Here is a 72089-nt window from a genome sequence, read left to right as displayed (position 1 = left end):
GACGTGGAGCACGTCATTCTCATGGCTCCGTATTGGCCCACACAGACCTAGTTCTAGGACCTCACGCTCCTCGTGACAGCAACACCCAGGCAAAAACCCCTGAGGAAAGACCTTTTCTCTAAAGGACGGGGCACCCTCTGATACGTCTCCTTCCCCCCCTCAGGGTTGTTGGGAATTACACTACATTTTGGACCATCTGGGGAGGCTATGTGCAGTCCGAGTGCATCTGTTCCTATGCTAACATGTAACTTGTCTACACCTGCATCGGCAGATCACGTTACACATTTCAGCCATTGTGGCGTTTTGTATAGGGACCCCTAGTGTCACTACATTGACACATCGTTGAGTGAGTGACAGAAGGGGACCATCTCGGTTTCTGTCGTACCCTCCGTGCCCTAATGGAGGGACAATTACTTTATTCCCTTGCACTAAAAATCAGACATCACATCAAAACATTTTTATGATAATGCATGATTTGTAAGGCGATTTTAACATTTGCATTGCATATCCAAGTTTTTATGACTACCGGTTAGATTTAGGTATAAGATTAAGGGCAGGGAGGTCAGTTTTGTTGATTTAAAAATCAAGAGCTCAAAAGGAATACTTCACCAAAAAATGAATATGCTCTCATCATTTACTTACCCTCATGCCATCCCAGATATGTATGACTTTCTTTCTTCTAATGAACAAAAACTAAGATTTTTTATCAAAATATCTCTATATCTGTAGGTCCTCACAATTCAAGTGAATGGTGACCAAAATTTTGAACCTCCAAAATGCACATAAAGGCAGCATAAAGGTATTCCATAATACTCCAGTGGTTTAATACATGTCTTCAGAAGAGATATAATCGATGTGAGAGAACAACAGATCAATATTTAAGTCGTTTTTACTTTAAAATGTTCCTCCCTGCCCAGTATGTGTTGATATTCACAAAGAATTTTAATTACCAGAAACAAAAGAAGAAAAATGTGAAAGTGGATATTTTAATATTGATCTGTTTCTCACCCACAACTATCACATCACTTGTGAAGATATGGATTTACCACTGGAATCTTATGGATAACTTTTACACTGGCTTTTTGTGCTTTTTGGACTTAAAAAATTGTGTTACCCATTCACTTGCATTGTATGGACCTACAGAGCTGAGATATTCTTCTAAAAATCTTAATTTGTGTTCTGCAGAGGAAAAACAATCATACACATCTGGGATGGCATGAGGGTGAATAAATGATGAGACAGTTGTTCATTACTATCTCTTTAACCTTAAAACCTCATCTGTTTGGGAGAAATGTTACTATCTTTTAGCGCCACAAAGTGGACATTTCACCTTAGAACTGCTGCGATACATGTAATAAACCACTTAATGTCATTTTGCAAAAATGTCGGCACAGTCACGCAATTTTCCTCAGGCTGATAAGGCTGTTGAGAAAAGATACTGTTAAGCTACAAAATATTAAAAATAAAAAATGTTATATGATAAAACATTTAATATGGCTTGTGCGTTATATATAAGTCTTCTGAAGACATACAATATTTTTTGAGTTTGATGCCAATGTAGTTTGATACCAATGAACTTTGAGGTTATTGACAAGCATTAAATGGTGGCATGTTTCATCTGAAAGATATACTAGAAGGCAAACAACTTAGATTTTAGTCTATTTACTACACAAAGCTATCATATGACTTCAGAAGACCTGGAATGTAGCCCATATATGGTAGGGACCAATTTAATGATTATGGTGCACTTTTGTCATTTTGGAACTTGACAGAACCTGTCCACTTTACATGGAAAAATCTGCCAGAATAACTGTCATCTTTTATATTCCATAGAAGAAAGAAAGTCACTGGGGTTTGGAATGACAAGAGTGTAAGTAAATTATAGGTAAGTAAATTGTAAGTAAGTCAGAATTTCAGTTTGGGGAGAATTGTTCCATTTAAGATATATATTTTGCTGTAAACTCAAAATGCAACATGCACAAATTATGCTTAATAAAGCCAACAACGTGTGGTGATCTAAATACATTAAACTGCTTCCTTTATCGGTGTACAGTCATAAATCGCTTAAGAATAAACTGATCGACACTGCTCCATTTTGCCCATTACTCTGATTTCGCTTTACATACCATCGGGGAGTTATCGGGGTAATGAAACATGCTCTATATCATATATTAAGCAATACAATATTGAAAATATAAAGGAAACATGATACTCCAGAGCAATGCAGAGGTAATCCAGGCCTTATACTACAGTCTGTTTGTCTCTTTTAAAAAATAATAATAAATCGAACAATGCTGTTTTCAGTTTCCCCTGTGCATTCTAATGAAATGCAGAGCTGTTTTAGAAACAGTCACTGGGAATGTATGGGAATGGATTATTTTTTACAGAAGTGAGGGAAAAAATATATGATGATCATTACACACAATATCAGCACAGACCGAAGTGTATTAAATCTGAATGATCTTTTGAGAATGACACATCCTAGGACTATTTTTAGACATAGGTCATGGCATAAAATACTGCTGGAAAGAAAAGTGTCCAGAAAGAAAAGAAGAACACTACAAACTATAAATACGTTACACTGTCCTCTAAAATGTGGTGTATTCAAATTGTGTCACTCAGGGAAAAGATCAAATAAAGAGAAACTGTTGTGTAAACAGACAGAGCTTAGATGAAAGTGGATGAGAGCAGATTTGTGAGGCGTGTTTGAACATCTTTTTGCTCTTATGTGGCCATCCTGTCCTAATCTGGCTTTTATTTTGTGTAACATAAAACGCTAATTACAAGAGGAAAAGCTGACAACTTGCTATAAAAATGGAAATAAAGAGAAGCCTTTTATTAAATTCTCCCTTTCAAAATAGAAACCTGTCAGGCTACTGGCGTCCATTAGATTATGATAATTGTATCAGTTGGACTTTAACACAGAGCCATAAGGAGAAATGTTAAAGGAATAGTTCAGCCAAAAATGAACATTTTGTCATTATTAACTCACCCTCATGACATTTCAAGACTGTATGCTGGAATTTTATTTTATGAAACACAACAGCAGAAATCTTTTGAAGAATCATTGGTATCACTTTAAAATAAGGTTCCATTTATTAATGCATTAGGTATCATGAACTAACAATGAACAATATATTTTTTTACATCATTTATTAATCTTTGTTAATATTAGTTAATAAAAATACAATTGTTCATCGTTCATGTTAGTTACATTAACTAATATTAACATACAACTTTTGATTTTAATAATGTCTTACAAAATGTTGAAATTAACTTCAAACAAGATTAATACATGCCGTAAAAACATTGTTCATTCACTACGTTTACATGGACACCAGAAAGCGTGTTATTGCGAGAAGGCGGGTTATTGCGAGAAAGCAGTGTTCTGGTTTACATGTATCGTATGAGGGGCATACCCTTTACACCCATATTCATGCGGTTGGGTCAGTAAGCAGCTACATAATTTCGCCGCAACACTTGTGTAAATAACAAACATTGTATCCGAAGAAGATTTCACTATATTTCTCCCCATTACTTTGATTTATTTCCAGATATTCTAGAGTTGTTGCTGTGTTTGTTTCATTAGTTTTCTATCGTGACCTGCAGCACAATTGCGCTTCATTAGTGGGGTTTCCCTTCATGTAAAACTCTGAGATTCCCTCAATATACTTACAAGTGCATATACGCAAACGTGAGGGACTGTAGATATTTTACAGTGGTGTGTATAAATGGGTATGTTTTATAGTGTATGTGCTTTTCCCACTGTACTCCCAGAAATGTTTTGTTGACTAATTGTTGGGATCCATCCAATTCAGTCTGTTCCACGCACATGTGCACACCTCAAAAACCTGTTAGAGTGCCACTTATGTTTACATGGCCACAATTAGCAGCTTTCTCTGGGAGAAACCTTGCTGTGTTAAACCCCTTCACTTAATCCCTTAAACGGTGTAAGGAAATCAGCGTTCTCGCTTACATTACTTTTCAGAATGCCGCTTTTTGCATAAACCCTGGAATAAACCGGTTTCATTTCTCCCATTTTCTCCCCAATTTGAAATGCCCAATTCCGATTCCGCTCCTCGTGGTGGCATAGTGACTCAATCCGCGTGGCAGAGGATGAATCTCAGTTGCTTCCGTGTCTGAGACTGTCAATATGTGCCTCGTCACATGGCTTGTTGAGCCGCGGAGACATAGTGCGAGTGGAAGCTTCACGCTATTCTCTGCAGAAGCCACGCACAGCACATCAATCGCCCTACCGAGAGCGAGAACCATATTATAGTGACCATGAGGAGGTTACCCCATGTGACTCTACCCACCCAAGCAACCGGGCCAATTTGGTTGCTTAGGAGACCTAGCTGGAGTCACTCAGCACACCCTAGGTTCGAACTTGCGACTCCAGGTGTGGTAGTCAGCGACTTTACTCGGCGAGCTACTCAGGCCCCAATAACCCACTTTCTTAAGTTCATGTAAACATGGTGCTTGTTAGCCCTTATGAAAATTGAGAGTTCATGGCAAATTCGGTGCAAATTCGCTACTGATCATTTTCACATGTAAATGATCTATATGGCAACTAGCTACAGAATCATTTGGACTTGTGATATAATGACAGTTCATAGTGACATGGTGCTGTCAAGCTCCAAAAATAAAAAAAGCATCAAAAAAGCATCAAACTGTTTAGTAGTCCATAAATGTCATGCACTATAGTGCCAACTTGTGAAGCCATACAAGCTCGAGTCCTTATTCACTGATAATCTACACTGCCCCTGATTCAAAAATACCACCCCTATATTATTGATTAATAACATCGGTTCCCCTTCTGTCATTATTTCGACATTGTGTCGATTGTAGTGACACAAGGGGTCTCTTCTGAGAGCCTCACGTACCTCTGAACTTGAGAAAAGGCCAAGGTCAAGTTGGCAGACAGAATGTGCATGCCCTGCCCCGGACATATGGGTATAAAGGGGTGCGGGAATGTCAGAAAATTTTTTCTTCGGAGCCAAGTGGTTGTGCAACAGCAAAGCTGAGTTCACCACTGTTCCACTCACCTCTACTGGCTATAAGCACTACTGTTGGATCTACGGCGCATTCCAGTGGCTCTGCATGCTGCGCAGCCCACGCCCCTGGGCGTTCGACAGCGCTTTCATTGCCTGAAAGAGTGTTTCTCCTCCTAAAAGAGTTAATTTCCTCTAAAAGAGTTTGAGTTTCCACTCATAAAAGAGTAATACACAGCAGGCGTTGAACGTCCTTTTCAGGACACGTCTTTTTCAAAATGCCCTTCCGCCTCTGTGTAGTTCCTGTATGCGGTCGATTTCTCTCCAAGTCCGAGCTCGGGATCAGTGCAGCTCATCCCGCGGCCACCCGACATTCTCCTTCAAGCTCCCGGAATTCGATGACGATTTCGCCACTGCATCGGAGAGCGTCACAGCGGCGTCTGATGCTGATAACTCATCTGGGTTGCCACCTTGGGGTCTACTCGCCCAGTCCGAGCCTGACGCACGGATGTCCGCTATGCTTTCCCGGTCCACTGCGAGTGCGAGGTGGACTGGAAACCTCCGTCCCCGCCTCAGGGCTACATGATCGGAGCCCCACCCAGTAAATCAAAAATGATCGTCCCATTAGTGCCCCTCGCACGGAGCTTGGACATCGCTATCCAACCCGTCGCGTTGGCTGGCCAGGACCATCCGACTCAGCTAGGTGATTCATTTCGCCGGGCTCCCACCTCATCTCGGCAGTATTCGCTCCACTGCATGCGCGGCTGAAATGCCAGCACCTTACATGCAGAGGTTACGACCCTGCTACTCAGAGATGCTTTAGAGCCTGTCCCTCCAGCCGAGATGGAGAAGGGTCTCTACAGCTCTTACTTCCTCGTACCCATGGTGGGTTGCGGCCAATCTTGGAAACTCCCATTCAGAATGCTCATGCAGAAACAAATTATAGCCTGCATTGCATTAGATTGGTTCTCGGCGGTAGACCTGAAGAACGCGTACTTCACGTCTCCGTTCTGCCTCGGCATTGACCCTCCCTACGGCTCGCATCCGACGGCCAGGCGTATCAGTACAATCATACTGGCCCGTCCCTGTCCCCTCACGTCTTCAGCAAGGTCGCAGAGGCAGCCCTTGCCCCGCTACTTGAAGTGGGCATCCGCATACTCGATTACCTGGACGACTGGATCATCCTAGCACACTCTCGATAGTTACTATGCACCCACAGGAACCAGGTGCTCGCGCAACTCAGCCTTTTGGGGCTTCAGGTCAACTGGGAAAAAAGCAAGCTCTCCCGGGTAACCGCAACATGACGGCGGATGCGCTGTCACGATATGTCTCGCTCAGCGGAGAGTGGAGGCTCCCCCCCCGCTTTGTTACTCGCTAACGGAGGCTCCCTCAGTACAGACGCGCTGGCACACAGATGGCACTGGGGGCTGCGCAAGTATGCATTCCCCCAGTGAGCCTTCTTGCACTGGTGCTGTGCAAGGTCAGGGAGGACGAGGAGCAGGTCACCTTAGCGGCTCCTTACTGGCCCACTCGGGCCTGGTTCTTCGATCTCACGCTCCTTGCAATAGCACCTCCCTGGCAAATTCCCCTGAGGAAGGACCTCCTTTCTCAGGGACAGGGCACCCTATGGCACCCCGCCCAGACCTCTGGAACCTCATGTCTGGCCCCTGGACGGAATGCAGAAGACTTAAGCAGTCTACCACCTACAGTCGTAGACACAATCAACCGAGCCAGAGCTCCCCCAAGCAGCTTTACGCCCTCAAGTAGCATCTGTTCGCAAATTGGTGCTCTTCCAGATCTGAAGATCCGCAGAGATGCGCAGTTTGGTCAGTGCTTTCATTCCTGCAGGAGAGGTTGGAGGGGAGGCTTTCTCCCTCCCATACACTCTTGAAGGTGTATGTTGCTGCTATCACAGCCCACCACAACGTATTTGACGGCAAGTCCCTTTGTAAGCTCGACTTGATTATCAGGTTCCTTAAGAGGCGCCCGGAGGTTGAATCCTTCCCGACCAAGCCTGTCCCCCTCCCGGCATCTCTCAGTGGTCCTCTCAGGCCTTCAGAGACCCCCCCTTCAAGCCGCTTGATTCAGTCAAGCTCAAAGCCCTCTCCTTGAAGACAGCCCTCCTGATCACGCTCGCTTCCATCAGAGGGTTGGGGACCTGCAAGCGTTCTCTGTCAGTGACACTTTGCTAGACTCAACCCTGAGGTTGTAGAATCTAGCAAGCGTTCTCTGTCAGTGACACTTTGCTAGATTCTACAACCTCAGGGTTGAGTCAGTCTCGTCCCGTGTTTTGTCAGGTCCGAGCCGGTAGAACTCGGTAATACGGAACAGCCGACCGGGTGTTCCGCTTGCACCTTGCGCTCTTCACCAAGTTGATCCAGTGTGCCTTCTTTTCCCAGGTTAGCCTCTAAGCGCTCGCTTCCTGGATGCTCTTCCTCCCTAGCCCTCTGGCCGGCGAATTCAGAGCAGGAATTCACCACTAGATGCAAGTCGAGTACTCCGTGTTGGGCTTGGGCTCCACAGGCATAGTTCCCGCTTCAGGCAACTCCCTGTGATGTATTTTCCGCGATACGGTCCCCCTGCTGGCAGGACCCGCGTTTCCCTTGGGCAGTCCTTGCTGCCCCCGGTCGCCGTGTCTGTAGAAACTCCTCCCTTGTCAGGCAGGATCTACCACCACACCATGTCCATTGATGGCTTGACAACCCTGTGTGTATTAGCCACAAGTTACCTCCCCCCAGTCTCGACAGGTTGTGGTCTTTGCAGGGACTTTTCCCCCTAAAAGAATAGGAACGGTAAAGGACGCCTTCCCCGACACGTCTATAGTGTTAAGATAGCCCCAGCAGCTTTTTAACTCTATGACGAGAAACATAGAGAGAGAAAAGGTGCGGCTGGCCAGCTGGCTCCCCTACAAGTCATGTCGCCTGTTCCTGTATGGGTGCTGGGAACCTAAGAACGGTATATGACACATTTCATTGGGGGCGTTGGGGAGGGTTACATACAGCCGACCCAGCTGCTTCTAGCACGCAGCAGCCTGCTTGCACCTGGCTCAGCAGTCATGTAACACGGTAGTGTATGGCGTTTTGAAGTGGGACACCTTGTGTCACTACAGTCGACACAACGTCGAGTGAGTGACAGAAGGGGAACATCATAGTTACCATTGTAACCTCCGTTCCCCGATGGAAGGAACGAGACTTTGTGTTCCCCATGCCACGTCACTATCCCTACCACTGTAATGCGCCGTAACCTTATTCTCGGCTCCTCAGTGAAAACCTGTCTGACATTCGCTCCCCTGCTCCCCTTTATACCCATATGTCCCTGGGCGGGGTATGCAAATTCTGTCTGCCAACTTGACATTGGCCATTTCTCAAGTTCAGAGGTACGTGAGGCTCTCAGAAGAGACCCCTTGTGTCACTACAATCAACACAACGTCTCGTTCCTTCCATCGGGGAACGGAGGTTACATCAGTAACCATGATGTCTTCGTGTGTGTAACCAAATGCAATGTGCTATTTTTTTTAATTCTGGACACGAACGTGGGTAAGACGCAAGCTTCGACGGAGGTTATCTGTGATGCAAGATTATCTTTGAATTATGACTTCAATTTTGGTCTGTTCCTCACACAAATATTTGAATGGCTTCATAAGACTTATACAATTATAGCACAAGTCAAATAAAGTGTAAGTCAAATTGTACTTTTATGTTGTTGTTTTTTTGTTTGTTTGGAACTTGACGGCCCTATAACAATGAATGGTTGTATGGTAAGAACTGTTCAACAATTCTTCAAAAATTTCTAATTTTGTGTTCCATTTACATACCCATACAGTAAGGGTATGTAAAGTTTGGCTGAACTATTCCTTTAGTGGCACAACAGTGGAAACAATAAGAATCTGTTCCTCTAGAATGCACCAGGTAGTGTTTTGTGTGCTGTAATTAAACTTGGGAATTAAACAGTGATTGGTGCTTTCATCTCTCAAACACATTAAAGAAAAACAGGTCAGAGCATTTAGCCTTCCAATGAGTGCTACTCTTTAATTCCATTCTCAGTTATGTGTGACCGCTACTGTGTTCTCACAGAGGTTTGTTTTTTTCTTTGGAGATATAAATGTGCATTTTTTATGGTCAAGAGAGCCAGTAAGAGAGCATATCCTGTAGACATATCAAGAGTTGCTATGCAATATACAGATTCAATATTAAGTTTATTAGAAATATGTTTCTGTTGATTCATCACTGCACATTATACTCACCAATCTCATATATATTTTCAACCACTCCTCTCCAAAAACCTGGCTTTATTCTGGTATTTTTTTGCATCAGGAATGGAATGGATCAAGAAAAGTAGATATACACCTACTTTTCTTGATCCATTCCATTCCTGATGCAAAAGAATTAAGACCCACCCTACATATCTCATATCATGTTTCTCTCAGAAATACTTCTGATTATGGTAAATAAGTTCAGTAAATAATTTAGAATAGATTTTGTTGAATAATTTAGTAAACAAGCAGTAGCAAGTACAAGACAAACTTAAAGATACGTGTTTATGCACTTTTTAAAAAAAAAAGAACAGGTTTAAAAGTATAATACTACAAGACAATATAAAATAGCATAAGCAAATTTTAGGTGTGAATACATTTCGCTCTAGCGCTACTGATAACATGTACTGTGATCAAACTCAGAGACATGGCTTATGGTCCTGTGGGAATTGCATTCACATAAACAATGGTGTGCATGATTCGGAAGTTGTATATTTGCCCAAAAATTACTTTTACACTCCACTGAAGGTTATGGTAAGGGAGGGGTTAAGGTGTAGGGTTCATAAAGTATGCTGTCTTGTTGACTTTACATTATTAATAACTAAAAATACAACTCACTGTTGGCACCACTCTGTGGACATTTCTAAATCTAGCTCACACGTATGGAGCTAAAAGAGTCTCAATAAAGATAAATGCACACACTACACACACACACATGATTCATACATGCACACACAGGATTCATACATGCACACACAGGATACACAAATGCGCACAAAATTCACAAACGCACGCACAAAATTTAAAAAGCACAGAAGATTCACAAATGCATAAAAAAATCATAAATGCACACAAAATTCATAAATACACACACAATTCAGAAATGCAAACAAAATTTACAAATGCACACAAGATTAAGAAATGCACAGGACAAGATTCAGAAATCTATTTCTGATGCACGCACAAATATATCTTGATTTACAAACTTTTTGCGGTCTGTGAACTTCACTGCATTTGTGTGTGAATTTTGAGACTCCCCTGACTTGGCTCGACACACAAATGCCTTTTTTTAAACAAGGAATGATCTGGAACCAATCAGATATCTCCCTTGTTTTAGCCAATCACGAGAACGCACCCCACGTGGGGGATTGAGCCAATCACATGAACGCGTTCACACAGCGCGTGCATGTGGTGCGGGCGCGTTCACGGTCATTGTCACTCAGTTGAGACCTCAACATGGCTTCTGGCAACAACAGGGGAGCGGTAAGTATAACTTAACGTGTTTAGCTAGTTATAGCCCTGTTATGAGATGTTGTTTAATTGTTAATGTTAACCGGTTTATTTGTGCAACTATCAACATAAGCTAGCGAGCTGAGCTAGCGAACTACGCTAGCGCGTCTGCATGCTAATAGGGTCAGGCTAACGTTAGTATCTTTCCATAAAGTTGATTCATCTCGACCCCTGCCCCTTGCATTGTGAAAAGGACAGACTTTCATATTTATGTCCTTTCGGAACCCAGTCAGTTAACACCAAAGGGGATTTAACCTGGAAGTGGGTCGGGTTGTCTTGAAATGGGTGGGGCTTTAACCAGTATGTTATTTTAAGCATGCAGTTGACTTTATGCACAGCTGCACTACTTCCTGAACTTAAGCCAGCTCCTTTATTTCCTGTCTTACATTATTGGACACACTGATTAATCCAGGTGTGGGTAAGACAGGAAAAGGTTTTAATATGCTCTGATTCTTTATCAGTCTTGGCAAGTTTAAGGTCATTCCATTCAAAAGCTCGGCAAGATATCCTGTATGAAGTACTTCAATTAAACACAAGATTAAGTCATATGGGATGTCAGGTTAAATTTATGTGGGTTCCAGCACATGTTGGTATTACAGGTAATGAGATGGCAGATAGGCTGGCTAAAAGGGCGCTAACAAAAGGGAATGTAGAAATGCAGGTTAATATTAGTAAAGCAGAGGTTAAAAGCATAATTTGGGAGAAAATAAATAAAAGGTGGCAAGAGAGGTGGGATAGAGAGAAGAAAGGGAGGCACTTATACCAAATTCAGAGAAATGTAAAAGAGGATAGGGTGGGAAGTGGGAATAGGAGAGAAGAGGCTGTGATGACGAGGTTAAGGTTGGGACACTGTTCGCTGAACAAAACACTAAAGATGATAGGGAAGCACCAGACAGGGTTGTGTGAGGGTTGTCAAGAAGAGGAGACAGTGGAGCACATAATTATGAGGTGTAGGAGATATGAAATGCAGAGGCAGGTGATGAAGAATAAGTTGAGGCAGATTGGGGTGCAAGAGATTACATTAAAAGGGTTATTAAGAGCAGTAAATGGGACACAGAATAGAATATTGGTGACTTTTTTAAGGGAGGCGGGAGTTTTCAATAGGATTTAATTGATAAATAAAGTTTGGTGTTTGGGTAAGTGTTTATTTGAAGGGAATTAAGGTTATGTAAGTGTAGGAAAGAGAATGGACAATGATGTTTTGTAGTTATAGTATCTGATCCACACTCCGGAGCAGAGGGGGCGGTAATGCACCAAAAAGCTGGATTTATGAATTTTGTGTGCATTTATGATTTTTTTTTATGCATTTGTGAATCTTCTGTGCTTTTTAAATTTTGTGCGTGCATTTGTGAATTTTGTGCGCATTTGTGTATCCTGTGTATGCATGTATGAATCCTGTGTGTGCATGTATGAATCATGTGTGTGCATATGTGAATGTAGTGTGTGCATTTATCTTTATTGAGACTCTTTTAGCTCCATACACACGTACCAATATGTCCAACAACACTTCCAGCTTCAGCCACTAGAGGCAATGATTAGTTTGAATTTTGGTAAGCACAGATTGATTTCAGCAGCAGAACTTTCAACATCTTGATACTGAATTTTCAATGCGATCAGTCTTTAGAAACAACCATTTAAGAACATTCAAGAAAATAGCTATATCCTCCAGCTTCCATTTGAGCAGTGAGGTTGAATTTAGCAGTCTTATTGAGTTGTTAACAGCATTTAATATTGACTTTGTTATAATGTGTAGCTGATTTTTACGTGAGGGGATGGTAATTGTCCAGTAAATTACAGTAACCATGACCAAATAAGAAATAAAATAAGGTTTTTAAATTTTTGTAAAAAGGTATGGTGCTTATACATTTGTAATGTTTGATATTTATCATCTATGTAAAATTATTTGTCTGCTAAAAATGGATTTGAAGCATTGAACAGCATTTCAACCATAACCCCCCACCCAAATAATCAAAACAAGCAAGTACAACCCCCCAATATTTATACCATGCAAATGCTTCATGCTGCAAATATTTCAGCTGATTTGATTCACCCTTGATTTCAGTTGAACAAAAACTAATACCTCCCTTTTATTTAGAGCATATCCTTTCCCATTTTAAGTTGTGCTTTCAAAACTATTAAATTGACTATATTAGTTAATGGTTTCCTATTACTGAATGTTTTCCAAGTTGTCATCTGTGCTGCGCTAGGCCACTTTGCAGATGTTAACATGATGTAAAGCCCTGTGATAGCTGTTACATTAGCTGTTGCAGAGAGAAAGCAGCATCATATTTTCCATGAGCATTTTCACTTTCCTGCTTGTTAGTGACTTTATTGATTGAACAGAGCTCATCCAGCCTCCATGGTTTCTGTCATAGCACTGTAAATTAGCTTTCTCGTTATAACAAAGGATTAGTATTTTGCAATGTGTTACCATAAATCATATTGTATCCATGCTTATACATCATTATATTATATATATATATATATATATATATATATATATATATATATATATATATATATATATATATATATATATAGATATAGATATATATATATAGATATAGATATATAATTGTTTTTTTTTTTTTTTTTATATGCACCTTTGAATGAAATTTAAATCTTAAATGAATCTAGAAGACATTACAATTTCATAGAAATATTGGCAAGTAACATGCATGCTACATCTTCTCACCCTAAAGCCATACACATATACTGTATGTTTAATTAGTGTCACTTTGATTAAATTTTAGTATAACCCTCATTTTGTGCTTGGGTTTGTAGACTGTGTGCTTTTTCGATTTACTATTTAGGTTACATTTACTTAAAAGACTTGACTGTTGAATATGAATGATCCAATTTATTTTAAACCGCGGGAAACACATCTCTACAGTGGATGAGGCCATGAGATACATGCAGTTTGGCAGTAATTTAAAAGTTTTAACATATGAAGCTGCACTTAGTACCAATTTGTGTTGGTACAAATGGTTGGTTTGATGTAAATCATTGGAGAAGATGCTTCAGTACACTGAATAATTTGCTTTTAAGAGGAAACATTTCAACATTTTAGTTGACAACCACCTGTCCACTAATCTTCATCATGTTTGCCATTATAAAAGCATTTTGAAGTTTACAACAAAAATAGCTGTTTGAAAAGTCACAGACAATTTTTTTGACAGGTGTGATTCATTTCCCAGCACCCACTCATTTCAATGGTTTCCTCAAACTGCAGAGGTGTATTATCCTTATGGCCCGAGAAACTAGTGAGCAGCCATCTTGAAAATGTTGTCTTTGAACATCCGGTCTAGCGTTTCTATATAGACATCTATGTTGTCGTTGTCAAAGTGTAATTAGACAGTGAAGTGGATTTACAGGTTATAGAGTTGTCAAAAGTTATCACAAGTATTTTAAAGTGTTCAGGGGATGTCATAACAACTGGAAGCAGAGTGGGAAGATTTTAAACCAAAAGTGCTTAATTCATACACATCCTACTTCTATCAATAGTATCCAGATGCAGACCCGCAGCACCACCAGTTTCAGAACCCCAGTTTCAGAACACCAGCGCCAGAACCTGAAGTGAGGGGCGGAGCTTACGTTCTAAACCGAGTAGCGCCACCTAACGTTTTGGAGAGTAGGCTACACCACCAGTTTCAGAACCCCAGCGCCAGAACCTGAAGTGAGGGGCGGAGCTTACGTTCGAAACCGAGTAGCGCCACCTAACGTTTTGGAGAGTACTTTGCTTTTATTACAAACGAAACATCATACTTTATACGTATGTTATAATGATTCTTTAAGGTACAGTACAATAAGCACTTTAAAACATTGATCTTGTGTAATATAATTGTATATAGTTATCCGTTTCATTGTATTATGAGAGTTACTTCCTGATCATGATGGTGAAAAAAAATGCTTGAAACTTATGGGCATTTTATATAAAATATACTTTATTTCACAAGAACATGTGCAGCATGCATTTTTCTTATGTAAAATAAAACATGTCAAAAAACTAAAAAAGAGAGAAAATTAAGCATCATTTTAAAAGAAACAATAAAAATATATACAACAAATGACCAATTCACCCCTAGGCCCATTTTATCATGACAATCCTGTATAAATTAAACTTAAAATGTATCAAATGAGGCATTCACTCTCAGGCCCATTTTGTCCTTACATTCTTGTAAAAATAACTCCATGTCATCCCTGAACACAAAATGAAATAGAAAGGGCTCTCTGGAAGCTTCTGACTGTTCCAGGAGATTGTTGCGGGCCTTTTCCATGTGGTCTTCATTCATTCGAAATGTCTCTACAAGAGATGAAAGCACCACACAATAATCTCAACGTAAAAAAAAAACCTCAACTATAAGGTAACATTAACTCATACAAACAATGCATATAACAGAGGAACGTGGAACAAACACTTTAACACCTTCACAAGATGTCTTCAAAACGTCACCGCAAGGCTCATTTACAACACGCAAAAATGTATCGAACCATCCGTAGAATTTTTTTTTTAATACAGTAAAGTATGACAACATATTCAAGCTTCATTAAGATGATAAAGTTATGCACAAATTAAATATTTAGCAGATAAACGCTGAACTTAATATATGCGATAATTTTTCACAACATGATGTCAAAAACGTTACACAACTCACCATGCTCTCCGCCATGCTTGTCTCATTGTCAATAACTCCGCCCCTCACTTCAGGTTCTGGCGCTGGGGTTCTGAAACTGGGGTTCTGAAACTGGTGGTGCTGCGGGTCTGCAGCTGGACATGTCTCACTTCTATGATGTGGTCGTACTGATATGCTCTGTGTTCATGAATCTCCAAGATACAACACAAAGATTTGAAATCTGTACAAAACCTCTAATCATCTTCTCATCTCATCCACCCATCGCGTAATAGTTAAAAGGTTAGTTCACCCAATAATGAAATGTTCTCATGATTTACTCACCTTTAAGCTATCCCAGATGTCTGTGTATTTCCTTCTTCAGCATAACCGAAGTGAAGATATTTATTTTTGCACATTTCAGCTCAGTTTGTCCATACAATGCAGTATAATACAGTATTTAGACAGCATAAAAGTAATCCACACGACTCCAGCCGATCATACCGATTAATGTCGATCATCTCGATTAATGTCTTCAAAAGCAAACCAAAAGATTGGTGTAAGAAACAAATAGATAATTAAAGTGTTTTTTTTTTTACTTTAAATCTTTAATAATAATACATTTTATTTATATAGTGTCTTTCCACAATCTCAAGGACACTTTACACTCCAGCATTTAACAGGACAATGTACATTAATATACATTTCAAACAGAGGTTACAATCTCGTAACTTCTGCCCAGCGCTGCTTGAAATGACCAAACTCTCATATCACATTCATTCCTCTGTTGTATACAAAGCACACTCTTCCGACATCTCGCATAAATGCGTCATTACGCTTACATCACGCGACAGCAGAGTAATGTGTTGAATTCTGGCAGGAAGTGATTTTTTTCAAATTTAAAAAAGTTTTAATTATTTATTTATTTTTTAAACACTTATCTATTTGCTTCTGAAGACATTAATTGATTGACTGGAGTCGTGCAGATTATCTTTATGCTGCCTAAATCTGACTTTTGAACCGTCAAATAGCCAGCAGTGTTGTGGCACCCATTCACTTACATTGTATGGCTTATAAAAAATATAGTCCCCTAGTCAGTGCCTGTAGCCTCGGCTGTCCCTGAGCCAATGCCTGTAGACCTATCTGTCCCCATATCAATGCTCCCTGCTGCCCGGAAGAGAAGGAGAAGGAAAAGGACTCCTCCTCCCTAGTCTCTGCCCATGCTCACCACCATGGAGGTAGTTCCCCAGTAGTTCCCCCGTCTCTGCCCGAGCTCTCGACCTTGGAGGTCGATCCCCAGTCTCTGCCTGTACTATCTTCCACGGCTCTCAGCCCTGAGCCTTCCACGGCTCTGCCCTCAGACTCTTCCATGGCTCCACCCGCTTCTCCAGAGTCTCCTCCTTTAGCGGTTCTGCCACCTGACCCAGTCCCTGCCCTGTGGACGCCTCCAGACCCAGTCCCTGCCCTGTGGCCGCCTCCATACCCAGTCCCTGTCCTGTGGCCGCCTCCAAGGCCTTCTGATCCATTCCCAGCCCTGAAGCCACACCCCAGGCCCCTGACATGTGGCCACCTCCCAGGCCTCCTGATCCATTCCTAGCCCTAGGCCTCCTGATCATCCTCCATGGATCCTTCATCTTCTGCATCACCCTACCATCATCATCAATTTTTGGAGGCCAGGAGTCGCCCTTTAAAGGGGTGGGGGGTGTAATATAACAGTCTGATTCAACGTTCTTCAAGGACTGCTCATTGTCATCCTCACCTGCCTTCCATTCCCTCATTAGTTTTGTGTATAACTACTGTCTAGTTTTGTTCAGTCCTTGAAGTGTTATGTTGAGTTTATGAAGTGCTACTCTGTGTTTTAAGAAGTGTTACGTTTAATAGTTTGTTTCCACTCCAGTGAATGTTCTACTCCAACGGTTATAGTAAAAAGATTGAAAGTACTTACTCCTGCATCTCCTCTCTTCTTCTTCTTCCACTCCAAGACACCAATGTTACAGTTACTGTACTTGGGTACAGTTTTTGAATATTTTTGCTTTACTCGAGTATAATATTTTAGCTGACTTTATCTTATACTCCACTACAATTTGAAAAAATATATACACTTTTACTCTGATACATTTCCCCAGACCATGTGATTCGGTGATAATGATGTCCTATACGAAACTAATGATTTGAGTCAAATCTTTTGAATTTGATTATTTTTAAATTGTTCAAACTGGTTCAGCAAATCGACTCATGGATCTGAATCAAAATCATGAAACGAACCCTTGACAACATGTGTTGTATCTTTTCTTCTGGATCTATAGAAAAGAGGCGGTTCATGTAAAAAAATATATATTTTTAACTTTTTTGGAATTAAACATTATGATACTATATATTATTTTGTAAAATACTATGAACTTTAAGATTTGTTTAAGTCTCCCAACTTTCCTTTTCATATGTTTAATATTATCTTAACAGTCAACTTGAATTAAAGCTATTTACTTGTGTTTTTGATACTTAAGTACATTTCATAAAAGTTACTTTAATACTTAAGTATTTTTCCCGAAAGCTAATTTAGCTTTTACTATAGTCAAATTACCTAAAGGTGCCTTTACTTTTACTTAAGAATGACAATTGTGTAATTTATGCAACACTTAGAAACCATATATTACTGACGTAACTCTGACAGCGGTTAATTAACACCAGGGTTAATTGACAACCATTATATGATTGACATACAAGACTCTTCCTTACTGATCCAAGGTAACCATTTTCTGCAAAACAGGTACAGAGGTTTCCGTCTCCAACATTAACAGAAATTCTCTTATTAAAGGAGAAGATAGATAAAGAAAAGGCCAAAACAAGCTCATAAACTGGATGAAAGTGCTCTGAGACACCCACATAGTGCTATAGGGACCACTGCACCCACAGAGCTGCTTATCTGTCCTGACAGAAGCAATTTCCAGCCACGCCATCTTAAACAGAAAGGGCCTTCAAACAAGCAAAGGATGGGTAGGTCTCCTCAGTACAGATAACATTAGACAGAGACACATGGACCCCCAGTGTAGAGACAGAAATCGCTCTTCTGGGATTATGTTCGAGATAATGCTTGCTGAAAAACAGACTCCTGTCAGAAATATATTTCCTACTCGGTATCTTGCTTTTGATACAACAGAGAGGTGATGTATTGAGAAGGGCTGATATCAACTGTAGATCATCTGTTTGAAAAGCTGTAAACATTGGCACATAGGCAAGATTTCCATAGGCAAGAGCACTATTTTAATGTGACTCACTGTCTCAACTAAGATATTCATAGCAGATCTCCTGTCCAGACAAAGGGATTGCTGTGGAACATCTAAAACAATAACTGTCATATTAAGAATCACCTGAGGGGCTGACAACAATAACACCTCATGCAGGTGCAGTGGATAGATTCATAGAAGACACATTGTTTATGAACTGTCTAACAATAATGAGGCAGTAAGATGTACCTGTATGGATGTGTCAGCTTTACTTCATTGCTGGTAGACAATTTTAGAAGCTGTTCAGCATGTCAGAACAAAGAAACACCAAGTTAAAGTAGAATGGTATTCCACAGCACTAGAAGACACTTGTTGGGCCTCACTCCCTTTATAGATTATGCTAAGTCTGCCATCTTGTGAGGTTCTACTGAACACTGTACATAGTGGAGTTTGAATGGTCAAGGATTGCGGTAAATGACCGTAATTTTATCCTTATGCTGCCTCAGAATACTCAAGTTTCAGAACACTCATTATATTGGTGATAAATTGTTAAAATATTCCCAAATTATCTGCTGAATGCTGCTTTTTTGCCTTGCTTTTGTTGCTAATTTATCATGGTAATATCATATTGTTCATTAAAACGGCTGTATGCTTACTTTTTAAGTGTTAGCGCTGGTGCTTGTGAACTAAAAATTTTAATTAGCACAGATTTGAATTTATTAGCACACAGAAGAGTGCAGTCAGTATTGTTTAATTGTGTTTTATTTATTTATTGTAAACTAGATACTCACAGACATTTGTTATGGATTTCATCCTTTTCTGTCATTTGTGTGTGCGTGTGTGTGTGTGTGTGTGTGTGTGTGTGTGTGTGTGTGTGTGTGTGTGTGAGTGTGTATTTATCACTTTGTGGGGACCAAATGTCCCCATAAGGATAGTAAAACCCGAAATTTTTGACCTTGTGGGGACTTTTTGTCGGTCCCCATGAGGAAAACAGCTTATAAATCATACTAAATTATGTTTTTTGAAAATGTAAAAATGCAGAAAGTTTTCTGTGAGGGTTAGGTTTAGGGGTAGGGTTAGGTTTAGGGGATAGAATATAAAGTTTGTACAGTATAAAAACCATTATGTCTATGGAAAGTCCCCATAAAACATGGAAACACAACGTGTGTGTGTGTGTGTGTGTGTGTGTGTGTGTGTGTGTGTGTGTGCACAGGCCTTAAGTGACTCTTGAGCACAGCAAGGTGACCAGCACACAACATAGAAGGATCATTAGGGACTTTAAAGGAATAGTTCACCCAAAAATGAAAATTCTCTCATTATTTACTCACCCTCATACCCTCCCAGATGTGTATGACTTTCTTTCTTCTGCAGAACACAAACTAAGGTTTTAGGAAGAATATTTCAGCTCTGTAGGTCCATCAAATGCAAGTGAAAGGGTGCCAATTTTTTTAAGCTCAGAAAGCATACAGTATCTCACAAAAGTGAGTACACCCCTCACATTTTTGTAAATATTTGATATAATCTTTTCATGTGACAACACTGAAGAAATGACACTTTGCTGCAAAGTGTAAAGTAGTGAGTTTACAGTTTGTATAACAGTGTAAATATGCTGTCCCCTGAAAATAACTCAACACACAGCCATTAATTTCTAAACCGCTGGCAACAGCAGTGGACTGAGCACACAGCCCTGGGGGAGGCGACCCAGTGCTCTGTGTGGTGGTGGTGGAGATGCTGTTCCCGATCCGGACTGACTGAGGTCTCCCAGTCAGGAAGTGTCCAGGCCCAGCAGGTTCAGCTTTCCAATCAGGTGCTGGGGAATGATTGTGTTGAATGCTGAGCTGAAGTCTATGAACAGCATTCGAACGTATGAGTCCTTTTTATCTAGGTGGGTGAGGGCCAGATGGAGTGTGTTGGCGATAGCATCTTCTGTTGAACGGTTTGGACGATACGCAAACTGCAGTGGGTTTAGTGAGGGGGGCATCTGGGTCTTAATGTGCCTCATGACGAGCCTCTCGAAGCACTTCATGATGATGGGTGTGAGTGCGACGGGACGGTAGTCGTTGAGGCAGGACACTGAAGACTTCTTTGGCATGGGGACGATGGTGGTGGCCTTGAAGCACGTTGGAACGACGGCGCAGCTCTTAGAGATGTTGAAGATGTCGGTAAGAACATCTGCCAGCTGGTGTGCACATCCTCTGAGCACTCTGCCAGGAATATTGTCTGATCCAGCAGCCTTCTGTGGGTTAACTCTACGTAGAGTTTTCCTCACATCAGCCATGGTAAGACAGAGCACCTGGTCGTTGGGAGGAGGGGCTTCCATGCCACCACGTCGTTCTGCACTGAAAACCGAGCTTAGAAGTCATTCAGCGCATCTGGAAGGAAGGCATCTTTGTCACAGGCAACTGATGTTGTCCTGTAGTTGTTGATGGCCTGGATGCCCTGCCGCATGCCACCGCTGTCCTGGAAGTGACTTTGGATTCCCTGAGCGTGTACGCGCTTTGCCTCTCTGATGGCCTGGGGCCGTTTGGCCCTCGCTGTTCTTAGGGCTGCCTTGTTTCCTGCTCTGAAGGCAGAGTCTCAGGTACTCAGCAGCGCGCGCACCTCCGCAGTCATCCACGGCTTCAGGTTGGAGCGTGTGGTGATGGTCTTGGAGAAAGTGACATCATCAATGCACTTGCTGATGTAGCTGGTCAATGATGCTGTGTATTCCTCCAAGTTTGTAGAGTCACCATATGTTTCAGCCTCCCTGAACATTTGCCAGTCAGTACACTCAAAACAGTATTGAATAGCAGAGATGGCTCCTACTGGCCAGGTTTTCACCTGCTTCTGAAGCAGTTTTGTGCGTCTGACGAGCGGTCTGTATGCTGGAATTAGCATAACAGAGATGTGGTCTGAATAGCCGAGGTGGGGGTGGGGTCCACCCGGTACGCGCCTGGGATGTTTGTGTAAACAAGATCAAGCACGTTCGCACCTCTCGTTGCAAAAGTCCACATACTTATGAAATTTAGGGAGCACTGTCTTGAGATTTGCATGGTTGAAATCTCCGGCGACAATAAACAGTCCGTCAGGGTGAGAGTTCTGCAGTTTGCTCACAGCCCCATACAATTCACAGAGCGCTTCCTTAGTGCTGGGGGGAATGTAAACTCTGGTTATGATAACAGTGCTGAATTCCCGTGGTAAATAAAAAGGTCTGCATCTAACAGTCAAAAGCACCACCAGCGATGAGCAGTAGCTTGAGACTGGCACCATTCCGTGTTGATGTAAATACACAAGCCACCACCGCGAGTCTTAACGCACAGAGCTGCATTTCTGTCGGCACAAAATGAAGCGAGCCCGTCTAGCTGAATGGCGGCATCCGTAACTCTGTCCTTGAGCCACGTCTCCGTGAAAACAAAGACGCAGCAGTCTCTAAACTCACGTTGCGTGGTCTGCTGGAGTCGGATGTAGTCCAGTTTATTGTCCAGGGAGCAAACATTTGAGAGCAGGATAGACGGGAGAGCCGGCCGATTAGGGTTTGTTTTTAGCCTAGCATGGACCCCCGCCCTCTTGACGTGCTTCCGCTTCCTCACACACCGCTTACGACATCCTCTCCCCCGGCCACCAGCATCAGGCTACGGCAAGGACTGGAGGCCTGGTCTCCGCAGTAAGCAGAGTTCGCGTAGCACCTCTTGCAGGTCATCATGCAGCTTGGTTGTTGTATGAATCCTATATTTGAGCAGTGTCTGGCGATGGTAAACACGAACACCGGTTGCTCCAATGTCCATGTGCTGCAAAAGTCGGGTTATTTAACAAAAATAGCACCATTCTGGATCCAGAGCGTCTGCTGCGTGCTACCGTGCCGCCATTTTGGACCAGTCATATATGTCAAACAACCTCTCATGTGACATAAGCACGTTGGCAAGTTCACATGAGAAGTGAAGTGTGGAATATGGAAAAATACTGAAATGCATTGTTTACAAAATAGGAGCCTAGATAATCATACATAGATGCATCATTCGGCTGGTTTGGATACGTCAACTGCGGCGCCATCTTGGAACGGTCAACAAGGAGAACTGTTTGAATCAGTTTGAATGCAAGTGAATGGAGGAGATGCCTCAGACCAAGCTTTTTGCTCAAAACATTTCATAAACTGCTTTTGTGTGGAAACAGTAGCGCGGCCCATAGGAGCATCTGCTAATAAAGTACCTATGCAGAGGACACTTAACATCATGCCAGAGGCAGTTTGAACTCCACCCTTGATTAATATTTAGAAATTCATACACACGGATGAGCCAAAACATTATGACCACCTGCCTAATATGCTCTTGGTCCTCTGCGTGCCACCAAATGAGTGCATGGACTCTACATGACCCCTGAAGGTGTCCTGTGGTATCTGACACCAAGACATTAGCAGCAGATCCTTCATAGACCTTCTGTCAGTTCTAACCAGATGGGATATCCTTTGCTGCCCTCTCACTTCGATGAGTCTTGGGCGCCCAACACAAGTCTCTGGATTGTGGTTTTTCCCTCCTCTGACCACTGTCTGTATGTGCTCACCACTGTTGACCGGGAGCACCCCACAAGAGATACTCTGACCAAGTCTTCTGGCCATAACAATTTGGCCCTTGTGTAAGTTGCTCAGGTCTTTACTCCTGCCCATTTCTCCTGCATTTAACACACTAACTATGAGAACTGATTGTTCGCTTACCATCTAATCTACCCAGATCTTGACACGTGGCATTGTTGATGATCAGCGTTATTCGCTTCACCTGTGACTGGTCATAATGGTTTGGCTCATCAGTGTATATTTTATGTATGAAAAGACACTGATATAAACAAAATTAACATATGGAGAGCATCTGAAACACTTTAGTGTATATACAACTTTAGTGATGTACAAATATTTACAAATCTTCTATTAAAGTTCTGAGAATATTTTTATATAACAATTTTATTAGAAAATCCAAAGATTGCAGAGACTTGACAGAATCCTCCCAACTAAGGTGAAAATGTTACAAGAGCAACATGTTGGTTATGTGGAATAAATGTGATTAGAGTAATGTATCCCTTATGAGACCTTAAGTAAAAAAATAAATAATGTGTATAAATGGTATCAGTCCTGTTAAAAATTACTACCAGGCTCTGAACTTTTAATGAGTCCAGATATAAAATACTTGTAATAAGGCTCAGTAAATTTAAAAAGTGTTTGAATCTTTGCCTTAAATTAGTCAAGCTTTCAAGGTCATTTCCCTTCACGAGTTTAATATAACATGAGTTGAATCTGGCAGCTATCAGGACTCATTCGTTAAAAACCAAAGACAGGTCCATCAGCGGAAAATGAAGTGTGGCCTTAATTAAATTTGTTAGAGAAAATTGATGACAAATGTAAATTAATCCTGTCATTCCAAGTCCACATTTCATTTTTGTAGGTCTCCCTGACAGGCAATAAGTGCTACAGTTATGAACTAAAGTATGATAACCTTCCTACCAAAAGTGCTGCTAACACACCAAAACATCACAATAAACACTGGTATTAAAACACTAACCATTTGACAAGCAAAAAACTTTACAGATGTTACAAATGTTTATGAATGTTCATTAATATGACATTTCTGTTCTGACCAATTTACAGAGGATACGTAAAGATGTATGTCTTTTATGTTGTACATACATTGATATTGGAAGATTCAATGTCTATCCAAACTCATGTACAAAAATGTATGTGTAGATGTAACATACAAATACCTATGAATTCTTATGAGATCACCTGCATCCTTGCCAAAGGACTTCCTGACAGCGGTACAATACAAGCCAAATGCAAATGGATCGCCATGATTTCCCCATTTACCAGAGTTATATCAAAAATCAAAACTCACTTTCACGGATTTGCTCTCTGAGGAATAGTCAGAGGCATGGTGGCATGTTTTTATCCCCATTGGTTAAGGTTATACTCACAGGATATAAGCTTTCCAGGCTGAAATGAAAGCAAATTAGCTCTTTGGTCCGTTGTGTTTGATATTTGTTTTGCAGCCTCTGTGTACTTGGGAGATCAGATACGGTTAGACATGGTCATGCACAGCTGATATAATGAGATGAGGCAGTATTGCGTTTGTCAGACAACGTTTTTCTTTTTTTCCCATGTTGTTTCAAATGGGATTCAGCTCAATCTGTTGAATTTTATTTGATCATATATGATGATAAAAAGTTCACAGTTCAACAACAAATAGCTAATGCAGATAAATAAAAAATAATAATAATAAGATAGACTCAAACTGCAAATCAGTTTAATTGCACGTAAATATGTTCAAGAGACATATCCAGTAAGAACTTTTTTTTTCTCTCTCTCTCTCTTTAGGTTTGATAATGATGGTAAACATACATCTAATGCATCTAATGGTTCATTATGACCTGTCAGTGCAATGACTGCACAACGTTAATATGTTTGTATACTCAGTTGAAACACTGTGACATTTAATATATGTGTCATGCTGGGTTAACACAATAACTTTGTGTTACTTTATGCAATAAAACAGGAAGCCATTACATTTTATGTAACTTATTACACAGTAATAACACATTAATAACACATGGACTTAACTCAAGGTAAAATAAATGCCTTTTCTGAACAGTGACTAAGTATTTGCATTGACAATCTAAACAGGATTAAATCAGGATTATATGAACAAAGTTATAAAGATAATAATTCATCATTCAGGCCCCATATTTCTTCCGACTGATATGGAGAGAGAGAAACAAAAGTGTTTTAGAAAGTGATCTCAAGCTTTGCTGAACTACTTTGATCAACTGTTTGGTATTATTTGTTTTTATAAAGAATCAGTAATGCATTAGGCTGCCAGGGCATGCATCATCAGAATTCAACTGATGTTAGCTCACAGATGTGCATATATCAGCTATTTTGAAATGGCTTCATTTCTGGTCTATCAATGCATACATTCTGAAATATCGATTTTATACTATTAATTTGAATATGGTGTTTTAATATTTAATATGAATTTTAATGTAATATTTCCTGATTTAACTTTTAAAATATATTTTGGTCTAACCTACTTTATTTAGGTTAATTCACTGATGTTAAATAATATTTTTGACTTGAATAAAACTAGTTAATTTAATTGTGTTATCACATGAAGCACATTTGGGTTAACATTTCTTTTTTTTTGTTTTCTTTTGTTTTGAACACAAACCACACTTATAATATATTTGCCATGATTAATTTTATCTTTTAAATTATGTCAATCAAGCTCCAAATAAAAGGAGAATAAATCAAATAAGATAAAGTTACTTTTATTGCACAGTATTTAATTTACTGGATTATCCTAAAATATGCGTTACCACATTATGTAATATATAAAAAAAGTTTCATTGAATTTCCAGCTTAAATAACTATATTGTATGGAGGGCCAATTAAAAAAATTATAATAATTAAATAAATATTCAAACATCATTAAATGCATAATTCCCACTGCCATTGAGTGGCGTGGTGATAACCATATCCCTGAAAATGAAAAGACATGAAAAATTAGCTTGAATGAAAAATAAAACCAAAGATGAAGCTAAAATGAAAATGGATGCAAACTTGTGCTAAAATTAAATACAACTTGTACATTTATTGAATTATTTAGTAATTTAATTGTCAATTTAATGATCTCATTATGTATTTAATGATTTCAATATGTCATTTTGAGTTATTTGTCCTTCTATAATATTGTGACATCAACGTGATCTCATGAGAATTCGTATGTATTCTTTCACAAAGTTTGGTTCTAGTAAAATATATTATCTTACGTTCATAGACACGAAACACAATATTGATGCATTGACAGTATCTAAATATCATTTTACATATTAACGCATATAGAATCAAATGTTTATGTGTACTGTTTGAATTGATTAATATTGAATTCATAGAATTAATCAGTTAATTTAAAGTTTAATTTATAATCAATTAGATTAGTTAAACGCCATCAAATTTATTTCATTGTGATTTCTGCTGCACTGTATTATATCACATTAACCAAGACTGCACTTTAAAACCTTCAAATTAATAAAAACTCTGTAATCATTTAATCATTTATTAAGCATTATATTTTATTTTTGAAACTCACAAAATTAGTTTTCACAATATGCCAAAAAAATTTATAAATCACAAAAAGCCCCATAAAACAATAATAAAATTAATCCATACATTTGTTCGCTATAATCCAAATCTTCAGATTAATATCTGTGAAAAACAGACCCACAAGCCTTTTATTAAACGATTTCCATCTACATGTGCTGTAGAGCCGTAGCGCCCGCCATAATCATCAACATGCGTTTCAAAATGAAGTATTACGACCAGCGGTTTACGGCAGTGATGTCACATGCTCATTGACTCTCAAGTGTCGCGTGACCATTTGCGACTGACGTATTCTGCGATTGTATATGTTTGAATGAGATTTGACAGCGACGATATGGTGTGCATCAGAAGATTTACAGCAATTAATCATTTAAAATTTTACACTCTACCTCACACGGAGCTATTGTATGCCATCAGAGTACATCGATGCGCATTCCGTTATGGACTACTTTTATACTGAACTTAATAATTTCCATGGTATATGCCTGTTATGTGTTTATATGCTTAGTAAGTGTGTGGATTAGTGTAGCAGTAAGTGTATGATATAGTATCTGATATATATATAGATATATATATATATATATATATATAGATTAATATATTGTAACAAAAATGATTACATTAATCTGCTTGTTGCATGTTTGTTGAAAAGTGGTTATGTTTAGAGGTTGTTGTACGGTTAAGGGATCTAAAATATCTATAAAACAGTAAAAATGTACAAATGTATTTATAATCAATTTGCGTATTCAAATATATTTAAGACTTATACTTAAGACTTTCCTCATTCTTTTGTGATATTAAAGTACCAGCAGACATCTGATAACAGTTATAATGTGTCAGCGGAGGCAAGGATGGATGAGCCTCCTCAAAAATGTATTACAAATAAATGTAATAACTAAAGTAATAAAATGAACAGGATTTTTTTGTCAATTTAACTACTAATGTGCATTACTCAATTACATATAATGTAAATATATGTTTATTTAAATTTTGCATACGCTGTAGCCCAGGCAAGATTTAATCACTGCATAACAATTAAAATCCAGAGGAGGCTGACAGCATCAATGCTTCAATCAGTTCAAAGGACACAACTTAATTAGCTTCCACCCAAAATGTGGCCAAGTGAAATATGCACCTTCCGTATTAATAACCAATCATTTATTCAACCAATCAGCTTTCTGTATCACGTTAGTGCATTGCCAAGCCTTGTTGTGGTTAAGGCAACAGGTGTGAAGAATGTGACCAGGTTTACATGCACTTTACAAGAAAACGGTTTATTCCAAGTTTATGCCGAAAGCAGCATTCTAAAACGTTATGTGAATGAGAATGCCGGTTTCCTTACACCTTTCCTTTATGGGATTAAGAGAAAGTGGTTTAACAGACCTGGGTTTCTCCCAGAGAACACAGATTTGTGCTCATGTAAACACATTAGTGGCGATCATACAGGTTTTTGAGGAGTCTGCATCTGTGTGGAACAGACTGGATAACAGAAGTCATTGGATGAACCCCAACTACAATTGAACACAGCAGAAAGAATTCAACATTTCTGGGAGTAGAGTGGGAAAAACAAATAAATTTCATCCATTTATACACACTAATGTAAAATATTAACATCCCTTACATTCATATAACACTTACTCATTTCACTAATTTTAAACCATGACTTGCACTGCACACAAATAACTAATTTTGGCAACTGGCCCCCACAGTGAGTTCTCCCAAGGTTATTTTTCTCCATTAACCAACATCTTATGGAGTTTTGTGTTCCTTGCCTTCAGACGGTGACGATAGAGCACAACCACTAATTTTCACAGTACAGTTAGTGTTCCACCCTGCGGCATTGAGTCATATTTCCTAGTCGGACCCGTTTGAGGGACGGACTTGTTCGTGCATCAGCGCGGAAATCATTCACGAGTTTGCTTCATTACAGAGCTTGGTCAGATCTTTGTCTGCAAGTAATTACATGTTTACTTTCAGTAGTGTATTTTATTACGTTTGTGACTGTTCCGGTTTTCTCGAGTAACGCTCGGGTTTGAAGCCTTTTGTTTTGCTGACGCACTGTTTATCAGCCTCGGCGCTTAGCCTCAGGTTAATTAGTGGGTTTGTTTACATATGTTAATTCATATGGATTATGCGTGTAGCAGTGAGTTGGTGATACTGCAGATATTTGTCTACATTAAGAACATCTGTTGCTTGTTGTGTAAAAGTGTTTTACATACCAAGAGAATACTGTGTAACGTATCGGTTACCTAACGTAACCTCGGTTCTCTCTAGATGAGGGAACGAGTATTGCGTAAGCTAGCTTATGCTACGGGAAAGATTAATCTTTTCTGAGATATTGAAGCCAAAAAATTATCCTTAATTTTTGTATCCATTGTCAACGCAGTGCGGCAGCTGCAGACCTTGAGCGGGCTATCTAGCGAGCTCATAGGTTGCTCTGCGGCAACTGCTGCAGCCTATAGACGAGCTTGGGCTGAACTCGCATCCAATGAGAGGCTTCCGCGCTCACTGCATCAAAGCCCGCCAAAATGGGCGTGACTAGAGTGCATATAACCGTAGTTCGTAGGCTGGAACCCTGGTTTTCATTGACTGAAGCGAAAAGTCGCCGTGGCGCGAAGCACGGCCGGCTACACAATACTCGTTCCCTCATCTAGAGAGAACCGAGGTTACGTTAGGTAACCGATACGTTCTCTTACGAGAGGTTCTCTCGTATTGCGTAAGCTAGCTTACGCTACGGGAACCCATTGTCAACGCTGTGCGTGCCAAGCATCCACTGTATGAGCCCCAGGGAATTAAGGGGGGACCCGGGGGAGCCCTTATGAGTGGGGAAATAATATTTGGCCGGCACGAATGCGGGTCATTGATTGTGTAATACATAAGCACATAGTGGGAAGGGAACGACAGAGCGGCGGTGCCGGTCTATGTGGAATGTGACCCATCAGTGCAGCTCACCAGGGAGCTGTAGCTTATTAAACCGCTAGTAGTTTTGCCTGCAGAGCGGGCACTTCCATATTGTAAAATCTGACAAAGGTGGAGGGGAAGTCCATCCCGCTGCCACACATATGTCGTGAATGGAAATCCCGCTGGACCATGCCCACGAGGATGCCATGCCTCTAGTGGAGTGAGCCCTAATGCCCAACGGGCATGGCAGGTCTTTTGACGCGTATGCAGCAGCAATAGCGTCCACTATCCATCTAGATAGTGTCTGTTTCGAGCGGCGAGACCTTTGGTGCGCCCTCGAACGAAACAAAAAGCTGCTCAGAGCATCTGAAAGCGGCGGAGCGCGCAGTATACAATCTCAGTGCTCTGACCGGGCAAAGGAGATTGGCGTCGCGTTCAGCTATCGGATGCTGGCAGCGCCGATAGGGAAATGACCTGTGCTCTGAAAGGAGTACCGATCACCTTGGGAACATAGCTGTGTCTAGGCTTTAAAATGACCTTGGAGTCACTTGGTCCAAACTCAAGACACGCAGTGCTGACAGACAGCGCGTGAAGGTCTCCCACACGTTTGACTGATGACAGGGCAGTCAGAAAAACGGTTTTGAGTGAAAGGTATTTCAAATCCACGGATTGAAGTGGTTCGAAAGGGGGGGCTTTCATAGTTTCGAGAACTATAGAAAGATCCCAGATAGGAACCGATGGGGGCGCGGGGGTTCATCCTTCTAGCTCCCCTGAGGAAGCGGATGACCAGCTCGTTTTTACCCCATGACTGGCCGTGCAGGGGTTCAGCGAGCGCCGCAACGGCCGCCACTACACTTTGGCGTGGATGGGGATCTGCCCTTATCCAGCAGCTCTTGTAGGAATCTGAGCAGCGACGACACCCCACATGTCAGCGGGTCCAGGTCTCTGTCGGTGCACCATTTTGAGAACACAGACCATTTTGACGCATAGAGTCTTCTCGTGGAAGGGGCTCTAGCGTGTATGATGGTGTTTATTACTCCTTCTGGCAGAGCGACGGGTAGTCGTTGATCACCCACGCATGCAGCGCCCAGCTCTGGGTGGGGATGCCAGATTGTGCCGCGAGCTTGAGAGAGGAGATCTGCTCTCACTGGGATGGGCCACGCGCTGTCAGTGACAGCTGCGTAAGCTCCGGGAACCATGTCTGATTCTCCCAACGCGGGGCTATGAGGAGCACCGAGTGACGCGTTTCCCTGATCCTCTGCATTACCTGTGGCAATAGCGAGACGGGAGGGAAGGCGTAAAGCGGGCGTCTGGGCCAGTCCTGGGCCAGCGTGTCCTCGCTTCGAGAAAAATATTGGGCAGTGAGAGTTCTCTTTGGGCGCAAAGAGGTCTATCTCTGCTCTGCCGAATAGGTGCCATAACGTCTGGACTGTTTGAGCGTGCAGGGACCATTCCCCTGGGGAATATTGTCTCTGGACAGTCTGTCCGGGCCGTCGTTCAGGTGGCCTGGCACGTGCGTCGCCCTCAGCGGCGCAGGTGGGACTGGGACCAACTCAGTATGCGTTTAGTCAGATGGAAGAGGTTCCTGGATCTGACACCGCCCTGACGGTTTAGGTAGGATACCACAGATCTGTTGTCCGAGCGGACCAGGGCGTGGTGACCCTGAATGACCGGGAGAAAGCGCATGGCGGCGTACTCGACCGCTATCATTTCCAGACAATTTATGTGATGGAGCTTTTCCTGAACTGACCATAGGCCGAAAACCGGAGAGCCCTCGCGAGACCGCGCCCCAACCCGTGTTGGACGCGTCTGTCGAGATGACTTTTCGGCGAGATACAGCTCCCATTGTCACTCCCGCTGATACCATTCGGCCACTGTCCAGGGCTGCAGAGCTGATATACAGGTCTGAGTCACCTTGATGGGCTGGCGGCCTGTGGCCCAAGCCCGGCGAGACGCTGGTGTTTAGCCAATGCTGAAGCGGGCGATGTGCAGTAAACCCAGCTGAAGTACTGCTGCGGCTGAGGCCATGTAACCTAGCACTCTCTGGAATTTCTTAGAAGTGAGGCTGTTCATCTGAAAGATCGCTGAGTCAGCTGAACACGGCAGCTGTGTAGATAAGCGAGCCGTCATTGCCACGGAGTCTAGTTCTATTCCAAGGAAGGAAATTGTCTGACTGGGCTGTAGTGAGCTCTTGGTCCAATTGACTGCAAGACCCAAACTGTTCAGATGGCTGAGGAGAACTGCTCTGTGAGACAGAAGCTCCATATGTGACTGTGCCATAATCAGCCAGTCGTCCAAATAGTTCAAAATTCACAAACCCTGACTCCACAGGGGTGCGGCGCCGCATCCATGCACTTCGTGAAAGTACGAGGTGCTAAGGACAGGCTGAGCGGGAGGACGGTGTATTGATAAACCTGGCCGTCGGCGAATCTCAAGAATGGCCTGTGACGAGGATTTATCTGAATCTGAAAGTATGCATCTTTCAGATCGAGAGAAATAAACCAGTCCCTCTGGCGCACATCGTGAGGAGTTTCCTGATTGTAAGCATTTTGAGCGGTCTTTTTGCAAGCACCTTGTTCAAAACCCTGAGATCTAATATGGGTCTGAGGCACGCCGTCTTTCTTGGGAACAAGAAAATAGCTGACTGTAAAGCCCGACTTCGCTCAGAGAGGGTGGCACTTTCTCTATGGCCCTTTTGCACAGAGGCTTGCTATTTCTGAGCGAAGCATGCTGCAGCTGCTTCCGTGTTCACAGTGGTTTCGAGCGCGCTCTGAGGCGAGGAGGCGGCGATCGAACTGTAGCAAATAGCCCTGTTGTATTGTGCTTAACACCCACTTGGATATCCCTGGAATAGCTTCCCGCGCTTTGAAGCGTAGCAGCTAGAGGGTGAATGGCCAATTCAGCTCTGATTGCGCTACACAGAGCTGAACAAAATGTGTGGTAGCGTTTAGTGTGTTCATGCATGATTGCTCGCAGACAGCATGAACAGGCTGTTTTGTGAGTGACTTCCGATTGGAATGAATGGGGAAAGAGTCACATCTGTTACGTGATGCGTAAGCATAGTCATGGGCACGGGACTTACACACAGAGGAATGTTTGCTGGCCGTGTAACAGAGCGGGCAGAGAATGAGCGCAGCGCACATATTGGTGAGCGCATTTATTGACTCTAGCGCTCGGCGGTTCAGTAACCGCTTTATGTGAGCGTGCTCTGGTGGGGACCACGAGACATGCAGTGCTTGTGTGCAGAAGTGAACACTGGATTGTGGGCACATTTTCTACACATAGGGCTGGTGCGTGACAGAGCGGCCAGAGAATGGTAGCCTAGCGCATTTGTGGGTGCCTTCATTGACTCTGGCGCTCGAGCGGTTTGTAACGCTTTATGAGAGCGTGCTCTGATAGGGGCACGGGATGTGTTATGCTTGTGTGTAGGGGCTGAACACTGGGTTGTGGGCACATTTTCTACACATAAGACATGTTTGCTCTTTACAAGATTTATTTGAGTCGCCGTGAAAACGGCGTTTGAGTGCAGAGCAAGCGGGCAATGTCACCGGCTTGTTGGCTGCTAAATTCACCACTGTAGTAGCCTGAGAGAAGGGGACTGACAGGGGCAAAGCTTTGACGGTGGTCCGCCGCGGCGGGACTGAGCCGTCGTTTGTTCAACAAAGTTAGGAAGACTTCGGTTGCTCTGATTTCAGCGTTACCTTAAATCGAGGTCCGCGGGGGGGGCGGCGGTCTGCGGCGGCTGTCTGAGCGTGATCGATTGTCCTGTCGACGCTGAGAAGTCTGAGATTGTTGAGCTGGGCGCTGTGAAGAGGCTCGTGCAGGAGGCTGATCACGTGAGCGGCCTGCAGAGGAGCTAGCGCGACGAGGCAGAAAGAGATTCATGGCTTGTGTGGCTTTTTGGACCTCTGAAAACCGGTCAATGATACCACTCACCGCGGAGCCGAAGAGACCGGATGGAGAGAGCGGTGCGTTGAGGAACGTAGAGCGCTCTGCTTCTCCCATGTCGGCTAGCGTTAACCACAGATGTCTCTCGGTCACAGTCAGCGCGCCATGCACTTCCCTATAGCTTGGGCTGCAGCTTTGGTAGCCGGAGGGCGAGGTCCGTAGCACTCCGTATGTCTGCAACCGCCTCTGGATGCCTACTTTCCTCATCCCACTCCTGCAGAAGGTCCGCTTGGAGGATCTGTAGGACGGCCATAGAGTGCAGAGCAGATGCAGTTTGGCCGGCGGCGGAATAGGCGCTGCCAACACAGGCGGAAGTTGTTCTGCAGGCCTTAGACGGGAGCACTGGTTTAGACCGCCATCTCGCGGAGGGCGGGCAAAGGTGTGCTGCTACCGCATCCTCGACCGGAGGAATGGAAGCGTAGCCCTTCTCAGTGGCGCCGCCCACCGAGCAAGAGAGGTGGAGGCGTGGGATCGGACCCTGGCCGAGAAAGGTGCGTTCCATGATTTGGAAAGCTCGGCGTGGAGTTCCGGCAGGAAGGGAGCGGCCCGGTAGCGGGTGCTGCGTGGCGGTGGCTCTGTAGAAAGCAGCCGTCAAGTCTGTTGGGTGCCTGCTCAAGGGCGGTGACCACTCGAGCCCGAGGCGGTCGACGGCCTGTGTGAGGAGGCGTGTTAGTTCCCCTTCGACTCCGACGCGGGTCCTGCTGGATTCCTGGGCCGAGGAGGAGGCGTGTGAGCCTGACCACTCCTCGCTGTCCGAAGCCATGATGGAACAGCCCTTATCCTCCGCTTCTTCGTCCGAGATGGCAGCAGAGCAGCCGCTCGGCGGCAACTGCGCGTCCCGGGTGGGCGGGGAGGGTGAAGGCGATGTTCGAGGGATGGGCTCCGGCGAGGCAATCGCTTCTACCATTGTTTCCGGCAGCCTTTGAGAGCGGTGCTTTTTTCTGCGCGGCTGAACGGAAGGCGGCGCGGTGGCTGAGCGCTTCGAGTCGAGCCCGCAGGGTCGACATCGGCAGCTCCTCGCAGAGATCGCATCCGCCTTCGGCGAGGGCGAGCTCTGCATGCCCCAGTCCCAGGCAGAGAACACAGATGATGTGGCGGTCTCCGGTGCTGAGAGGAGCGCGGCATGAGGCGCAAGTGGAGCGAGGCATCTTAAAAAGACGCTCAGTACTTTTTGTGAAGTTCTTAAGAACTAGCTTGCTTTTAAAAGGATACGTCGCCGGATGGCGTAGCTCGCAGGACGGCTGAAGGTGGCGCAGATGGCCGGCTTCTTCGAGCGCTGTCCACGCTTGCTTGATGCCCCTCGAACGGCGACGCGGCTTCCAGTTCAGTGATGCGAAGAGCTTCGCTGAAGAGATGAAAATCAGGGTTCCAGCCTACGAACTACGCTTATATGCACTCTAGTCACGCCCATTTTGGCGGGCTTTGATGCAGTGAGCGCGCGGACACCTCTCATTGGATGCGAGTTCGCCCAAGCTCGTCTATAGGCTGCAGCAGTTGCCGCAGAGCAACCTATGAGCTCGCTAGATAGCCCGCTCTAGGTCTGCAGCTGCCGCACTGCGTTGACAATGGATACAAAAATTAAGTCAAAAATTAATCATTTTTTGGCTTCAATATCTCAGAAAAGATGAATCTTTCCCGTAGCGTAAGCTAGCTTACGCAATACGAGAGAACCTCTCGTAAGAGAACCTTACTGAGTTACTGGGTAACTTTATATTTTATTGTGTAAAGACCACAGACGTTACACTTTTGTAATGTTTATTTTCAGTTTATTCTTTCAGTCTTACAGACTTAAATGGAGAAAAACTTAAGAAATAAAACTGAGGAAGAAAAGAGTAAAAAAGATAAAACATCAGTCCTCAACAAGACTTCTGGAGTTTCTCCTCTTCATTTTGCTGTTGACTATCTGTCTAGCCGTACAAAGCAAACGTCGTACTGCGAGGGCAGAATAGTCAGGGTTAAGTGAATGTGTGCCTATTGGTATATTGGTCATGGTATATAAAGGATTATTTTTTTAAGTAATAGTAGCATTTTGTACATTTGGATAGACATTACAATTTCAACATAAGAACAGCTCCTAAAACATAAACCCTTTTATGTAAATGCAACTTTTAGAGTGTAAATTGCCATTTCGTTTCAATGGAAGTGTGAATGAGTATTGCACTTGGTCACCTGCCTATCTTCGCAAAGGATGACTTCCAGTTTCCAGTCATCAGAGGATTTGTACAGATTTGTACATCTATAAAGTACATACTTAAAACAGTGTATATGCATGATACTATCAATACATTGATATTGTTTGTTTCAGTATTTTTCTAAATTTACAAAAATGCAGGTACATCTCTGAGGTACGAATTGTATGATTTAAAACTACAAAGGAGAATTAGGTATGCAAATAAAACTTCACTTCACACTTCCTGAAACACACAAAAATAATCTCAGTCTCTGCTGTGTATGCACTTACACCTACACAAACACACGTACATACTCTCTGAGTTCCCATGATAACCAAGCAAAACTAATACTCTTTTTATATTTTTTTTATTATTATTTCTCTGTCTAGTGTGTATGATGTAGAGCTACACTGAGCTTCAATATTTAGCTGCCTCCCTCCCAAGACTTTAACATGCCACAATGAATTTCATCACCTCTAAATAAGTTACTGATTAATTGTGTTCCATGTTTAGTTTAACTTTTTCCTTGCTGCCTGGTCTTTTCACCTGTAAAACATTCAGTAGCTAAAATCAGTCTGTTCTTATGGATATTTGAAACACTGCCCTAAGTAGCCAAAGCTGTAAGTGTTATTATTGTTGGGCATATGGGAACCATTTTCTGGGTGAAATGTCCATGGAGGGGTGCCAAAAGCGAAAAGTGAAGAGGAATGCATATTTTACAAACTGTAAACCACAACCCAAATCTAACCATCAGTGGGGAAAAAATTTTATGTTGGGGGGGATACAACCTCCGAATTGCACTAATTATGCAAATGCAAATACTTCCTAGTTTCAAGGATCCTAAAACTGGTCTCCCACACTGATGATCCAGTCCCACCACAAGGGAAAATAAACACACTTGAGTTGATGCAAAATTATCTGATGGGAGATGGCACTTGTCATTCAGTCTGCATAATGTGGCTGATCCTAGAATACTGGAAGTCTCAGAAGCAACATCCTTTAGATCATTTGAAAATCCTCTGCTTAGTTAACATTAGGACATTCTGCAGAACCTGAGCAAAAGGCAAGCAAATGCATTGGAAGGGGGGTGCTGAGGGTGCTGTAGCACCCCCTAGTGAGCAAGACTGGAACTGAACTGACTGGAACTACCAAACTGAAGAGAGCCCTTATGATGGATACTAGTGGATGTTTTATTCTCCCTTTTTCCCTTTTATTTTCCAAAACCCTCAGAAGTATTAATAACGACCACAGAGACTGTGCATCAGCCACCTTCATTGGGAGACACTTTGGAGGAGGTGCCAGTGCCTATCTGTGAGGTGTCAGATTTATGCCAACTCAACGTTTTAGCAGTTGGTGAGTCTCACAACATTATAGCAGAGGCTTCGGGATTCCAAGTGTAGTTATTGTATTTAATGAGAAGCCACCCCAGCCCAATATTTATTTTCTTACCAGAATAATTAGAAATAATTTTCAGGCAAGCTGGTTTGTAAAAATTGAGCTAGCTTCACTATGACATTACACTTGAATTTCATTTGTTGCAAAGCGAAAGAGTTGGGTTTTAGACAGTGGATTTCGTAACTGGTGCAAAGCAACCACAAAATTCACTCAAAGTGAGACATCAGACATTATTTCTAATCATCAAGGATATTGGAAACTGGGGGCATGGGTAGCTCAGCAAGTAAAGACGCTGATTACCACACCTGTCAAGTTCAAATCCAGGGTGTGCTCCAGTCAGTCTTCCTAAGCAACCAATTGGCCTGGTTGCTAGGGTGGGTAGAATCACATTGGGTTAACCTCCTTGTGGTCACTATAATCTGGTTCTCGCTCCTCGTGGGGTGCATGGTGAGTTTTGCATGGATACCTTGGAGAATAGCGTGATGTCTCCACATGGGCTGGTCTCCGTGGTAATGCACTCAACAAGTCACGTAATAAGATGCGGTGATTGACATTCTCAGACGCGGTGGTAACTGAGATTCATCCTCTGCCACATGGATTGAGGCGAGTCAATATGCCACCACGAGGACTTAGGGCACATTGGGAATTGGGCATGCCAAATTGGGGAGAAAAGGGAGAAAAAATAAAAAGATGCTAGCAATTTATGCTCTCGCTAAAAGTTGAGAAAGACCAAGAAACAGCCAGGAAGGCTTTGGAGCTTATGTTCAGATCCATCAGATTTCTCGGCCAGCAGTGGCTGCCACTCAGAGGGCATGAACCAAGAGATAGAGTTTTCTGACTTATGATGGAGCAGACTCAAGATTTGCATGATGTTTGAAATTGGATGTAACGTAGAAACAATTGAATGTCAGATGTAATTCAGAATGAGATTATTGAAATGTTTGCGCATGCAGTCCAAAATGAGATTTTGTCTCTGAGGCAAATGGAAGGGCTTTTTTTTTTTGACTGACAACGGATGGCACTATATGCTCCTAACTCCATAGCGGACAGACTTTTTGCATGCATCAAACATGTATTTTTTGCATCTTAATCTGCCAATGGAGCACATTCAAAGTTTTAGTTTTGACGGTGCAAAAACTACGTCTGGGCATTTATCAGGCATACAGACGAAACTGAACCGGTGCCCCGGTGCTCTGTATACCTTGAGAGGTGATGCTTGTGTACAAATACTACTCTCTAAAGTGACCTTATGTGCATCACAGAACAACCTCAAAAGGCCAGAGATGCAGCGAAACATCAGAAATCCGGCCCATCTGAGGGACACTGAAACATCAGACCACATGGAATCTGATGCAGAGCATGCTCCATGGAAACATGAATTTTTCCAAGCTGTGGACCTTATTTAACAAACTGAATGTTGCTGCGTTGAGGGAGAAAACACTTGTCGATGTAGCAAATGGACAGTATATATGACATCTCTGCCCAGCTCCCTGGACAAATTGACCAGTCACACCTTCACAGTCCTTGGTGATCTTCTTTGGGGCAAAGGGCTTAATTACATCACTGACATCACAAGTTTTGGACTACACCCACAAATGAGAGGACTTTGGGGTAGATTGAAAAGTTTATCCAACTTTGTTTTTCTCTACCTGTTCATGTTGCCTCTGCAGAAAGATCTTTCTCCACACTTCGTCGACTAAAGTCTTGGCTGCGTAAGTATCATGAGCCAGCAAAGGCTCACACATTTACATTTATGCATTTGGCAGAGGCTTTTATCCAAAGCAACTTACAGTGCAATTATTACAGGGACAATCCCCCCAGAACAACCTGGAGTTAAGTGACTTGCTCAAGGACACAATGGTGGTGGCCGTGGGGTTCGAACCAGCGACCCAGCGACCTTCTGATTAACAGCCCTGTGCTTTAGTCACTACGCCTTGGATATTGAAAATCGTTGGATATTGAGGTATCATACCTTGGATATTGAAAATCACATGAAGACATTTATTTCCATTTTGTGTGTGTGTGTGTGTGTGTGTGTGTGTGTGTGTGTGTGTGTGTGTGTGTGTGTGTGTGTGTGTGTGTGTATGAGGTGATAGACATGATCACCAGGGAGACACATGGTTCTCTAATGCCCACGTTGCATGTGCATGATGTGTAAATTGTCCGCCTAAACTGCAGCACCTTGTGCCAAAAATGTGTTCCCACGCCTATGAAAGCAAGTGTATATTCATATGGTAGGTCTGTATTGCTACCCAGCAGTCACCATGTTAATATAGATGTGTTTATTCATCCATATGTTCCATATAAATGTGTATGTCTAGTAACATATTAATATTTTTTGCAATACATTTTTGCATATTTCATGCATACATTTTAACACAATGTTAAAAGGTAGGTTGAGGCTTATTTTATATATGTTTATATGCATTTCTGTATTATTGGTATGATCTTGTTAGCTTGAAAACTCAACTATCTCAGCAAACTAACTTAGAATTTTATATATCCTTATGAATCATATTATTTTAAGGCTTGACATAAATATTTATTTATTATATACTTATGGTTGCATCTATGCGAGTAAATGGTCAAAAGTGATTTTCTATAATTGGTTGTCTAATACGTTTTGACCATTTTCTCTATTCATTTATTCATGCACAATGCACTTTGAAGATAGAATTGAATTTGTTTATGGATCAATTTATTGTTGATAATGCACTGTAGCCCTTGTATTTAGCTCCTGTCGGACCTGAAACAGATACAGCCTGATTGTGCAGCTAGACAGATTGGCTCTCCTCATGATTGTTAGCACTTGTTGACCCACCAGAAACATACATAATTATCCACTTACAGTATGTGTATGTGTGTGTACAGATAATTGCATGCATTACTGTGTTTTAAGAAATGAGTACGTGTTTGCAAAACTTTTTTTATAGCACAATTCAACTAACCAAAGAATCCCAATATTAGTAAAAAAAAGAAGGATTTTTTTTTTTTTACCAACATATGTGAACATTTTAGTTTGATATTAACATTTTGTGTGGCACATATTATCCCAGATTGTTTTGTGAACCTGTCACAATATAATTCTTATAAAAAGAGTATGTTATTGAAAAATGGAACAGTGCAAACTACATTGAACCTGATAGCAAGTGCTCTTTTGAGCACAGCAAAGGGCTGTTACTTATTCCACATGTTAAGGAGGGCAATGACATAGGCGTCTTAAAGGCACAGCAACAAAAATCAGCCCATTCCCTGTCTGTCACTCACTCAACTTTTTGTTGATGTAGTGACACTAGGGGTTCGCTCTTGAGAGCCCCAATCACCATTGCTTCTCCACGTCTGTCTCTTGGATGGGACGTGGAAGACCTGGCAGGCCTTCTGCCAGCAGTGATAGACACGATCACTCAGGCCAGAGCCCCATCCACGAGGCGGCTGTATGCACTGAAGTGGTTTCTCTTTGCAAATTGGTGTTCTTCCCGTGGGGAAGATCCACAGAGGTGCGCGGTCAGGTCTGTGTTATCCTTCCTAGTGGAGGGGCTGGAGAGACGGCTGTCACCCTCCACCCTGAAGGTGTACGTGGCTGCTATAACAGGGTATCACGATACACTGGATGGGAGATCCTCATGGCAGCACGATCTGATTACCAGGTTCCTCAATGGCACGAGGAGATTGAATCCTCGTAGGCTGCACCTGATTCCTCTTGGGATCTCTCTGTGGTCCTACCTGCCTTACAGAGAGCCCCCTTTGAGCCCCTGGAGCAGGCCAAGCTCAGCACTTTGTCACTGAAGATGGCCCTCCAGGTGGCGCTCATCTCTAACAAGAGGGTTGAGGACATGCGGGCACTCTCTGTAACCAGCGAATGCCTTGAGTTTGGGCCGGCACACTCACATGACCTTGAGACCCTGGCCCGGTTACATGCCCAAAGTTCCCACCACTCCCTTTCGGGATCAGGTGGTGAACCTGCAAGCACTCCCTTCAGAGGAGGAAGACCCGGCCTTGTCGTTGCTGTATACAGTTCCTGCCCTGCAATTCTATTTGGACCGTGCAAAGAGCTTTAGATGCATGGAGCAGCTTCTTGGTCTGTTTTGGAGGACATCAGAAGGGGAAAGTTGTCTCCAAACAGAGGCTGGCCCATTGGATTGTGGATACCATTTCTTTGGCTTACCAATCACAAGACCTGCCATGCACCTTGGGAGTTCGGGCGCATTCCACTAGAGGTGGGCACTGGCGTGGGGCGCTTCTCTAACAGATATATACAGAGCGCTTCTCTAACAGACATATACAATACAGGTTGAAGAACCAGCGTGGTTCTTCAACCTGCGAAAAGAACCTTTTTCGACCGAGTGTTACGGGGTAACAACAGGTAGGCCGGGCAGCCAAGTCGGTTGTATTGCTTTCCCCTTTCTAGGTGATAATTTGACCTATCTTGTCCACAACAGTTCCCCACAACTGGAGAATACTGGATGCCTCTTTAATTTCTTAAGCACTGTTCGGTGACGAACTCGGCAGAGGAGTAATGCCACCAGGCCCAGTACTCGTGGTATACCCCTTTTCAGGTGATCCAGTGTACTTGGGCTCAGTGCTCCATATGTGGTGATTCCCACCTCGGTAATCGTGTATGATGCATTTCCAATGTTCGTTTTCCCCTCTGTGAACCCTGTGTTTCCCCTCGACACAGCTTCACTCTGCCTCGGCCACTGTTGCTGTGGCGTAGATAGGGTCCTCCCCAGTGGCATCATTCCATATGTGAACTTCCCCATCGGTAAGTCCATGTGAGGTATTGTCCACATGTTAACCTCCCTCCGGTAGGATCTGGTCTTCCCCAGCGCTGTTCTAGCAGGTGCTCGGCGGGAAATTGCTTAATACAAAAATCAGGAACGTTAGGTAAGGGACCAGGGAGACGCCTTAACTAACTCGCTGGAAGCTCACGACATGGTCGAGCGCTCGCTGCGAGGCACGCAGCAGCTTGCCCGTCTCCGCTCCTCCGTACATCGTGACATGGTTCAGCGCCTGCTGTGTTTCGTATAGGAACCCCTAGCATCACTATATTGACACAACGTCAAGTGAGTTACAGACAGGGAATGTCTTGATTACTGATGTCAAGTCAAGTCAATTTTATTTGTATAGCGCCTTTCACAACACACATCGTTTCAAAGCAGCTTTACAGAATATCAGCATTAACAGACGATAAAACTGTAATGTCTATAAAGTCGATTAATCATCATTGTGTAATTTAGATAAAATACGATTTTTAATAGTGTTTAAAAATAATTAAATGATAATTGTATTAATAACCCCAGTGAGCAAGCTGTAGGCTGACTGTGGCAAGGAACACAAAACTCCATAAGATGTAGATTAATGAAGAAAAATAACCTTGGGAGAAACCAGACTCACTGTGGGGGCCAGTTCCCTCTGGCTAACATTATGAATGTAATGTAAATATTAATTATGTATAGGTAAAATCATGGTTTAAAATTATTAAACTAAGTGTTAAGGGTCAGTGATTAAACATCGATTGTGTTTGAACTGTAAGATTAATGACCAAAGTCTTTGAAGTCCATCTTGATTAATTGCAGAAGTTCACATAGATGCAATTGTCCTTGTTAATTGGCTGATGAAGGCTTTTGTTGGCAATAGTTAGTCTAAGCATTTCATTTCAAGATCGTAGTCCATAAATAGACCGAGGTGATGCAGGTTGGAGTTGGCATCATTTCATCCTCTGAAGTCCGTCATAATAGATTGAAGTGATGTTTGGCTGGCACCGGCTGCATTTAGTCATCATCATTCTGCGACATGTAGCAGTGGAGTCCAACATGAAGCAGGAATGGTGCTGGATCCAGCCTGTTCTGGTGACCTCAGGATAGGAGTCCCGAGGTTGAGACAGGGAATCAAAAAAAAAGATGTAAGTGTAGATGCCATTTAATTTATTGCAGAGTTAGAGATCATGCTCAATGTTTCTGGTTTCTGGTTCCGGCAGACCCAACTAAAGCAGCCTAATTGTGGTTTGGAGGATAAATTAGGTGTATGCCTGGCTAAATAGATGAGTCTTTAGTCTAGACTTAAACATAGAGAGTGTGTCTGCATCTCGAACAGTGTTTGGGAGACTCTTAAGCACTGTCTCCAAACAGAGGCTGGCCCATGATGTAACCTCTGTTCCCTGATGGAGGGAACGAGACGGTGTGTCCCTCTTGCCGCAATGCTGAACCGACCACTGACATGGCCGGGACTCTTTCTCGACTCGTCAGCACAAATCTGAATGAGTGGTGCACGCCAACTCTTTTTATGCCCGTTTTTGCTGGGCGGAGTGTGGCACGCACATTTTCTTAATAAAGCAAAGGTTATTTGGGCTTTCATAAGCGAACCCCAAGTGCCACTACATCGACACAATGTCTCGTTCCCTCCATCAGGGAGCAGAGGTTACATCAGTAACCAAGATGTTTTCAAAGAGGGTGGATATTTTTACCGTTTTAGTGCAAGAATCCTTGACTAACATTATTAGTGGACCACAGAAAAAAAAGAGAAGAAAAGGAATATTATGATAATTTTAACCATTTAGAATTTGTCAAAATATGAATAACTACAGTCTTGACCAACACAGAATAGGAATCTTTATAAAGCTTAGAAACTCTTCTTTCCAATGCATTTAGGCATTATGACCAAAACTGAACAAGTGCTTTGAAATATGCAGTCAAATCAGAAATGTTCCATTTTTATAATTCATTTAAAATGTTGCACTGTACTCATACATATTATTGCAATCAGTATAAATATCAAATCGCCATGTGTCATATGCTGTTGAAAAGATCTCAAAGTGTAGAATACAACCAGCCTATTTGTTGTACTCACAGATAAACATATAGTGAGTAATAGCTGAGTAAATGTCTTTGACAATTATGTTGGAGCTACTTATATGCGTGTTTTCATTTATAACTTCACGAAAAATAAACAGAAAAAAATATTACATACCATTACTTAGAGGAAGCAATTATATTTCTAATGAGCCCACACACAAGGTAATCGGATGCAGAGATCAATAGATAATCCACATGAAGCACAATGTAACATATAGTCACCAGGAGATGGTGCCAAGTAAATGACACAGACTCAATGATGCAGACTCAATGCAGACTGTGATATCTCAATACTAAATTCATGTCTGGATGCTATGCAAACCTTTAATTGTTGTTGTGCTTGCATGTGTAATTAGTTATATTTACAATTACTATGTTTTATGTTTTTGGAGAGACTTTTGGACACATTGAGATGTTTTTGGACACTAGGATAAATTATTTTGTAATGCTATAACTTTAGATCAACACAAAACATTTCTCAGATACAGTTGGTGTGATTGGGAACAAAACAAAGGCAGTTTTTCTGAGCCACCTTATTTACACCTAGAGATATATTATGTCAAATATGAAAAACAATTTCTTAGGCAGAGTCTAAGAATGTATCATAATCTATATCATTAAAAAACTTATTTTACAATGAGACCAAACTCTTGACCCTCCTTGTTTTTTTCATCGAGCTATAAGCCTTTAATTTTGGGTATGCCACTGAAACAGGATATATTTAAAAACACCTTCAGCGCTTACAGAGCCCATATTATGCATATTATATTACAGGTTTATAATTTTATTCTGCTAGAATACATGCTTTAATGTAAAAAAATATATACAAATATCATAAAGTACACTGCTACAGAAACTCTTTTCACCCTTTGTCTGAAACGCTCTGTTGTCACTCCTGTCTCTTTAAAGCCCCCTTTCCAAAAAGCTCAGTCTGCTCTGATTGGTCAGCTGGCCCAGTCTGTTGTGATTGGTCAACCGTTTAGAGTGTGTGTTGGAAATGTAACCAAATGTTACCATAACTGAGATTCAGCTCCCGAGAATTCCTGAGCAGTGCATTCCTGATGCAGGCATTATGCAAATGTGTTACAAAGTGACATAGGTAAGTCACAGAAGTAATAGCTGGACTGCAAACCAGGAGTTTCAGAGAGTTTGGCATGTACTTTGTGCTTTGTAACTTTGCAGATCTTTTACATGCACAAACTCAAATTTCTCAGGGCCAGCAAAGCCTTCTCTGCTGGCCTAACATGCCAAATAAAAAAAATTGTTTTCATCCTTTCATTCTCACTGACCTTTTTGCCTATGTATTTTAAATCTCTTTCCAATCCTAATTCATATACAAATGAATAGGAAAAAAACTAAAAGTTTATCCAATCAGAATTTATTCCTCGTTGCTTACAAGCAAAGGGTGACAAGTGTTTCACAAATCACATGCCCGAAGCCATGCTCCTTATCCGAAGCAGCTCGTGAGTTCTTGATGGGTGTGGTATTTAGGATATGTCCCGGTCGAGACCTTCTAGCTGGCCTTGAGTGATGCAACCACACTTTAAGTGATGTACGTAATTTGAAAGTGAAGCATGTGAGATCTTGCTGACAAGTCGACTGTCATCACTGCCACATCACCATTGAGAAAGAGATGGATTTAAAAACATGAGATGTTCTGCATGACCGTGCGATTGAAAGGAGGAATGATTTTCACTTCAAGTAATTGGTAAGGGCTTTTTGTATTGTTATAGCAACATCAGGAGTTTTCTAAGTGTAAATTAGGCTGCTTGACCATTCAGTGTCGGATCAAGTTTTGAAAAGTAACCGTGTAACCTGATGAAACAAAATTTAGTGCAAGTCAAATTAAATCGCAAATATTATTAGAAATCTTTTTCTTGGTACTAGAGCTCCTTGGTTCTGGCTTTCGTGCATGGACGTGTTTTTAAAATGTCAATTGGTATTATTAGTTGATGATCATGTGATGTCTTATTCATTGTGAAACTGTGTTTTCTTAATAGCATGAATCGCACTAAAGGCCTAGACTTAAAATGCACAGGCCGTGGCTGCTTTCAACCCCTTTCACACAAAACGCAAGTAAAATAGTAGATTATCAGTTCATAAACACTTAACTCTTGCTCTGTTCCTCACACAATGCTATCTTTTGACATCAAAACACTTTTACAATATTGCATAACTTTTAAAGCCATACATTTTAACCAACTACATTGAGCAAATTGTGCAGAAGCTTAACTGATAGAGTGTTGCACTTGCATTGTAAAGGACCGAGGTAATGAGTTCTGACAATCCAGCAAGTCGACACGTGAGTCGAAAGTGTCAGAGAAGTACCATAATATGACTTGGTTGCTTCAGGAATTGCGTTTTTCATCTCAATTTTAATGACACTATTGTTTAGAGTAGGGAGATAGATAGATTTTTCTTTTTTATTATTTATAAAAACTCAATAGAGCTTACACTATACTTGTCTTATTCTGGGAGGTGGAAGACGAATCAGCTGCTTCAACCAGCACATCTTATCACATGGCTTGTTAAGCACATTACGGCATAGATATTGCGTATGTGGAGGCTTCATTCCATCCACCATGGAATCCACGCACAACTCACCACGTGCCCCACCGAGAGCGAACCACATTATAGCGATCACGAGCAGATTACCCTGTTTGACTCTACCGTCCCTAGCAACCGGGCCAATTTGGTTTCTTAGGAGACCCGGCTGGAGTCACTCAGCACACCCTGGGGAACTCCAGGGGTGGTAGCCAGCATCTTTACCATTGAGCTACCCAGGCCAATGAACAGGCAGATTTTTATTTATACTCAATATTTTAAAACTGATTTTTACTCTTTCTCCTGGAGGTCTACATTTCTCATTTCATTCAATTCTTCCCCACTGGTGACTGAGGTCCTCCTCTTTCCGTACACATTCACAGTGAGGAAAAAACATGACTGGATACACGTCGCTCACATGGGCTGTTAAATAGGCTCCCTCGGTGGAAGCTCTCAGAGAGGTTAAAGGTCAGAGAGCCATGCTTCTGATGAAGCTGTCTGATATGGCCGCTTTTGTGTCAGAGCATCACACACTCAGATTTCCATTGATTCTGAACAGCCCTTGTTGCGAATTTTCCCAGAACAATCCCAGCATGTGTCACGGTAACACTCATGCGCACAGCAGGAGAGTGGTAGCTTCCTCAGAGACATCAAAACCAAGCCATTCTGATAATAAATGCTTTTGGAAACAAGTCCTTTGTATTTTTATTTCTGCCTGTGTCAGTCAGACAAACCCTGCAAGGTTGCGGTCATGTAATGAAGACATCAAAAAAGAAGCAATTTATTCATCTGAAAATGTCTCTAAGTGCGCTTTCTGCACATAAATAAGTCACGAGTGAGCCTCCACCAGTCTTGCCTTCCCAGAATGCTGTTTCCATGCCTTTCTTTTACAGTCACATGAGGGAGTACCACTTTTTCATAATTAACCACTTCTATATTCTGCATTTTTATGATATTGCATATTCTTGGATGATGAAGCACCAAATGCAAATGAAACGTGGCAGCAGAAGAGAAGTGAGAAATAGCGATTGGTAGAAAGAGCTTTTGAAACATGGCTCTTGCTTGTTTTTGCTCTGGGTAACAATAGTGAAGCCCAAGGTTGTCTATAATGCCTGGAGAGTGCTATCCATTAGCTTTCCCATTCATCTCAATAACAGTTGCTCTGCTCAAACATGTAGCCCAGAATGAGGTGTTTGCCTATGGGCACTTGAGCCAATCACCCGAACCGTAAATTCCATGTTACTTATTACTCTGGAGCTTCATGGAAATGATGCAATGACAGTGTTGATTGGTTTACAACACCACAATCCACAGTCCCAATCCCTTCACTCAATGTGCTTTCTTGCTGCGCCTGAGCTGTGACATCTTAGAGAGCAGACAAGAAAATATAAGCAAAGTATCTTTAAGGCAAGTTAGGTCACTTGGCGGCCATGTTCATAATGACTCTGGGCAGCCTGTGTGATACTGTTTCTATGGATACAAGTATAGCTCCAATCTATTTGATGGGAAAAGACAAGAAATCTCCAAAACAGTGGTTGAGGCTCAGGGTTACTGACCAGAAGGTCAGGGTTTCAAGCCCCAGCACCACCAAGATGCCACTGTTGGGCCCTTGAGCAAGGCCCTTAACTCCAGGTTGCTCCGGGGGGATTGTCCCTGTAATACGTGCACTGTAAGTCGCTTTGGATAAAAGCGTCTGCCAAATGCATAAATGTAAATGTAAATAAATGTAAATATGACAACTCTATGAAAAAATATTTTCATGTTTTCACTATTTTTCAGGCTGGTCTAGCTAAAGCGTATTTGCATTCGCAATGAAAACTGGCAGGTGATGTTGCTAAAAATAATAAAAGGTGATCTGCTCTTTTAACTCTAAGGCGGGACTTACATTCCTATTGCCGCCATATTTAGCATTTCGGTTTCTCTCATTCATAAGTATAGATAGTATTCCGATGACTTCATGACAATTGGCGTCACCATCTTGTCTGGAAACAGATCAAAACAGTTTCTCTGCCGGTGTAGTGGGAGAAAGAGTATTACTAAATACCACATAAAGTTTAGTGTAGTATTTAAAGTATGGTATAATCTATAAATTGTATATGCTTAAAGAAGAAACACAAAGGAGTGGACATCAGAGGACTTAGTGAAAAAAGAAGGGATACATGGCCAGGATTAACTGAAGGGAAAAACAATTCCGCCGAGTTTTTTTTTCTGATCACCTCTTTGAAGATAAAAGAAGAAACTGTAATGGTATATATCCCATATTTATTGAATACCCCAAAACGATTAAGTGTTTGACCATGTATAATTTATTACATTTATTTTCAAATAGACAATGTTACATTACATTGTAAATACAGCAGTAGGTATCGGCAAAGACAAAGCTATGGATCCATGAATAAAAAGACCACTATGAATGCATAAAATGACAACAAATATAAAAATAAAAGCCTATGTAAGCCCATTTTAAGGATCCAATCCACCAGTTAAGTTTATCTTCATATTATCTTATCTCATAACACCTTTGTGAAATATTATCCGGTGGTTTTTTCACAATGTTTGTAGCACAGAAACACAGTGCTTTTGTTTACCAGTGTCTCCATCCATCATGGCGGCGGGGGCATGTTTGATGGCATAATCAAATACTATCTATACCGGTAACCTGTCTCAATCTATGCAGTCTCTGAAACGAGTCACTTTTAAGAACCCTCAAAAAATGTATAATAATAAAACGGTCACTAGTAAATCATCCACTATAAAACATTTAAATATTTACAGTTTATTTGCTGCTTGCAAAATAAAAAAGGGAAACTCTATACATTGATGTTCCTTTTGTTTAATTTATTAATGGGTTTATTAATGACTAATAAGTCATTTACAAATGCATTATAAATCATGTATATTCTGTTATAACAACATGCGTAATACATTAATGCAATACCATGCAAAAATTTTATACAATCACATAATAAATGCTTAATTATACTTATTCAACATTAATAACCTATGAAAATGTACCTTAAATGGAAAGTGGACACCTGTGAAGCATTTTTTAGAAACCTATGTCCATAAAGTGCAGCCTGTTTTAAAGGTCATCAGGCTTTATTATATGATATATGCTGTGAATGAGCATTTAGACCTGAAAAGTGTTTTTGCAGATGACTTTAACTAGGATTAGGTAAAATCATTCTTTTGACATCAATGTGACAAGAAAAGTGACAAGACAATTGAGTCAAGACATTACAGTAATTAATATAAACACAAAGTGGACTGTATTAAAATGGCAAAATCCATCCTTTTAATCTCTGTATAAGTCGATTTTGATTAATATAATGCATTATAGTTAAACCTTTTTTCTTTCACTCAGCTACATCACTAGCGTGACATGTGTTAAGAGGCTTCATGTGTTAGAGTTTCAATGAAGAATGAACCTCTTTTTCTAAGTACTATTTATTACAGTTTTTCTCAATTGCTAAAACACAATTTCTGAAACCTTGCTCCATTTTCTGAAAACATTAAACACAAAATCTCATCTTCAAGCACTATTTACAAAACCTCTGACTCCTCTTGCAAAATGAAACTTTCGCCTCAAAACAGTTTTACCTGTGTTCAAAATCAAACACTGCACTCAAAACATAAACAAAGTGATCAAAATGCTATACACTATCAAGCAGTCAGTAAACAATACACCAAAAAATGTAGTTCTCAGGGTACATTTTTAATCTCAAAACAAATTTCATATTTTTTCATTGTACAGTCTACAGCAGTGCACTGTACTACAGTATACGATACTCAAAGGGACACAAATGAAAGGAGTAAACATGTGATCAATGTGCTTCTTGTCTTTGGCCTGGGTCAGGCCAGAGCACTTCGTCGACATCACAAGCAATATTGTCCCTCCTGAGGCAACGGGGGAAGAAGCCTCTTGTGTGTCGTATCCAGCCCTGACATGATTCCTCACCAATATCACCACAGGCTAAATCCATGGCTTGCAGCAGATTTACTCTGGTGTAGGGTTGTCTATCATAAACTTTCCATCTCCAAGAGGAGAAACACTCCTCAATCGGATTCAGGAAAGGCGAGTATGGAGGGAGGTACAAGTTCATAAACTGCCCATTGATGTTAAACCATTCCCTTACCTGAGCAACTTGGTGGAAACTGACATTGTCCCACACTATCACATATGTGGGAATGGGATTCTCATTTAGCTCTTGACCCTGCTGCTCTTCAACCTGCTGCTGAAATAAAATATCTCTTAGATTGGCCATAAATCTTAGAAGGTGCTGGGTGTTATATGGCCCGAGTGTAACATGGTGATGTAGAACACCATGGTTGCTAATAGCAGCACAGATTGTGACATTGCCACCTCGTTGACCAGGGACTTCAACAATGGCCCGCTGTCCAATCATGTTTCGGCCTCTCCTTCTCCTCTTTGTTAGATTGAAGCCAGCTTCATCGACAAAGATGAACTCATGGGGTCTGTCCAAGGATTCCAAGTCAAATATTGTCTGTGTAGAAATACAATATACTGTATTTAGAATTGTGTAAGTCGTAATTGTGGAAATGCTCACACTGTCGATTCCCTGGAAGTGTGTGTTGTCTTGTATCACTCGTTCCTGGATTTCTCTGAGTCATATTAAATAATCTTGAAGGACCATGCCCACTATAACGGCCTCTTGCTCAGGAGTGAATATAGCTGTCCTTCCACCTGCATGTGGCAGCCTTGCAATTCTAAAAAAAAGTAGATGTGCAGTTACAAAAAAATGCATGCAGTACTATACATACAGTAATGTAGTTTGCAAATGTCTATTGAAACAGTTGCATATAGTGTAGTACAGTAAATTTGCTATTACAAAAATACAGTAGTATACTGTACCTGTTCTCTTCTCTGAATGTCCTTACTATGGTGGACACAGAAAATCGGCTCAAATTGGGTTGCACTCTAAGTCCTGCTTCCCTCATTGTCAGTCCATGGACAAGAACATGGTCTATGACTGTTGCTCGAATTTCATCAGATATTTCCACTCTTTGTCTTCCTCTTCCTCATCTTCCTCCTCCTCCTCCTCTTCCTCTTTCTTGCCCTCCTCCTCCTCCTCTTCCTCTTTCTTGCCCTCCTCCTCCTCCTATTCCTCGCCCTCCTCCTCCTCCTCCTCCTCTTCCTCTTTCTTGCCCTCCTCCTCCTCCTCCTCTTCCTCTTTCTTGCCCTCCTCCTCCTCATCGCCCACCTCGCATACGCACTCGTCCTCGTCCTCTCACATTGTTTCTTCTATCCATTCTCAGACTTTCTCCTTCCCACCTTCAACAACCTGTTTGCTCTCTGAACTGGCTTATATTGGTTGTGTCACATCATTTGAAACAGGTTGAATCAGTTTTGAGTGGTTGTGTTCAATCAAATGACATGTGTTCTCTATTTGTATTTGATTGTTGCCACTTGTGTTTACCAGTATGGATGACATGTGCATTAGAGTGCAGAATGTGTTTTGAGAATGAGAATGTGTTCAGAGTTTTGCTGAAAAGTCTTAAGTGAGATCTGCAAATTGTGTTTTACCATGTGAAATTGTTTACGGTATTGACAACAGACTCCACAATTAGCTACAATTAGTGCAGGCAACTGAGAATGGATTTTAGTGTTTTAGCAATTGAGAAAAACTGTATTATGTGTGTGTGTGTGTGTGTGTGTGTGTGTGTGTGTGTGTGTGTGTGTGTGTGTGTGTTATTAAAAATATATATATATATTTTGAAGGATCTTCTAATCCACAATGGCCTACTCTTATCATACACTTACAAGAGCTAGAGGTCTAATGAGGTGGAAAAGGCTTTAGAGCAATTAGACAGATCTACCTTGTTTCTGGAGCTGGAATAACCATGGCAGAAGGTGGATGAGTAGAGCATGAAGACAGAGGAGATAGATACTTTATGCCACCCACTTCCTTTTCTTTCTCATACTCTTTCATTCCATCTTAAATACATTTCCTGCCTTGACTGGCATGCAAAATCAGAGTGGCACACTTACTCCACTCAGTGGTCATTGAGGGTTCTACACTTAATAAGTATCTCACCCCAGGCTTGCTCTGATGGGAACGTGGTGTGATTCTTTAAAGCTGGCGAAGGCGCAATCAATCCGCTGCATTATGGGAAGATATTAGAATCATTAATAGGACTGTCTGAAGGCAAAATTTCAATAGATGTCTGTCAGCTAATTAGCTCAGCCATTGGGTTTATTAAGGCCCCGTAAAACAGTTGATGAGGGGCAGGGCAAGTGGCTTTTCAAAGGAAAAGACAAGAGACACTGTAGTCTCAGAAGCAGGCCCACACCAAATATGTATGTGCAGAACTCCTCAGAATCTCACAGATTTTGAATGCCTGTCATTTGTAAAGTTTAACATATTCCCAGTCCCTTGTGTGTTTGCTAATTCAATATTTTGGTTAATTTGATTATGAATTAAGCTACAAATAAAAGCATTTTACTTTCCTTCCATTAAAACAGCCTTTGAAACATGACTGGAAAGGAGAAGATTCACACTGAAATAAGATAATAAGCCGCTGCTTTCTTAAAAATGAATAAAAGAGAATGTAAAGATGGCAAAAACCTGCCAAATGCATTTCAGCACCAGAGATCCGACATAGTTGGCAAATGTTAACGGCACTGAAAATGATGCACTTATATACTATTTAATTCCATACAACACACTATCCCTTGGTGCTGAAACTTCCTCGTAAGCGTGATCTCCGACGCCGCATATAGCAGAACATACAGTATGTGACTCGACTGGTCTTTGGCTCACCGTGATACCATGTCCAGAAAACATGGCTTTACCATGGTACCTAACAAGCTCCAAAAACATTGCATTACAATGGTAACAAGTCCAAAAAAATCACGATGATTTTTAGTACTTTTTAATCCATATAGCAGAACATTTGTAACTTGATTGGACTTGGGCTGACATAATTTAGATATTCCACAGACATTCTATTTTACATGCAATAATAATTTAATTTAATTTAATTATCAAAGGTCAAATATGTTTTTGGAAGTCCAAATAATCCATTCAAAATCCTCTTGGCTCAGAAATGTAAGGGGGTATGTGCCCCCTCAGTCTGAATGGGCATGATACCTCTGATGAAATCACCCATATTTGTAGCATTTGGTTAGTGTGGCAGCGGGGGCGTGGTCAAGCGCCCGTCCGGGAGAGAAAAGCGGTAAGGGCGCTCACACCTGAGCTAAATTATGTCTAACACCTGTCTCTAATTGCAGTAGCGTGAGGAGAGCGGATAAAAAGCCAGCAGCCACAGAGCATGGGGAGAGAGCCTGACACGAAGCAAAGAATAGTTGTAAACTAAATTAAGTAAATTAACTGTAATAATAAAGCTTACCCCTTAAGCTGACATCTGTTTCCGTCCGTTCCTTGGTCCACTTCACACTGGTGCCGAAACCCGGGACTAGAAGGAACATCTTTTTTCCCAAGTTATGGAGCAGAGTCGCCCCATAGAGTCCTCCCAGCTGGCGGAATCCTCCAGTCCCTCGCTACTCTCCATCAGGGACACCAACAGGCTCTGGTGGAGCTCCGACAGGACCAGGATCGCCGGTTCTTTGAAATAATGTGGGCTCAAGCAGAAGACCGGCTTGCCATCCGGAGCCTCCTCAGCCAGGAGGCTGCTCCAGACGCAGCCGCGACCCCGGACCCCCGCGCCACACTGCCCCCACCCTCGCTACAGAAGATGGGGCCGGCAGATGATCCAGAGGCGTTCCTGGACCTCTTTGAACGCACGGCGGAAATTTGGGGTTGGCCGCGCGACCAGTGGGCAGCCCGCCTCGTCCCTCTCTTGTCCGGGGGAAGCACAGCTCGCGGCACAACAGCTTCCGGCAGCAAGCCTCCTGGCTTATACCGACCTGAGGAGAGCCATCCTGCAACGGGTTGGTCGGAGTCCGGAAGAAAGTCGCCAGCTCTTCCGGGCCCTGAAACTGGATAAATCCGACCGCCCGTTTGCGTTCGCCCAGCGGCTCCGTGATGCCTGTCGGAGGTGGCTGTTTGCGGAGGACCGCGATGTCGAGGAGCTGGTCGATCAGGTGGTACTGGAGCAGTTTGTCCAGCGCTTGCCCCGGAAAACGGCGGAGTGGGTCCAGTGCCACCGCCCGGCGTCGCTGGAGGAAGCCGTACGGCTCGCGGAGGACCACATGGCGGCGATTCCCAGGGCGGATGAGCCCTCTCTCTCTCTCTCCCCTTACCCTGTGTCTTCCCCTGTTTTTCTCCCCTCCCCTCTTCCCTCTCGTTCTGCTCTCTCCCAAGGGTCCGTTCCTGCCCCCCGCAGGCGCGGAGGATTCACGAGACCAGCTTCCCGGCCGTGGGAAAACCTGCCTACCCCTTCCCCGTCCTTCAGCCGCTCTCCTCCTCAGGTGGTGGCGCCCGCCAGCACGGGTGCGGCTGTGGCGCCTGGGCCGGTCTGCTGGAGGTGCGGAGACCCGGACCACTTCCGGGATCAGTGTCCGCTGATGGAAATAGGGACGGTGGTGCGGGTCTCTGACTTCCCGCAGGCTGCCCCCGATCGGGCTGGAGCGTACCGTGTTCCGGTAAGGATCCAGGGGGGTACATACCAAGCATTGTTGTATACCGGCTGTAACCTGACCACCATCCACCAACGCTTGGTTCAACCCGGGGCTTTGGGTGTAGCTAAACTGGTGAGGGTGAGGTGTGTGCATGGGGATGTTCACAAGTATCCCATGGTGACCTTGGCGATTAAATTCAGTGGAAAAAAACCATAGTGTGGAGGCAGCGGTTAGTCCCCGCCTCACCCATCCGCTAATCTTGGGTACCGATTGGCCGAATTTTAAAGATATTTTAGAGGGTATTTGTGCGGATGGGTCCTGCATAAAGAGGTGTGCGGTGTGCGATGCTTTGGCAGGGGAGGCGGAGCCGGGGCCGTCCCCGGCTGCTCTGAATGACCAGGGAAGGGGCGAGGTGGCCGCCCCTCCTCTCAGGGAATTCCCTGAGGGGGACTTTCCTCTGGAGCAGTCGCGGGACGAATCCCTTAAACATGCTCTTGACCAAGTGAGAGTAATTGATGGTCAACAGCTCCGGCCGGGCATCGCCATTTCATACCCATATTTTGCCATGATTAGAGATCGGTTATATAGAGTGACGCAGGACGCTCAAACAAAGGAGGAAGTAACGCAATTGTTGATTCCACGGAGCCGCCGGGAAATGGTCTTCCAGGCGGCTCACTATAATCCTATGGCCGGTCACCTAGGGGAACGGAAAACATTTCTCCGTCTAATAGCCCGTTTCTATTGGCCGGGCATTGGCGGTGACGTCCGCAGGTGGTGTGCGGCGTGCTGTGAATGTCAGCTGGTAAACCCACCGGCCACCCCAAAAGCGCCATTGCGCCTCTACCATTAATCGAGGTCCCCTTCGAAAGAATTGGGATGGACCTCGTCAGGCCATTAGAATGGTCAGCACGCGGACATCGCTTCGTGTTAGTCCTAGTGGATTACGCGACGCGATATCCGGAAGCAGTGCCTCTGAGCAACATCTCAGCACGTAGTGTTGCAGGGGCACTCTTCAAGATAATCTCCCGGGTGGGGATTCCGAAAGAAATCCTCACCGATCAAGGCACGACTTTTATGTCACGAACACTTCGCGAACTTTACGAGCTCTTGGGCATTAAATCGATTCGCACTAGCGTTTACCACCCGCAGACTGATGGCCTAGTGGAGCGATTTAATAAAACGCTCAAGAACATGATTCGTAAATTCGTATACGATGACGCTAGAAATTGGGATAAGTGGCTAGACCCCCTGTTGTTTGCGGTACGAGAGGTCCCACAAGCCTCCACAGGGTTCTCCCCGTTTGAGCTACTGTACGGGCGATGCCCCCGCGGTGTCCTTGAAGTCATACGCGAAGCGTGGGAGGAGGGACCTTCTAATAGCAAAATGAAATTCAGTTCGTTCTCGATCTTACAGCAAAACTCCACACACTGGGGCGACTAACACAGGAGAATTTGCTCTAAGCTCAAGAACGCCAATGCCGGCTGTATGACAGGGGTGCTCGGCTACGGGGAATTTGCACCGGGAGATAAGGTACTCGTATTACTCCCAACATCGAGCTCTAAATTACTCGCCAAGTGGCAAGGACCCTTTGAGGTCACACGACGGGTAGGGGATCTCGATTATGAAGTTAAACATACCGATAGAGGGGGCGCACGTCAAATTTATCACCTCAACCTCCTGAAATTATGGAGAGAGGAGGCGGCCTCTGTGACGTTGGCCACGGTAGTTCCGGAGAGGGCGGAGCTCGGACCGGAGGTAAACAAAAACTACAATCTTAACACTCCGGTTACTTGTGGAGACCAACTCTCACCGCGGCAACTCACAGAGGTTTCTGGATTACAAAAGGAATTTGTGGATGTGTTTTCCCCTCTACCGGGCCGTACAACCATCATACAGCACCACATCGAGACCGAGCCGGGCGCGGTGGTGCGTTGCCGCCCCTATCGCTTACCCGAACATAAAAAGAAAATAGTACGGGAGGAATTAGATGCAATGCTTGATATGGGCGTAATAGAGGAATCCCACGGTGATTGGTCCAGCCTGGTTGTTCTTGTTCCCAAGAGTGATGGGTCTGTTCGATTCTGTGTGGATTACAGAAAAGTCAACGTGGTGTCTAAATTTGACGCGTACCCAATGCCCCGTGTTGATGAACTGCTCGATCGGTTAGGTACTGCTCGATTTTATTCGACCTTGGATTTAACAAAGGGTTATTGGCAGATCCCCTTGACACCAATGTCCCGTGAGAAAACAGCCTTCACTACGCCGTTTGGATTACACCAATTTGTGACGCTTCCTTTCGGTTTGTTTGGGGCCCCGGCCACGTTTCAGCGACTCATGGATCGGATCCTCAGACCGCACACCGCGTACGCCGCTGCCTATTGAGATGATATTATCATTTATAGCAATGATTGGCAGCGGCACATGCAACATCTGAGGGCCGTCCTGAGATCGCTGCGGCGGGCGGGGCTCACAGCAAACCCTAAGAAGTGCGCAATTGGGCGTGTGGAGGTACGGTATCTGGGGTTCCACTTGGGTCATGGCCAGGTGCGTCCCCAAATTGATAAGACCGCGGCGATTGCGACTTGCCCTAGACCTAAGACCAAAAAGGGGGTGAGGCAGTTCCTGGGGCTGGCTGGCTATTACAGAAGATTTGTGCCTAATTATTCGGACGTCACCAGCCCGCAGACTGACCTCACTAAAAAGGGGGCTCCAGATCCGGTCCAATGGTCAGAGCAGTGCCAACAGGCGTTTACACAGATTAAAGCTGCACTTTGTGGGGGGCCGCTTTTGCATGCACCTGACTTCTCTCTCCCTTTTGTTTTGCAGACGGACGCTTCAGACAGAGGGCTGGGGGCCATACTCTACGAGGTGGTGGAGGGAGAGGAGCGCCCGGTGCTGTACATTAGCCGGAAGCTCTCCTTAAGGGAGACTAAGTACAGCACCGTAGAGAAGGAGTGTCTGGCCATCAAGTGGGAGGTCCTCACCCTCCGATACTACCTGCTGGGGCGGGCCTTCACCCTCTGCTCAGATCATGCCCCACTGCAGTGGCTCTACCGCATGAAAGATACGAACGCCCGGATCACCCGTTGGTATCTGGCCCTCCAGCCTTTTAAGTTCAAGGTGGTCCACAGACCGGGGGTGCAGATGGCTGCCGCTGACTTCCTCTCCAGAAATGGGGGGGGGGTGGTAGACAGGCCGGATGACGCCCCGGCCTGAGTCGGGCGGTGGGGGTATGTGGCAGCAGGGGCGTGGTCAAGCGCCCGTCCGGGAGAGAAAAGCGGTAAGGGCGCTCACACCTGAGCTAAATTATGTCTAACACCTGTCTCTAATTGCAGTAGCATGAGGAGAGCGGATAAAAAGCCAGCAGCCACAGAGCATGGGGAGAGAGCCTGACACGAAGCAAAGAATAGTTGTAAACTAAATTAAGTAAATTAACTGTAATAATAAAACTTACCCCTTAAGCTGTTTCCGTCCCTTCCTTGGTCCACTTTAGAGTTAGAGAAGTGTTTAGAGCCCTTGCTATCCTCAAGATAATTAAACAATGGTACATGTGCAAAACCATGGTATATGTCCAGAAAAACATGACATTTAATGTCAATTTAACATTGAATGTGGTACCAAGCCCCAAAAAACATTGCTATATCATGGTACCATGTCCAAAAAACATAGTACTAGCATGTTACATGTCCAGAAACCATGACCTTACCATAGTACAAAGACTCCCAAAAATGTATTTATCATAAAGTACCGTAGTTCTACATTATTATGGTCTCATGTCACAAAAGAAAACATGGTATTACCATGAAAACATGTCCAAATCTTGGCTTTACCATGGTACCTACCAAGCCCCAAAAAACATTGCATTACAATGTTACCATGTCGAAAAAAAACACAAATATACTTTTTGTTACTTTTTTTAATGAGAGCACAATTATGATCTACATTTTCAATTACACTTTGAATCACCACTTAACAAAGACATCTTCATTATAAAGCATCGGTTACTGTATAATGGCTCATTATTGCTCAGAAGTAGGGCTCTGTAGTCCAAAAACAAATTGCAAGGGCTTTTTCCATTGTTAAATCTTTGAGTGTCAACAGAAGTCGTGCTAAGTGGAAGTGTTATTGGCACATGCTGCCTGGCAGTCATATATGAATACAGCTGCAATGGCTCTCTGGTTCATCCGTGCATCCCACTTCCCATGTTGCCTTCTTGACCTGAATTTGGCAGGCAAACAGCTTTAATTTCCACAATGTTACACTTCAGAAATTCATATTTTACACGCAAGAAGAGTGAGCATGCTACGGGAGAGTGGGGATGCCAAAATCTCAGAAATTAAGCAAGTTGGCAGGTATGCACCACTGGCTCTCGACTTCCAGGCTCAACAACCTTGAACCAGTTTGTTAGCTTCCCAAATGAACAACAATGGGGCAGAGGTATGAATTGCATAAAAACATTTATAAATGAGTAAACAAATCAGAGCGAAGGCCGAAGCCAGTCTCGGGGCAATCCAAGGGATTGGGCTCCATGGGTAATGATCAGCAAATAGCTGGGCACACAGATATAATTAATTTGGACATAAAAACAGCCAGTGTCAGCCACACAGAAAACTCAAAAGCAAATTTTAACCACCTGCCTATCTTTTTTACCTGTCAAATAATTAACAGCATCTCCAGACACACTCTGCCCCTCTCGTTTTGCTTTTGGTGCTCCATCAATGTGCACGGGGTTGTGCTTTTATACTGTAATACTTAAAAATTTCAGTGAGATATTTACATTTTTGTGCATGGTTTTCAACTAAGACCAATTTCTGTGAGCTGATGTCTCAAAATCAAACAGTAATCAAAGTACAAATATATTTGTATTATACAAAGTGGTCTTTAAATGCCAACTTTTAAATTATTACACATTGGCACACTAAAACCTACAGAATGGCTCACCAACATCAAAAAAAAGTTAGAATGTGTTTCTCTAGTGAGTTAGTCTCATCACATTGATTTGTATGCTGGCACTGGTTAATTGGCTCAGAAAACTATTTATGCATTTCACGCCCCATACCTCCATCTGTCTCTTCACAGAATATCCTGAATCATTTGGTTGAATATGGATTAAATGGTCCATAATGTAACAACTTCTGAAAAGGTTATAAAAGAGAAAAAACTTTTTATGTTATTCGGGAGACTATAATTCATGTTAAATGTGGTGCAAGGAATTTTAGCTGTTTTGCTAACTTAGCCTAGACTTGAAATACTTATCACTTAGACTACCAATCAAAGGCCTCCTTTCAAATCCCCACCCTCCAAAGACAGGTTTGTAAACCCAAATATGCAAAATAATTGACAGAAAGAGAGCTTTTACTTTGCAGCTTGGACAGTTCAGCTAACTAGCATCTTTGGATGTAAGTTAGCATCTCTGCATTAGATTTCATCAATCTTTGCTGTATCTTGGGGCTCAGAAACAAATGTTTTTATTATTTTCATTGTACTTTCAAAGGCAATGCTCTGGCAGTAGATGCTCTATGTTATTTGTTGGTTGTTAAAATGGCCACTGACTTATAGGGGAAAACTACGTTAGCTGAGGTCTTCTTCCACTACAGTGATTTCTTGGCACCCCTAGTTTTCTATTGGCAGAGTAAATTCCTGGTGGATCTTTTCGGCCTTTTGCATGCTTTAACAGTGGCTGGGCTGATAGAGAGTCTATTGAACCATAAATACCAGCACCATCCCTAGAGCTGAATGACTGGCAAAGTGACAGACCGAAGAAAAATTTTGTTATTCACTTTTACTCTCCGTGTTTCCTGTCCTCATAAATCAGTGGATGTGGTTCATTTTCTCCGCTTTGTCACGTTAAAATAAATTTTTTGTTCTAGAAAGGATAGAAATGAATAATTATTTTCAGAAATCTCTTAAGTGTTGCTCTTTTTTCACAGGATATGAAGACTGCATTATTCCATACTTTTGAAAATTAATTGCCATCACACATAGACAGTTTTTTGCTTAGTCTTGGTTTTAAAGACAACACCAAATGGCTTGATGAACAAAGTTCATACATACAAGAACAATTTCCTATTAAAACAGGAAGTTCGTGTGGGGCCTAACTTAGGGCCCCTTTTTTTAAAAAAAGCCAATAGCCTTTAGTTTTGCATTTGCTAGTCAAAGGCAGGGACTTGCTCATTCTTGAGAGCATGCTATTGGACAAAATGTTGAATACGCCCATGTGTGCAAGATTACAATTTTGGTCTGTGTTTGTAAAAGAGAAATATTGTCAATTTTAAATCTGTATATCGGCAAAAGTTAAAAGTTAAATTGAGTCAAATTCAGGAATGTATTAGCATATATATGGCCTACAAAACAAGAACTAAAAGCTACAAATCTTGTTTTCATGAGGAGTCTAAGCTAACTTGTAATACCCTAAAGGTAGGCTGTGCTGCATGCAGAAAGCATAATTATATTCTGTGGCTTGCTAAACACTTTAATTGGAAAGGTATAGTTTGCTCTGGAAATATTCATTTAAAATATTTAAGAAAAATGTAAATATTATTGTAGCCATTTTCATAACAATTACCATACATTCCAGTTAATAGTAAACTTCTAATTTAATTTTTACAGAATCATAATTAGCAAGTGAGATAGCATGCTTCGAAATAGGAACCGCAAACAATGGCTTGGGCCCAATTTCTTTTTCTCTTTGTCAGTTCTTTACTGGAAGAGGATAATGTTGGGAAAAAAAGAAAAAGAGAATTGATTCGGAAAACAGACAGAGTGCATCATCAGAAACTTAACTAAACAATACGTCACATCTGGTCAGTGTCTGTCAACTTTGCATTGTCAGAGGTAATCCATGAAAGAAGAGAAAAAGAAAGACTGAGCCCATTGCCCATTTATCAAGAGTAAGGTGCATGAAATTGGCTTTTAACCTCGTAGTTAGGAGATTTAATTGGAAATCATGCTTTTGCCAGGGGAGAGAAGGGGGAGGCAAGGTGTCAAATTAGTATGATTAATGATTTATGGGACATGAGACTTTGAGCTAATGATAGGCTGGGGTTCAGGTGACAAAGAAACCAGGACTGCTGGACAACTGGCCAGAGAAAGAATGTTTACAGTAATAGATTAACAGATTTCAGATGTCTGTTGGACATAAATCATGAGTGGCATTATGTACTAATGTGGGTATCTGGCCTAGAACATAGGGCAGCAGATGCAACTATGGCATCATTTAAACTGTCAGCCAATTCAGATTTTTTTAAGATTTAAAGATATTAACCGCAGATATTAATTGCATCTTGTTGTGTGCATGTAAATAGCAAAAACACTTGGAAAAGCAATTACATTTTTTTTGCATCCGATTTGGGCCACTATTAAATTTGGTTCTAACCACTGATCTATATATATAAATGGATTGCACATGACGTCACAACAGTGAAGCTACTGCGCCGCCATCTTTGTATTCCCTAACATTCTGTATTCCTATGGGTCTCAATGGGAAATCATATGTTTTGGTGAGTAATTTTTACCTATCCACTTATAAAAAAATTGTTTTAAGTCTGCATATACAGCATCACAATGCAATCTTCCTATACATTTAATTCGTTTTTTATTTGGACTCTCATTTTTTCCATCTGCTTATTCTAAGTGTGAGTGTGTTATGTTACTCTTTATTGCAGCAGCAGCAGCAGCAGCAGCATTACCTTCAGCAGTGCACATGTTACTTCAATAGAAACAAATTTGAGAACCTGAGGTAACTGAATACATAATTATGCTTTGTAACTTTTGTTTACATTTAACATTCATTGTGGTTATTTTCTTAGGCTAAATTAAAATGAGCTATGTAGCTAACGTTAGCTTAGGAAAATAACCACAGTGAATAAAAGTAGCTCAACAAGTTAGCTGTGGTCAAGTTGGATATCTACTTGCAGATCAACACCAGTGATACAACTGATGATTATAACGTGGGCTCGCATTAATGTGTGATTTGTACTTTTTGCAGTGCAGGCCTGAACACGGCCCAGCTCACGGGCATTATTTCTAAAGTGGTCAATTGGAATTCATGAGAAGCACATGGATATTGTTGAAGTTAAACTAGGTACATTTGCAGTTCAGATTTTAATAATCATCCCATTGAATGTTAGGTAATACCGGAATTGGTTTGAAATAGAAGGAAACGCTGTATGAGGAGACAGTTGTCAGCCTGGCTTCACTGAAGAGCTGTTTTAACAGTTAAGAGACTAGACAACAATAGCAGAGTAAAAGAGATTACACTATCTGTTTTTATTTGCAATGCAGATACTTTTGCAACGTGCAGTATAGTAATAGTCTAATAAAATCACTGTGTTTCAGATAGTTTCAGATATTTTTTTTAATGTTAATAGAAAAGTTGACCCAAAAATGTAAATTCTGTCATCATTTACTCAACCTCATGTCCTTCCAAATCCATGTGACTTTCTTTTGCAGAACACCCCAAAAAAGGTATTTTGTATTCCATATAAGGCAAGTAAATGATGAGCAAAATAGCTTGTTTTAGTCACCATAGACTTTCGGCTGTAATAAATTATATCCACATTAATATATGATACATAATAAAAGTAGATTTAATAAATAGTATATTTGCCCTGTGTAAATAACAACAAATAGGAACTGTATCTAAAATAAATAAGGGATGATAAATAAATACTAATACAACAGACTGTTAAAACAGACATATGTTAATTTAATATCTTATATATTTTTAATGTGTTGAAACTTGACACCGTTTGACGCACCCTGAAAACTGCACCGTTAGATCGGTTTCATGCTGAAGAGACGCTTAAATGTAAGGTTATTTTTCTCTCTCTCTTAAATGTCAACGTCATACTGTAAGTCAAAATGATTGATGCATGTAACGCAAAACATGAGCTCATTGATGTCATAAAATATCAGTCTGCTTTTTTATTCCAACTATTACTCCTGGTCGGAGTTGTCCGTAAATATTTAGTTCATACGTAGGGTTACGTTCTACCTAAGTTTAATGGTGCAACCATTTAAAAAAAATTTTGCAGTACAAGCTTGCCCAGAGTTTTCCAAGCCGTTTGAAGTGTGATGCAGGACATGTTTCCTTGGCAATGAAGTGGAGACTGATTTTAGTGTTTGCCTCAAGTTTCTTGAATGCAGAACCACCATGGAGTTCCAGAACCTTTGTGGGGACAGAGATGGGCCTTGTGAGTGTGTGCTGTTGAATAAATCTCTCAGCTGTCTTGCAGACATTCAGGACGCTGTCTGATAAGTCCACCTCGGGACTTCACGTCAATCAGTGTGTTCATCTTGAGAAGAGCTCTCGACACGGAGTGCTGATAAACAGGTAGTGCACAGAATCATCTTCATAGTTGTTTTAATTGCAAAGCCTGCTATGTACCCCACCACAGCCTCTTTGAACATGGACAAGCTGGGAAGACTTAAAATGATGTTTTTCTCTGTCTTCCGTTTCAGGCTGAACGCCACTTTGCCTGAATTGCCAGCATATCAGAAGATGTTGCCTACAGTGTCACTGTGCTATCCAGTGGAGAACAGTTGCCAGTAGCTCTGAAGGCATGTCTTACTACCTTTCTTTTGAAAGGTGATTTAAATTGCCTTGCAGTGGGATTGTTGTTAAATCCATTAGCAGATTTCTCCCCACATATCTTCGAATATTTATTGTATTGTTCAGTTTAATTGTCCATTTTTGTGTGTACTAGGAAACATCTGTTATTGAACAAATATATATGTATGATTTCCTTGAGTGTGCATATGTAATTAAATAATTAAATGCTCACAAGCTGGTATGTACATATTCCAGAAATGAATGCAAATGCATGGGTAATTCCATTAAGTAATGGTAAGCGTGTGTGTGTGTGTGTGTGTGTGATGTTGCACGAGTTTAATCAAAATGATGGCGCTCCCTTTCTCCATTGTGATCGGTTTGATTGACGCAGATCTGTGCGCTCGTTTGCTCAGTGAAGTTTAATGGAGACCTGCGTGTGGTAAAAATGTAGTTTTGCGAAATAAGTGCCTCATTTTGAAATCATAACATGTATACATTATAAAAGGAAATAGCAGAAAAATGTAAGTTACACGCTGGAGAGAAACATCTTAAGCACATCAAAAAGCACACACTCCCTTTCAACATACCTGATGCAGTAACCGATCCACATTAAACAGTATTCTCACTATGATCTTCTTTGAAGTGTTTATAAAGTGCTCTTGTGCGCTGAACATCTTAGGTCATGATTTTTCAGCTTCAATTTGTCTCCATTTTTCAAATGTGCTTCATCTTGCAACACATTTTCAATGGGCTGTAAATTGACGTCACTCGCAAGCTTTTCTGTGCTGGTTGCATATGTCCAACTAATTGATAATGAAATTCGTTGTTGATGATTTTTATTATCGAAAATTATCGATTTTATCGATTAGTTGTTGCAGCCCTAGTTTAGGGGCAGAGTTTGGAAATATAAAATATAATTATCTTTATATGAAATCAATATAAGTCTATGAGAAGCCCTCACAATTATAGTCAAACAAGCCTGTGTGTATGTGTTCTGTATTGTGGATGTTGTATAGTCTCACCCCTTCATGTGTGTGTGTGTGTCCTGCATTGTGTCTGATTTATTTATATTTATTTGACAAATGTAAAAAAAAAATGCTCTGTGTTATAGTCTCACCCATTCTTTTCTATGGTGGGACAGATTTTACCCAAACATTTTGTGTGTATGTTCATATAGCAAGTGGAGAACAGTGCATAAGGGTGTTGTGTATCCCCCAACCCACATTATAACATCTGCTATGCCCCTGGCATTATTACTAATTTGAAAAATAATTTTATATATTGAAAATTTTAAAAAATGTAATATCAAATGCACATACTGAAATGGAATGACATACTGTACATTTATATAATTACCAGGGAAGAATTAAAAGAAAAAAGACGGATAAAAATAGACCATGATCAAATCTTTTACAATTTCCACTACTTGTAGCGCAACCTCTGATTGGTATGGAAATGCCAATGGTGAATTAAATTGAAGGTATAATTGTTATAGCAAAAGAACAAAAAAGCAATAAAGGTTAAATAAAATACAACAAGAATTAGAGTGCAAAATATCAGGGTGTACTTCAAGTGAATCATTTTGGTCAAAGAGGTTCAGCTGACAAAGTCTTTTGGAACCCATTACATAAATAATGGTTAAGCAAGTCTGAGGTTATTTCCTCCGATGACAGTTAAGGGTTGGGGTTTGGGTTAGGGCCTATGGTTAATTAAATATGCAGTCCTGTTGACTATATTGCATAATTTACAACAAAAAATACAACTCGCTTTTTATGCCCCTCTATGAACATTTGACCCAGAGACTGGAGCTCACACATGTCCATACGTTTAACAACACTTCCAGCTAGGGATCCAAGTCCATCTTACATGCACCATATTGAGATCAAACCATGTTGTGCAAGGCAAATTACATTTTGCAATAACCCTTCCTTATAATAATGCATCCTGTTTTATTTATGAGCTATAAGCAAAATACTCCAAAAGAGTGGCACTAACCCACTGGATGGATCAGTTTAGACAGCACAACACTGCACTATCTGGTGGGGTATTAATATAATCACTGCAGCTTATGTTTAAATAGATGTAAAAAGATGGGACAAAAAAAAAACGTGTCAAAATATTGGATCTGTGCATTAGGCCTTGTAAATGCAGCCTATGAACCATGTGCCCCTGGCCCTATTCTGGCATTGAAAAAGCATAACTTTCCAAGCATACTGTCTTTCCTTCATCACACCCAATTTGCACCATACCAATGTGATTGGCAGGTAGTTTGCCTGAAACTCAGGGCAACAGATGCCACTATGAGCCCTGTGCCCCTAGCTCTGTTCCAACCATGATGAGAAGGAATCTTACCCGGCAGTCTTTCAGCACACAGTGCCATGAAGAAATCACCTCCCGCACCAATGGAACCCACAGGAGATGGACAGATGGATAGAGTAAAAGAGGGTAAACGATAGGAATAGTCTACACAGCATGTTTCAATATGGTACATCTACACCCTGGGTGTAATTCTGACAGGCCTCGATGTCAACCGGCTACTGTTGAGCCAAAATGGACCTTGTCTACCCATGTCAATCATACGTGACTATATCAGCTACCTCAAACTACCTCAGCTCCTTTCACTATGTCAATATAAGCTGAAGTGAATCTACACACTGCCAGCACAGCTATCAAATACATGCAGCATATAAATCAGCCCCTCTCCAAGACATTTAAAAGGTGCATTTAAAACGTAGAAGTGTAATTTTCAAACAGCAGATGAGATTCTGGAATCTAAATCATGTGCTGACTGTACAAGTGCGGGGCTTGGGTAATTCCACCTGTGCGACTCAATCCGCATATAAATTCCTTCCATGCACCATTCGGTTGGTAATATATTTCACTATGAATGCATGCATTCGAGCATCTGGGCTCAAACGCTTTAAATATTTCATATAATCAATTAACATTAGCTTGTACAACAGAACACTTGGTACTGGTTGCTTTTACTAAAAGTGTGTAAAAAAAATTCTGAGGAATGAGAGCAAGAGGACGGTTATATACAGTTGTTCACACAACCAACACATTTCTGTCCAATCTTGTTGCATTCCTTTCCTTGAACAGGAGCAAAATAGTATTGTGTGTGTTTTAAATTTAAAGGAATCTAGAGAAGTGCTCTCAGGCTGCTGTGGGGAGGAAACTGGAGTGGAGCCTGGGAATTTGTTATAAATACCTGACCCTTTGCTTCTCACCACTTTGTAATTATATTAGGATTAATTGGCTGGGACTATGAGGGACCAGATCTGTGGGTATTACTGTGTTGATGTGGAGTGCTTTGTCTGGGAGTCCATGCACTGGTGGGCGACGACCCAATGATGAAACAGGCTGAAAGGTGTGACAAATTTGGAGGGGTGTAAACAGCATGCTGCAGCAAGTGGCATCAGGAGCCTTTGACAGGGCCACTTGAACAGAGGGCATTGGATTAAAGAGCTGCTTTACCCTCTAAGCCATGTGTGACATTGATACTGAACCAGCAACATGCTGAAACACACTCATCCGCTATCGACTTTCCAAAGTATAGCCTATTTTACCAGAGGCACCTCTGTCTATGCCTAATTTCCCATTTCAGTAAGAACTAGGAGTGTTTTATTGTAATCAATATTTAAATCACAATGTAGCCACTGTCTCTATCTGTCTCTATCAATTCCAGAACTTTACAGTAGTTTAACAGGCATCAGTTATCTTGTTGGCCAATGCAACTGCTCTCCTTAGGTCCAGCTTTGTCCTTCCTAATATACGAGTTCAGCAGTCCAAAACTTTTAGAAAAAGACATTGTTAGCCTGTAGTAGGTAACAGTGAGCTGTCAATTTCAAAAGTTTAAAAAGTACCTGCTAAACTTTGCAGACGAGTAACAGAAATATCCAGTGACCATCCTACATAATCTTACATGGCCATACTTTTGAAAACAGGTAAAGTTAGTCAACTTTGCAGTTTATTCTGGATAAGAACCACCAACTTAAATAGAAAGAGACATTTAAAGGCCAACATATACTCCACGCATGTACGTAAACACAGGCACTTTTAGTTACGTTTGCTTGATTTAGTGCATTGTTGTGTTCCAAAATTTGTCAGACTATAAATGATAACATAATACAAGTGTGTAGTACAGTCTTATCATTGCCACAAAGGGCTCTTAGATTTTAGTGTGAACTGTCCGTGTCTAGGGGGAGTTTTCTCTGTTAAATCAACTACTGTGATGGCTGAGCAACAGTTTGAAGATAATACTGCTATGCAAGTAAGGTAAAGTCAATATATTTATAGCAACTTACCTGAATAATGACAGCCAGTTTAGTGGCATAGGCTTTGAATGTAAATCTGTAAATCTTTTGAGGTTTGTTACCACCACAGTAACACAACAATGCATGTTAAGAATGTTCAATCGAACTGCTATGGCCAAGCACTCACATTTGTACAACTGTACTCAAGTTGTGTATTTATCTGCACAGAAAACGTTTGCACTTAAACTTTCCATAAGATTTACAACAGGTGCCCATGGACATACATTTGTTCTTACCTTTGTTTTAATGTTGATGAATCCAAGAAATTCTAAATGAAGGAGCACATTAAACACATTAAACATCATTTAGGCCTAGATATGTAACTGGCTGCATTTTTATGAGATTTGTATCAGATTGAGCTATAACACACAATATTTGTTACTCCAAAATAGATCAAACTTACTGTAGGGTCACACAGTTATACAGTTTCCAATAATAAAAAAACTATTTGCTTTTTATGCTTTGTAGTCTGTGATTTTTTGCTTGTGGCTTTGGCTGGTCCTAAATTTAATTGTAAAATAAAAAATTAGGTTTGAGGCACAAATACATGTGTACGCATGGTTAGTGAATGAGACTCAATAGCCATTTTTTCCACTGTCGGGCCAGTGCGAGCCAGGGCTGTCAACTGGTAGGCTGGGGCCAATAGCCTCGAGTCGCAAGACCAAAATCGATATGCTTTCCCACCGTCGAGCAAATAGCCCTGCAGAGTTGCCCTAAAACCCGCCCTTAATACACTGCCCTGGTGCCAACGTCACACACCCCGCCCATTTCACAAGCAAGAGGGAAGCTCAAGCTGAGGTATAATGTCATCTAGTTATCTATATAGTTTATATCATATGTAGACATTAGCTAGCTAGCCAGATAAGATAGCACTGGCAAATCACTGACTTTAACGGACATGGTGTCACGAGTGATCTCTCCACTAACATCGGTACGATGTCCCAGCACACAATCCATGATCTCAAACCATGGAAAGTTGTTCCCAGAGGAACGTTTGTCCATTGTGTATTTTAACAGATTTGTACTGTGCCCGTAATATAAATTTTTACTGAACGTGTACCGTTGTGCAGTGGATATACTCCCTGTTTGGCGATCTTGGTGCTGACCCTCTGACCTCTCTAAGCGAAACTCTGGCATTGAAATTGACCCCGCCTCAATCCCCAGTTGGCCTTGTTTGGCCTAGGGGTAATCGGCGGGACCATAGCCATTGGCAATGAGGAGGCACGATAAAGCCCCAGAAATTACATGGTAATGCAACTGGCCCTGGCACACACTAGTACGCCCTCATTTTGCCCAATAGTGGAAACGCGGCTACGGTTTACCCGCGTATAGGCCTTAAGTGTCCTTTGGTTTTCTGTGTACTGGTATGTCTCTCGCATATGATGCAATTTTATCATCAGCATAGTACACGTGTACCAGCCTAGTTTTAATACAAACACAGACAGTCCCATGACAACATGCACCTGGCGCTGACTGAAAGAGAATCACAAAGCAGTCATAGTGTGCATGCATTGAACATCTCCATATGGGCTCACAGTCAAAAGAGTATATCTTGAAAGGCTGTGCTTGACTGTGTGTGAGACAGAATGGCACACAGAAAAACTTAGTTTACCCTGGTCTTTACTCCTGTATGTTGTGTTTAGTTAGCCAATCAGATTGGATCTGGCAAATTCATCCAGCTCTTGTCACTATTGTGATTAAAATGCATCAGTTGGTCCATGTACGGGTCTGAGACCACATCTTAGTCTCAGCCAAACCTAGTGTCTCTGATATCATTTCTTCCTTGAAATTCTTCAACTGGCTTCTAGACATGATGTAATTTGTACAAACCAAGTGACAGCTAGAAGTGGATTGAAGTACAGAAGGCAGCCCAGCATGCAGTGGATCGCCCCTCATCAAAACAGGGACATGCTGGCAACAGACTTCTACAGAGAGACAATTAGTCATGTTAATGTTAGTATTCAGTTCAAAAGGAGAGAGTTAAGAAAGAAAAAAAAGTGGAATAGTTGGTGGCAAAGGAAATGAAGGAAAGAGATGGACAGATACAGAAAGTAGATACAATGCACTGACTTGCACTGATCATTACCATGTAGACTTGCTGTGTTGTGTTAGCCACTTGCTCAAGGACACTGCCAGGCAGCAGTAGACATTAGCCTTCCCACAACCTCTGCATTCTAAATAAAAGAGTTCGACTCAGTAGAGACTATACAGCACTACACTTACAAACATATAAATTTGACAGAGGACACAGCCGCTGATCTTCTATCTTTAAATTATGCATATATAAATAGATGTTCAGCTATGTGAACACAAAAATATTATTATTTTCTATTAGCTAGGAGATAGGAGGAAAATTATAAAAGCAGCCAAAAAAAATAAACTGATGAAATTTTGTCAAATGTGAAATGGATTAGTGGATAAAGACATATATACTGTATATATGCACATTTTTCATCTTCCCCTATAAAAATTCCAGTCAAACGTAGTTTTCTGGTCACCACTCAGGAGCTAGACCAGCCCAGTGAGGCTAAGAGACCTGCCAAACCATCTTACATCAGCTAAGACCAGGATCCCATATTAGGCTTTTTTTTAAGCAGATTTTTTTCAGCAGGGTTACAATGTTTTTCATTTTCTCCCCTCTTCAACTCTGAGATCTTTGGGCCATACTTCAAAATCATTTATTAGCAAATTATGAGAATTTGTGTGTGATTTATTTATTTTTGATCAAAGAGTGACTGATCAGACTCATCACACTGTGAACAGTAAGTCGAAAGTTCTACAACTGAAATCTATCTGTGCTTACCAAAAACAAAAAAAAACACTGCCCCTAGCGTTATTGAGGTGACATGTACACAGGATGGCACCAAAAATGAGTTTTTGTTGTAAATTACATAATATAGTCAACAAGAATGCATATTTTAATATCTAGAAACCCACCCCCCAACCCTTAACCTAACAGTCAGTGGAGCAAAAATTAATTTTTAAGGTAAAACGTAAGTTTGTTTTACCCAGTTTTTGGTGGCATTGTCTCACTGGCACGGATTTAAAGTCTGGCTATTAATTTTTTTGTTTTAGGATGGATGCCATCTTAATCTAGCTGCTGGGTTTTTATGGCAGACACTTTTTTGAATCTCAATACAAATCATGTTCTCTTTTATTGCAATATCTGAAAGCTTTATTTATAATTTGCTTTTATCTTTATTCTGAGGACACTATTGGATTATGAATGGTAGCACCAATCATAATGGCTTATGAAAGCTTTATTTTATAGCTCTGAGCTTCTGATTATGTCTTGATTGTGCTTTGTATTAAAATGTTTTCAAGAGCCCAAGTCATAGATAAATGGTGCCAAGAAGAAATCATCTACAAACTATAAATCAGCAGG

This window comes from Xyrauchen texanus, chromosome 21 (genome assembly GCF_025860055.1).
Source record: "Xyrauchen texanus isolate HMW12.3.18 chromosome 21, RBS_HiC_50CHRs, whole genome shotgun sequence".
Classification (NCBI taxonomy): Eukaryota; Metazoa; Chordata; class Actinopteri; order Cypriniformes; family Catostomidae; genus Xyrauchen; species Xyrauchen texanus.
Note: the sequence above shows the minus strand (reverse complement) of the source record.